This window comes from Mytilus californianus, unplaced genomic scaffold (assembly GCF_021869535.1).
Source record: "Mytilus californianus isolate M0D057914Y unplaced genomic scaffold, xbMytCali1.0.p SCAF_4, whole genome shotgun sequence".
In the NCBI taxonomy this organism is placed as follows: Eukaryota; Metazoa; Mollusca; class Bivalvia; order Mytilida; family Mytilidae; genus Mytilus; species Mytilus californianus.
In genome coordinates this window covers 31,441,277-31,513,365 of record NW_026262690.1, presented here as the reverse complement: position 1 = coordinate 31,513,365, position 72,089 = coordinate 31,441,277, and the positions used below count along the sequence as shown (strand labels likewise).

At 33.5% G+C, this 72,089-nt stretch overlaps 1 long non-coding RNA gene across 1 annotated transcript; it reads left to right on the top strand.

Moving 5' to 3' along the window:
* The first annotated feature begins 23,973 nt into the window (after window positions 1-23,973).
* On the top strand, window positions 23,974-38,808 carry LOC127737891 (uncharacterized). The gene is made up of 2 exons (XR_007999846.1): window positions 23,974-24,163; window positions 37,388-38,808. It is a non-coding gene; the product is annotated as an uncharacterized LOC127737891 (long non-coding RNA).
* Window positions 38,809-72,089: the final 33,281 nt, after the last annotated feature.

The window sequence follows — 72,089 nt, the reverse complement described above, 5'->3', positions numbered from 1 at the left end:
TGTTTACCTTTAGCCTTGACTATGAAGTCATTTTCTATTTTTATAGCCTTATGATGTAGTTGAATTATTTAATACTTTTATGATGTGTTTAAATGGGGTTTTATGGTTGCAAATTTATTGTTTTAGTTTAATAAACTCCATTTAAAATTTGGTAATAAAAAAAATTTTTGTTTATTTTTAGCTATGATTATGATGTCATTTTCTATTTTACTTTTATGGTTGCAAAGAAATTTTTATTTTTAGATATTACTGTTAAATGATGCTGATTAAGGTTTTTGCTATGTTTAGCCATGACTATGATGTCATTTTCTATTTTAATATCTGTCATGATGTATTTAAATGGGCTTTTATGGTAACAAAGGAATTTTATTTTTAGATATTACTGTAAAATGTTGCTGATTAAGGATTTTGTTTATTTTTAGCCATGACTATGATGTCATTTTCTATTTTAATACCTTTATTATGTAATTTCCATTTTTAGATATTACTGTTAAATGATGCTGATTGAGGGTTTGAATGCTGGGATTGATTTTGGGGGTAATTGCCTCCAAATTTTAGGAATTAGGGGGCAAAAAACAAGCATTTTTCTAGTTTCATGACAATAACTTGTGTGTAAGTGTATGGATATTTATGAAATTGTACTACAAGGTTCCATATCACAAAGGGAAAGCTGGAATTGAGTTTGGGGGTACTTGCCCAAAACGTTTAGGAATAAGGGGCCAAAAATAAGCATTTTTCTAGTTTCCAGACAATAACTTGTGTTCAAGTGTATGGATCTCTCTGAAATTGTACTGCAAGGTACCATACCACAAAGGGAAGGCTGGGATTGTTTTTGGGGGTAATTGTCTCATAATGTTAGGAATTAGGGGCCATAAAGGGGCAAAAAAACAAGCATTTTTCTAGTTTCATGACAATAACTTGTGTGTAAGTGTATGGATCTTTATGACATTGTACTGCAAGGTTCCATATCACAAAGGGAAAGCTGGGTTTGAGTTTGGGGGTAATTGCCCTAAACGTTTAGAAATTTGGGGCCAAAAAGGTGCAAAAAAACCAAGCATTTTTCTAGTTTCCAGACAATAATTTGTGTTCATGTGTATGGATCTCTCTGAAATTGTACTGCAAGGTACCATACCACAAAGGGAAGGCTGGGATTGATTTTGGGGGTGATGAATCATAAGGGGGTTTCAAAAAATTTGGGGGGGGGGGATTTTTTTTTCCTTTTTTTTCTTTAAAATTTTCCATTTTAAATTGGTTATTTCTGATTTATATATAAAAGCAAATAATAATGATATGGTTTGAATAGGTAAATTAAAAAATTTTAAGTTCTTAGACTACTTTCATTCTGTGTGAGAAACCTATGCTGTGTCAAATATTTAATTACAATCCAAATTCAGTGCTGTATCAAGCTTGAATGTTGTGTCCATACTTGCCCCAACTGTTCAGGGTTCGACCTCTGCGGTCGTATCAAGCTGCGCCCCAGCGGAGCATTTTATTTTATTCCCAAATGCTGTCTTTTATTTAAGTAGGGAAAAAAAACATAAAAAGATCACGACATGGCTGAAACATGGACTGCCAACCGGACCCAAAAATGAAATGCGACGACAACAGTTTACTGTTCTTTCAACATAGAAGCAGGATATATAATGAGAAGACTTTATTAGTCCCCTACCGACGAAGTCGAAGGGGACTTTAGGTTTGCACGCCGTCCGTCTGTCTGTCCATAGATATAATAGCCATAGATAAAGTACTCAGAATATGTCACACTGAGCCCCATGTAGTTTTCTTTGAAATATCAAAAGCACGGCACGGCGCGTAGTGGCCTGTGATGTAGATAATATTTGCCGACATCCTCCCAATAGACTAATTACTTATCATAATTATATTTAAATTATCGGGCACTCGTCTTATCAGCCGATAATTAATATGCGTTACCTGTCTCAAGTAAATATATGCCGTGAGGCGGAAGCAATAAAAAGCGTCTGGTTGTAAAAGTGGTTCGTATTGTAATTTATTTGGAGAAAAACGGTCAACAAATGAAAAGGTTATGCTGATGTTGAAATAATAAAATAGAGAAATCATGGAAAATGGACTTAACAGGTATGTATAATTAAATTGTCATAGCACTTGCATCGGTTGCACTCGGGAAATAAGACCTGCATGATTGAAAAGAGGAGACATATCGTTTACTGATGGTATACGTGGTTAAGAGGTCGAACCTGGTCGAATTTTTCTATGGCGAGTTCAAGAAATTTCTTTTTTATCGAGATTCAAAATAGTGTTATCATATTTTAGGCAAGAAAGTAGAAATTATTATATTTTAGAAAACAAAAAAAATTTTTTTTACAAGTGTTGAGACTTTCTGTCGTAATACGGTAAACAAAGTTTTTGAAAAAAAAGAGAAAAAAAAGGGATACATTATAAACTTATTAAACGCCGTTTGGTGAAGAAAACGTATGTGGTAGACATACTGAATACATTAAATAATTGGGAAATAGCACAATTATCATATCTCTGAACTTGTTTCTTTTATATTTATAATACCTTTCCGCTTACCATTTTTATACGACCGCAAAAAAATTTTGTGGTCGTATATTGGTATGACGTTGGCGTCGTCGTCGTCGTCGTCGTCGTCGTCGTCCGGCGTCGTCGTCGTCGTCGTCCGGCGTCGTCGTCCGAATACATATTGGTTTTCGCACTCTAACTTTAGTTTAAGTGAATGGATCTTTTTGAAATTTGACCATAAGGTTAAATACCACAAAAGGAAGGTTGGGATTGATTTTGGGGGTTATGGTACCAACAGTTAAGGAATTAGGGGCCAAAAAGGGGCCAAAAATGAGCATTTTCTAGTTTCCAGACAATAACTGTGGAACGGTGTATGGATCTCTCTGAAATTATACTACAAGTTTCCATACCACAAAGGGATGGTTAGGATTTGTTTTTGGGGGGTTATGGCTCAAACCGTTTAGGAATTAGGGGCAAAAAAGGGGGAAAAACAAGGTTGTCCTGGTTAATGGACAAATACTTTAGTACAAAACATAATTTAAAGCAGTGTAAGGGAGATAAATCAAATACATCATTGAAATTATCTCCCTTACACTGCTTTTAAATTATGTATAAAGTAATGGTTAATGAACAATAAAGATAATCTAAAACAGTGTAAGGGAGGTAATCCAAATACAACGTTTTGGTTACTTCCCTTACACTGCTTTTAAATTATGTTTAAAGAAATGCATATTTATAAAGGAAGACCAGTAAAAATATCTGCAAATGTTTTCATCTTTTTTTTTTTACAAAAAAATCCATATGAAAGATTTGACACTATATTTTTATTAATTCTATTATAAAATAGATTAAGTTAGCACTATGGTAAATTTAAATGGGTAATTATGGTTGCCAACTCCATTGGAAATTTGAATTGAGATTATGACCATATCTTGAGGGAATGAATTTTTTGGGAGAAAAAAAGGGAGGGGGGGATAAAAAAAAATTGTGGGAGGTCAATTTTTTCTCATTTCAGATTTCAGAAAGTAAAAAGAATTATTCTTCAAATATTATTTTTTTTTCAAATTTCAAATATTGAAAAATTTCAAGAAGTAATCTTTAATTGCACAGTATGGCGCATTAGATTTGTAAAATCTTTGATCACATTTATTTATTTGTTATGCCGAATCTAACAGTGTATTTAGATTTTTAATTTTGGGTCCAGTTTTCAAATTGGTCTACATTAATGTCCAAAGGGTCCAAAATTAAACTTTGTTTGATTTTAGCAAAAATTGAATATATGAGGTTCTTTGATATGCTGAATCTAAACATGTATTTAGATTTTTGATTTTTGGCCCAGTTTTCAAGTTGGTCCAAATTGGGGTCCAAAATTAAACTTTGTTTGATTTCAACAAAAATTGAATATATGGGGTTCTTTGATATGCTGAATCTAACCATGTATTTAGATTTTTTATTTGTGGACCCCGTTATCTAATTGGTTCATATTGAGGTCAAAAGGGTCCAAAATTAAACTTTGTTTGATTTCATCTAAAATTGAATTATTGGGGTTCTTTGATATTCCAAATCTAACCGTGTATTTAGGTTTTTAATTTTGGGTCCTGTTTTTTAAATTGGTCTACATTGAGGTCCAAAGGGTCCAAATTAAACTTAGTTTGATTTTAACAAAAATTGAATTCTTGGGGTTCTTTGATTTGCTGAATCTAAACATGTGTTTAGATTTTTGATTATGGGCCCAGTTTTCAAGTTGGTCCAAGTTGGGGTCCAAAATTAAACTTTGTTTGATTTCAACAAAAATTGAATATATAGGGTTCTTTGATATGCTGAATCTAACCATGAATTTAGAATTTTTTATTTGTGGGCCCCGCTATCAAATTGGTTCATATTGAGGTCAAAAGGGTCCAAAATTACTCTTTGTTTGATTTCATCAAAAATTGAAATATTGGGGTTCTTTGATATTCCAAATCTAACCGTGTATTTAGATTTTTAATTTTAAGTCCTGTTTTTTAAATTGGTCTACATTAAGGTCCAAAGGGTCCAAAATTAAACTTAGTTTGATTTTAGCAAAAATTGAATTCTTGGGGTTCTTTGATATGCTGAATCTAAACATGTGTTTAGATTTTTGATTATGGGCCCAGTTTTCAAGTTTGTCCAAGTTGGGGTCCAAAATTAAACTTTGTTTGATTTTAACAAAAATTGAATATATGGGGTTCTTTGATATGCTGAATCTTACCATGTATTTTGATTTTGGACATTGGACCATAATAGGTAAATTAAAAAAATTCAAGTTCTTAGACCACATTCTTTCTGTGTCAGAAACCTATGCTGTGTCAAATATTTAATAACAATCCAAATTCAGAGCTGTATCAAGCTTGAATGTTGTGTCCATACTTGCCCCAGCTGTTCAGGGTTCGACCTCTGCGGTCGTATCAAGCTGCGCCCCAGCGAAGCATTTTATTTTTGCTTGTTTTGTAATTAATAGCTGGTGGTATAATCTTATTGTCGATTTCATTTTGGAAGTAAACAATATATAGATTAAGCGTTATAATTGCTATGATAAAATGAAAATATAGGTCTTTTGATGTGTGTCATTCATGTTTTTTTCCCTCTTCCTTCTTACAATTGTGTTAGAGGCGTGATTCGTACTATAAATACAGCTATATATCCCTCCGTAAGTCTGCCCGTTTAGTTGTCAGGGTATACTTTTTTTGTGTACTTTATTTATATAATTTCTTTGTTTTTGGTATGAAACCAGTTGTGTGTATTTTCTATTAAAGTGATTGAATACATGATCGTTGATTTCACAACATTCAGTGGCAAATATTTGATGCATATTCGGGACTAATAAGAACAATGCAAACATCGATCACCTTGACTTGTATTTTAAGCACGCATATAAACATTCCAAACAAAATGCCAAGGAATAACACCTTGTATAATGAAAGTTATATAAAAATAAAACTATCAAAATTAATATCCTTTTTTTTTTAAAACAAAATAGTTTTACTCGCATATCGAGTAGTCTTGAATAAATACAAATAGATAATGTGTTAAGTGTCATTTGTACGTATATCTCTCATTCTTTTTTCTTTCTGACATTGCTTTATGAAAAATTTAAACTTTCAGGAACTACCATTCATGAGAGTCTTCTACGTTGTGTCTGTCGTTTATGTGGAGAAAATAAAGCTATTCCTCAAAAAGGAAAGCCAACCCCAAAAGAAAAATTTGAGAGAGACGTAAAAATATCGCTCAAAATTGACTTTGCAAATGATCAACAATTTTTGCATCCACCATTTATCTGTGCAGCATGTAGAATTAAATTATCCGAAGTGGAGGAAGAATTATAATGCCAGAAAGAATATAAATATTTCAATTACGGTCTTTGAATTTGAGAAACATGGCTTAAAATGTAAAACATGTGATCCTATTATTGGTAATACCCGCACCACTAGTTCCAATACTTCGTGTAATAGTACAGACATTTTAAAATCTGCTTTGGATTATGGTGTTTTCTTATTGTGACTCTCATCATGACTTCTTCGTGTATAAAGTGTCGCCCTCGACAGAAAAATTTAGCCACCGACTGTACATAAGTAAAAAAACTTTCAACTGGCAAATCTACATTAACGATATACATGTCACATATTTCGAAGCATTTAAAGACATTGACGAGACACTGAATAACGAGACAGCAGAAAAGGTATTTAATGCTTTATCCCACCTGAATATATGCAAAGGAAATACAGACTTAAGCGATCTGTGTAGAGCAAAGAGTAAAAAGAGCCAGCTATATTCCTATCCAGAGATGATTTTCAACCGTTCGTCATAGTAGATGTTCACTGTTGCTGTCTCATGGAGATACGTGTGATGTTTGTACATTATACAAACGAGAACTACAAGCAATGAACAAGAAACGCAAGCTTGAAAGTGACTCAGAAAAGTATCACCCAAGAACAAAAAATTCTTGTCTTACAACAGAACAAACAAGACACAAGTATACCACTATGTACCAGGAAAAATATAATTTAAAGAGAAAACTCGAAACACTTGAAAGTAGGGTGTATGGCAGACTCGAGGTAGAAGGTGAAGAAATGGCTATTATATCTATGGTCTGTCTGTCCATCCGTCAGTCAGGCAAATCAGTTTTCCCCACTTTTTTTCTTCGTGCTTGAAGATATTGATTTGATATTTGGTATATTGTTTTATCATGACAAGTTACAGATCAAGTTCGAATTTTGTTTCGGTCTGATAATTTTGTGCAGAGTTATGGTCCTTGGACTAAAAAAATTCACTCAAATATTCAGTTTTCCGCATTTTTTTTTCGTCATGCTTGAAGATATTAATTTAATAATTGGTACATTTTTTTATCATGACAAGTTACAAATCAAGTTCGAATTTTGTTCCAGTCTGATGATTTTGTGCAGAGTTATGGTCCTTGGACTTAGAAAATTCACTTAAATAATCAGTTTTCCACACTTTTTGTCATCATGCTTGAAGACATTGACATGATATTTGTTATATAGTTTACACCATGACAAGTTATAGATCAAGTTAGCATATTGTTCCAGTACAATTAACCGGTAGGGCACTATGTATTGCCATGCAATACTTTCAGAATGCTTGTTTATGTATACAATCACATAAACCAAACAATTTATTTTTATACGATATTGCTATCACGTCGTCGTCGTCGTCCGAAGACATTTGGTTTCCGGAACAATAACTTTAGTTTAAGTGTATGGATCTCTATGAAATCAAAAGGTTCACTACCACAAAAGGAAGGTTGGGATTGCTTTTGGGGGTGATTGTCCCAACCGTTTAGGAATTAGGGGCCAAAAAGGTGGCCCAAAACAAGCATTTTTCTAGTTTAAGGACAATAACTTGTGTATAAGTATTTTGATTGCTCTGAAATTGTACCACAAGGTTCAATACCACAAGTAGAAGGTTGGGATTCATTTTCGGGGGTAAAACCGTTCAGGAAAAAGGGGCCAAAAAGGGTCTTAACAAGCATTTTTCTAGTTTTCAGACAATAACTTGTGTTTAAGTGTATGGATGTCTCTTAAATTGTACCACATTTTTAAAAAAGAAATTTTCTTCAAATCTTATTTTTTTGGAGGGGGGAAGGGGTAAAAAAGTGTTTTTTTTTGGGGGGTGGTAATTTTTTCAAATATTATTTTTTTTGGAAAAGGGGGGAGGTTAAAACAATTTTATTGGGGTGGGGGGTGGGGTCAATTTTTTCCCCTCAAGATTTTAAAAATTGTCAATTTTCCCCTATTTTGCTTATTCTTTGTATATAGTTTGAAAACAGATTTACTGAGTAATGCGCAACAGCACAGTGTATTGCACAACAGCAAGAAATCTTCAATTGAATATAAATTCAAATCATATAACCAATTTCAATTTCTTTGACTACATTTATTCTGTGTCAGAAACCTTTAATGTGTCAAATATTTAATTACTGTAACAATCCAAATTCAGACCTGTATCAAGCTTGAATATCGTGTCCATTTTTGCCCCAACTGTTCAAGGTTGGACCTCTGCGCTCGTATCCAGCTGCGCTCGGCGAAGCAGTTTATTATACCTGTTATTTGTTCAATTATATTTGATTGATTGCCGGATTAAACATTTTATGTATGCTCTGTTTCTTTTTTTAGAATGCATATATATCATTTATATAATTACGTTTAACTCTTTTAAGATCGGTTATTAGCGTCTGAAATGAAATGTATCTTGGACGAAGATGATTCGCCATTTCTTAAGCTAAAGCGTTTTGTGTAATATCACCAAAAGCGTACACCAAGTCTATACAACGGAAATCAACCAGTGACATAACGTTATTTTCACAAGCACATTCCCATATATAGCCCTTTAAGATCTGAAATAGCACCGATAATAGCAAGATATTTACGAAGAAATTAATATTTCTTTTTGTTTGTTTGCTATAATTCTGTTAGTCTGGTAAAACCGACAATTTTAAACTAACTGTACAGTTGTTGATAATATGGATGGGTGGGTGGATGGCTGCTCAACGTCCAGTGGCAAATTAAATGCATATTCAGGAAGAGAACATGATAATGTGATATGATCAGAATTCAAACTCTGATTTGTACTAGACAAATATGCTGTGCCGGATATTTAACGTGCTAGTTCACAAAGTAACAGTCAATCTAGTCGGACAAAGTATTATGACTCTTAGCCGACCAGTCTTTTCACTTACTCCTAAATGCCGTGTGTTTAGGGGAGAAGCAGCAAACATCAGTTACCAGGTCTTTGGGTTGATCCAACCGGGGATCGAACCCACGAACTACCGCACCGAAGAGAGCACGCTATCATAGATGCGGTAGTTGTTAAACGGAGGATTATACCAAGGGACAATACAAACTCAGTGTCGTAGAAGTGGCAAATGGAAAACAAATAGTCTACAAAACATAGGACAATCATAGAAATAGGCAAAATTTTCCTGTTTGAATGGTTTTACACTAGTCATTTTTGGGGCCCTTTATAGCTTGCTGTTTGGTGTGAGCCAAGGCGCCATGTTGAAGGCCGTACATTGACCTATAATGGTTTACTTTTACAAATTGTGACTTGGATGGAGAGTTGTCTCATTGGCACTCATACCACATCTTATTATATCTATAAAAGATTACATTTATGTTTCATTACCTTAACATACATTTAAGGTCAAGTTATAGTAAATTGGCCATGTCACAGATGTTGGTAAAATTTTGTAAGAACTCTGGCTCGCTGAGTTATAACTTAAATTCGAAAAGTAATGCATTTATCTCTTTTATCATCTGAAATATAAAATCGGCGAAAACCCTTCTTAAATTTGTCTTAAAATCATCAAATCTCTAATTTCTAATACATAGACTTTTCTTGAAGTAGAGGCGTGGCCATTTTCATAAAAAAGTCACTGAATTATAAGTTGATAAATAAACATAACGATGTAGAAGGACGATTAGTTGATAAATAAACATAACGATGTAGAAGGACGATTAGTTGATAAATAAAAATAACGATGTAGAAGGACGATTAGTTGATAAATAAACATAACGATGTAGAAGAACGATTAGTTCTACTTGTTCTACTTAACGTAGAAATTGATGAAAGCGTTTTACACTAATGTGTATATATGCATGCACCTAATTGTAAAACTAATAGAAACATATTTTTCAAAAAGATAAATAATATATTAAAAGAACAAGGAATCGCAGTGTGGGAACGGAACTATTCGGTTTTTTTCGAGCCTGCGACTTTTGTCGCAGAAAGCTCGACATAGGGTAGTGATCCGGCGGCGGCGGCGGCGGCGGCGGCGTTAACTAACTTCTTAAAAGCTTAATATTTCAGAAAGTAGAAGACCTGGATGCTCCATACTTTGTATATAGATGCCATATGATATGAAGTTTCCGTCTGTCATATGTCCATTGTCCTTGACCTCATTTTCATGGTTAAGTGACTACTTGAGAAAAAGGTTAAGATTTTTTGTAATGTTTATTTCTCTCTTATTATGAGTGATAGGATAACTATATTTGGTATGTGCGTACCTTGAAAGGTCATCATGCCTGTCAGATAGTTTTCACTTGACCTCGACCTCATTTCATGGATCAGTGAACAAGATTAAGTTTTCGTGGTCAAGCCCATATCTCAGATACTATAAGCAAGGTTTGGTCTCTTTCTTTTATACTATAAGCAGGTGTACATGTATTTGTGGCTTGGTTTATCTGACCTTGACCTCATTTTCTTGAATCATAAATGTTAATGTGATATATATATATATATATACTTGTAGTAAACTTTATATGTTGGACTATCAACATAAAATCAATGGTCAGTATAGTAGGCGAGACATTTCAGCGTGTGCACTCTTGTTTAAATTTTTGGTCATTTGGGAGACTGTCAAGCGGGGCTCCGACATTTGAAAAAATAACAAGTTGCTAGACGGAAAGTTTGATGAACTCAATTGTTACTATATAACGTTTCTGCTTCAAAATTTGGTAACGAAAACATTCTATATGTATATATGAACCAATCAAATAATAAAAACGATATATGCATCCAAACGTTTTCCTTAGAATGGTAGAGCTCCGAGTAAATCGATCAAAACTGTCACACAACAGCGATAAAAAATGTCAAAAGCATTGAAAAACCAATCGTTGCTACCAGAATTTTCACGTGTACCTTTTCTGATATGTAGTCTTACCTGTCTGAAAGTTTAAAAGCCATTGTCTCAGTAGAAATCCAAAAATATTCATTATCTCAATCTCTTATATTTTAAATGACTGTACAATCGCTTGCGAGTTTACTGTACAATCATTTGGGCCTTTCCTGTGCTAACTTCAAAAGTTTGGTTCACAAAAATTGAAAGAATGTAGAAATTATCTTAGTTTGATTTGTTTGATTCGTAATCCAATTATTAAAAATATTCTAAATAAAAACTGGCTTATCACTGATATTTTCAATTGCAGGTCAAATTAATGACACAAATGTAATTAAAACTATTTTCGTGATATAGCTCTTAGTTTAAACATATTGTATTTGAAAGACACGAAACACAACATGGTTGCAGTTATTCGCAAAGAGATTCGAAAACAATATTGTTCTTATATAAATCCGTCTCCCTGTCAACAGAAAAAAGGAAATGACTGCTATTCAAATTGTTAAAAATAGTCATCAGGATATGTGTTTCAAGGCTGTTCCTATCAAATCCGAGATAAAGAGGAAGTTATTATTGGCCAAAAAGTGATTTGATATTTAGTGGAACAGAAGAGTTTCTAGTGTTTACGTTTTCGGGCATGTGAATAATTATGACACGCAAGTAGGAAATGCTTACTGCTATCTATTCTGCCACATTCATGAACATATTTTACTTTCCATGAGATTTCTATCATATAAATGTTCATTAAAACTTCTGCAATCCAATGCAAAATATGTCTGTCATGAGTTCTGTTTTTTTCCTTATATATGTTTTAAAAAATATGATTTAATTAATAACAGTAATTTGGTCTTGTTATCAAATTTTGATTTAAACCTCAATTACACATTCGAAAGTGTTACTGATGCTTGAATGTTTTAATTTAATAGATGTAGTCTGCATTAACGGACCCAGAGTTTGGGGGTGGGGGAGGGGGCTGGTGTTCCGGAGGTTGAAACCCCACTTTTCCCGATTTTTTTTAATCATGTGAACGTTTCATGGTGTTTCGGGGGTTGAAACCCCTTTTTAAAATGGCTGGATCCGCGCCTGGTCTGACATCGTCCGTGATAGTATTCCACGATGAACTGCTTTTTTATAGATTGTTCTTGTGTTGTGCTGATACACCACTGTCCCAGTTAGGGCGGGGGGGGGGGGGAGTGGTTGAGCGCACACAAGCATGTGTAACCCCGCCACATTCTTTGTGTGCCTGTTCCAAGTCAGGAGCCTGTAGTTCAGTGGTTGTCGTTGGTTCATGTCTGCCATATTTGTTTTTCGAAAATTCTTTAGTTATTAACTAGGCCGTTAGTTTTCTCAATTTAATTGTTTCATATTTTATATGCTGGGGCCTTTTATAGACGACTATATATAATATACGGTATGGATTTTTCTCATTGTTGAATGACGTACGGTTGCCTATAATTGCTTACATCCACTTCATTTGAACTTTGGTGGATAGTTGTCTCATTGGTAATCATACCACATCTCCTCATTTTTATATTGAAGATAGAAATGAGCTTTGATAAAATGTTGTTCTTATTAATAAACTGTGTTTCGTTCGTTCGTCGGATGTTATAGTTATGAATATTGAAAAGTTCCTGGAGGGTGATACCGCTTAAGTGTCCAAGAGTTTTGTTATGAAAAATTTCGTGAAACTTGAGGAGTTTGTGTTTTCTCTGTCTTTCAGATAACAACTCACACCCCGATCCTTGGTACAATTTATGTTTATGGAAGTTTTGTACCACTAGTAGCTATGCTTGTAATAAACAGATATATCATGTTTGTTGACATATACGTATCTTTTCTTGGTTCCGTGAATAGCTGTCATCATTCCACATTGTATGCCTGTATCAAGTTAGAATATCCCGGTCATCTGATGAAACAGTCTTTGTTGTATTGTTTATATGCGTATATATTATTCTTTTAAACTGTTAGTAAATGATAAATTAAGTAAACTACAATATTCTTACCCTTCCGGAGCACGTATTAACCTTTTCGGTTATTTGTTTTGTAAGAGCATTAGTTTCCTTATTAGTGATATCTTTACATTTGTATTGTCCTTTTATTTTGTCCTTTATACTTATTGTTCGAATTTTGATTTTGTCTCTGATATAAACACTCTAAGCGTGCCTTAAAAGATCTTAAAAAGGTGCCCTTGACAGAATCTAAATCGGCAAAATGACTGAATTTATTGTTCATTTTTATTTCAAATACCATAGATGAATATAATAGGGCAGACAAGGAACAATTAAACAATGAAATGCATATGCAATGTATTTTATGAAGTTGGCCAAGCAATTGTACAGGAAAGGCCCAAATGATTGTACAGTAAACTCGCAAACGAATGTACAGTCAATAAAAATATCCGACATTGAGATAATGAATATAATTGGATTTCTACTGGGACAATGGCTTTTAAACTTTCAGACAGGTAAGACTATATATCAGAAAAGGTACACGTGAAAATTCTGGTATCAACGATTGGTTTTTTGACATTTTTTATCGCTGTTGTGTGACAGTTTTGATCGATTTACTCGGAGCTCCACCATTCCAAGGAAAACGTTTTTATTATTTGATTGGTTCATATTTACATATAGAAAGTTTTCGTTACCAAATCTTGAAGCAGAAACGTTATATAGTAACAATTGAGTTCATCAAACTTTCTGTCTAGCAACTTGTTATTTTGTCGAATGTCGGAGCCCCGCTTGACAGTCTCCCGAATGACCAAACAATTAAAAAAAAACGTACAGTTCCGTTCCCACACTGTGTAGTAGAATGTTGCCAAATTAAACCTGCAATTATGATTCTACTGATCATCAACGTGTTTTTATGAAATTTAGAACTGGTGCATCAGAAAAGGGAAGGGGTACTGGAAAATAAATAATTTTATATTAAAAGATAATGATTACGTACAATTAGTTAATACAGAAATAGATACTGCTTTATGAGTAATCGTGATATAAAAAACCTTGGTTTAGCATGGGATATATTTAAAATAAAGGTAAGGGAGGCAACTATTGTAAAACCAAAGCCTGGCAAAATTCACGAACTCTTGAAAAAAATTTAGAAATAAAATTGAAAATTAGAGATGAGCAAGAACCTGAGAATAACATTTTAGATAAGAATATTGAAGAACTTGAAAATGATATTACCAAAAGTTTACGAACAAAAGGCCAAACGGGCTCAAATTAGATCACGAGAAAAATGGGTTGAATTTGGGCAACAAAAAAATAACTCTTGTACTTTTTAGGTTGAGAAAAATAGAGACAAGTAAAAAATCAATCAATAAATTAAAAGGGGAAAATGATGCGATTATAACAGATTATGTTCTTTATAAGATGAAACTTAACAAATCTCCTGGATTAGACTGGTTAACAGGCTAATTTCATAGAAAATTTGGGATAAATTAAAGTACATAGTACATGTAGTAAACATTCTCTTCAATCTGTCGATACCTGTATCTTGGCATTGCACAAGGTCATGTTTTTCTCTGACTGTTTATGACATCTTTACAATAAATTCATTGGATGTTGGATGTGTAATGATTGATATTTTAGTCTTAGGTGCATGATTTTTTTTATTAGTTGCTATTGGCTTTGAACTAGCTGTCAGTAACTGCGAGTACTCTCAGATCTGTATTAAGTGTCTTTTTGTTGTGGGAATGTATAATTACCCGTCCACGTCCACTCTGTGTTTTTGTTAGATGTATTTCTATTTGTATCAGCCTTTTTCAACTGATTTTTATAGTTTGTTCTTATGTTGTACTGTTACACCACTGTCCCAGGTTAGGGGAGGGTTGCAGGGGCGGATCCAGGATTTTGGAAAAGGGGGGGGGGGGGGGGGGCGTAGTATGTAAAATTCGCCGAGCGGATCGATCTTTTTTGGACTACAAAACATAAAATAAGTGTAAAATGCACATTTTTAGTGGCGGTTCCTAACGTGGGGTATGTATATTTTATAGTTAAAGTGTAAGCTTGGGTTGGACATTTTTGATGCCGCATTCTCCCCATTAGTTGTCTATTATAAAATGATTGAATGGATCTAAAGCTATGTACTAATATATTTGATGTGGGATTTGTCAGTAAAAAATGGACCTGGACAATTCTCGTTTGTTGTATGGTTAGTTAGCATAACCTCACAGATTACTTGTTGTAAACATGATATACGGCTATTCAATGAAGTTTATAATACGACCGACACGAACAAAGACAAACAAGCAATTTTCATCCAAATGTTTGGTTGAAATGTTTCACTCAACAAGGGAAGTGAGGGGTTCCAATTCAACCAACGGCTACGAATGAGTCTGAAAATCAAATGACAACGAAGTTGTGAATGACGGTCGACAAATGGAGACATAAAGGCCACACCCAGCAGGCAGGTTGCAGTTGGGCCTTGAAAAAAGTATTCAGTATATCAGTTCGGCGAAACAGACATTCCGGTCAGATATGGGATTAACATGCAAACCCCCCCCTCAAAAAAAAAAATACGCCCGTTTTTTATTCACCATGTTCATTTAATGCTGAATAATTCTGTTGGGTTTTTTTTTCTTATAGCAAAAAAGGGGACACGATAATTGTTTTCATTACAGATACGGCCAGAATTTTTGTTTAAGGCAAAAATCAGGGTCAGAATTTTTTCTCTAAAATATCTCAGACTGCCCTATCAAATCAAATGGTCCGTACCTTAGACTTTAAATATATCTAGATCTTACTGACTGAGGATCATTATTCAGCAATGTTATTAATTGGCTGGGGCGTGTGGGGTTAAACATATTTTCGTAGGTAAATAATATTGCCGTGGAACTTTTTTTTTCATGAGAGTGTAATAGAGTATTACTTTTTGTTGAGTGGAAATATGAAATAGAAGTCAATACGTTCTTGATCAATCCTTTGTCTCTTTGAAGGCGTCATGCTTGTCATCCTCCGCCTAAGCAATGTGTTACTGTAATTTGAATTTCAAAATGACTGAGTGACGTTTCAAACGTACTGATCAACTTCACCGTAGCGAAACACATGACTGACATAATCAATAATATATAACAGTAAACACGAGCGAAAAATAGTAAAGAATTGTCGCATAAAAATTAAATACACGACCGGGAAATGGCAAAGTTCACGAAGTCTAGTCTGATTCATCATTTTACAAAAAAAAAAAAAAAGTTCAAGCAAACTTCGCCCTCTACGCCCCCCTCTGGATCCGCCACTGGGTTGGCGCCTTCAAACGAATTTAACCCCGCCACATTCTGTATGTGCCTGTTTTACATTTGTCATTTTGGGGCCTTTTAAAACTGACTACGCGGTATGGGCTTTGCTCATTGTTGAAGGCCGTACGGTGACCTATAGTTGTTAATTTCTGTGTCATTTGGTCTCTTGTGGAGAGTTGTCTGATTGGCAATCCGGCATACCACATCTTCTTATTTTTATAATTAATATTGGATAAAAAGATCACACACTTACATATTCACAACATACAAGTGTATTAACACTTTTATTTAAAAAGGGTGATCCCTTGTCACTAAATAATTATCGCCCTATTTCTCTTTTGAATATTGACATGAAACTTCTTTCGTACGCTCTAGCACAACGATTGAAAAAAGATCCTACCAAAGCTTATTAAAGAAGATCAGACTGGATATGTAAAGAATAGATTTATTAGTTTTATTCTAAGACAGATACAAGATATTATTGATTTTACTGATTTATACAAAATTGAAGGGATATAGTCTTTGTTGGTTTTTCTAAAGGGTTCGATTCTTTAGAATGGAATTTTATGTTTTCAGTTTTAAAACATTTTGGATTTAATGATTCTTTTATAAGATGGGTTAAAACTTTTTATAGCGATATTCAGACATGTGTTATAATGAACAATGGTTGGATATCTAATGTCTTTAAAACACCAGGGGTACACGCCAAGGATGTTCTTTATCGGCTTTACTATTTGTTTTATCGGTTGAAACCATGGCGTCACGATTAAGAAGCAATATCGATTTTAAAGGTATCCATGTTTAAGCTTTCTAAAAAGCTGTGGACTGCTTCGCTCTATCCTTCTTTAAGGTAATATGTGTGCATGTGGTTGTTGATTTAGTATTGGAAATGTGGTATTTTTAGATATTGATTGGTATAAAATGGATGTCTTAGACTTGGAATATCATATTGTTCACTTTACTTGTTGAAAATTAAACATTTACAAATAGACACGACTCTGGAGGTGTGCCTCTCTGGAGGTGTGCCTAGATTGGCAGAAGTTACAAAATACAGATAATGCATTTTTGTAAACATTGTATAGGAACATTGTTTAGCAAAACAAATCGTGCATATTGCAGATTAACAAAGTAAATAAACACGTATTAATAATAGATATTTCAATATGGCATTTCAGTGTGTAATATATGCATAATAAAACGAGCATGAATTAATGACAGATGATCGGAACTGAAATACACATAGTTAATTTACCGGTATTTGATGTCTTATCCTGAGACGAGAAAAGTCTGTAATTCTTTATCTCATTTAAGCCAGTAGCTGTTGCTGTATCTCAGCCGCATCATAAAACAACCAATCAGAATCTATATGTGATAAGCAATTATTTCAAGATGGCGTGTATATCGACTGAAACTAATAGCTCTGCACCGTGATGCGAAGCAAAAATCAAACTGGATGGTAAAAATCGTAGTATAAAAATTTCGGAACTAGCAGACGATACTACTTTATTTCATTGTTCCAATTACGACGTTCAATTAGCCATGAATGAAATTGAAATCTTTGGTTCTTTTTTATGATTGAAATTAAACAGAAATAAGACGGAGGGGTTATGGGTAGGAAAGCTAAAATCGTGTAAAAACAAAATTGAGGGAATCAACTAGAGCGATGGACCAGTTAAAACTCTTGGTATATATTTTGGGCACTGTAGAAAGGAATGTGAAAAACTAAATTGGGAAAATATTGAAAAGATGAATAAATTATATTGTTCTTGGCAGAAAAGAAATCTTACTATTTTGGGGAAAAAATTTGATAATTAAAACATAAATTTTACCTATTTACACATTTATAGAAACTAGATATAAGAAGATGTGGTATGAGTGCCAATGAGACAACTCTCCATCCAAGTCAAAATTTATAAAAGTAAACCATTATAGGTCACAGTACGGTCTTCAACACGGAGCCTTGGCTCACACCGAACAGTAAGCTATAAAGGGCCCCAAAAATTACAAAGTGTAAAACCATTCAAACGGGAAAACCAACGGTCTAATCTATATAAAAAAACGAGAAACGAGAAAAACTTATGAACCACATCAACAAACGACAACTATTGAACATCAGATTCCTGACTTAGGACAGGTGCAAACAAATGCAGCGGATTTAAACGTTTTAATGGTAACAAACCTTCACCCTTTTTCTGAAACAATAGTGTAACATTACAACATAGAAAGACACACTATAAAATATCAACTGAAATAGCTTAACTCAATCAAAGGACATATTAACACCAGTGAACAAACACTGAACAAAATAAATTTGACCTATGATACAATGTAAATACAAAATAAATAAACTAAGGGAAGAATAATAAAAGTAACATGTTATATCGGTATGAAATGTTAAACAATTTAAGAAAAACAATATGCTCGAACAAAAATATCAGCCATTTGCAATAACTTTAAACACAGGTTAATGAAAATAATTTAGTTGTTAGGTATACGTGTACAGTTCCAATAGAGAAAGGAAATATTTTTACAAAATAAATAATTTTGATGTTCATGGTACGAAGTGAACATTTATAGTAATACCAAACACTTATCAAAGCTGGTATATAGACCAGATATAACCCTGAATAACATTCAATAACAAAAAAGCATTACAATTAGTATCAACAGGTCAAATAAACAAGAAAGTACGATAGGTGAGTACTCGCAGTTACTGACAGCTAGTTAAAGCCAAAACAGTTAATAATAAAAAATCATGCATCAGAGACTAAAATCAACTAAAACACATCCCAGGGATTTAGTATTTTAACGTCATGGACAGTCAAAGAAGACATGACTAGTGCAATGCCAAAAATAAATGTATCGACAGACAGTAGGACAGTTAGGAGTTTAACCTCTTTATAGATCAAAATGAACGTGGGTGTGTCTTTATACATCCCGTTTGAAAAGAATACAAATTTAGTTATGTTTTAATTTGCTGATGACAAAATCGATATAAGTGCCAATGTAAACTATATTCAAAGATCTAATTACAACATTGGTAAGATAACCTTTACTAATAAGTTTGTTTAAAGGTTCGATGAGTTTACACGGATCACATAGTGATTTCCGCGCTTTAAGTACAATACTACCGTAAAATTTAGGATGTGAAATACCGTTTTTAATCAGTTTTCTACAGGTACAGCCAAATTTACTAATCAAATCTTTGTATCTATGAAAGAACTTAGCAAAAGTTTTACGTAATTTATGGTAACGAAATCCCTGACTTGATAATTTACAAGTGATGCATTGATTCATTCGTTAAAATCTATGACATCACTACACACACGGGCATAACGAACGAGTTGGGATATATAAACACCGTATGATGGAGCCAAAGGAACATCGCCGTCTAAAAAAGGAAAATTAACAATAGGGAATGAAAAATCGTCTCTTTTGTTGTAAATTTTCGTATGGAGTTTTCCTTTATAGATTGAAATGTCCAAATCCAGAAAAGGACAACTACTGCTGTTTATGTTAGATTTGGTTAAAGTAAGTTGCTTGTATAGTTTCTGAGAAATATTTGAAAGAAATAGAAAAAAGTTGTTTTAAATTCGTTTGGGATAATTATCCAGATAAAGTTAAAAGAAATTCGATCATTGGTCCATATGAATAGGGGAATTAGATATGATAGATGCAAGAAGTTATTTAATTGCTTTAAAAGCTTTGTGGGCTAAAAGACTAGTAAGTGATTGTGAAGGAGTTTGGAAAATTATACCTCAGTACTATTTCTATAATTTTGGGTCATACTGGCTAGTGTTTCAAACAAACAGTGGGTATAATCCAGAAGAATGCCTTCAAAGAATCCAAGATTTTTATAAAACTATCCTTAAATGTTGGAAATCAACTGGTAGGGTCTAACGAAAAAGCCTGAAACATTTACAGATATAAGAAAACAAAAATTATGGAACAATAAATTTATTAAATTTGAAAACAAAGCTATAGTTTTAAAAAATTGGATTAAAAGCGATCTTATTTATGTTAATGATATCATAGATGAAAAAGGCTGCACATTTCACAAGATGTCATTTTAAATGAACTAAAAAATAAATCACACTGGATAGCTGAGTTTAATTTGATAAAAAATCAATACCAAAAGACTGGGCAGCCATCTTAAAGTCGGAAAATTCTATAAAAAGTACCGTTGATACAAAAAGAAACCAATTTTTATGGAAAGATTTACCTTTAAAATTAGAATCACTATCAAACAAACTTTTATATAATTCTGTGATGAATAATAAAAAAAAAAATAACCAGCTATTGGACCAAAAAAGAAAATGGATGCGTATACTTAATATAAATGATGTGTTATATCAAAACAAGTTATATGAATTTTTATTCAAATATTTTAAAGAAAATAAACTTAAAACTTTTATATGGAAATTATTACAACATATTCTACCTACAAAGAAACTTTTATTCAGGTGGAACTTTAGTACACAAGAAGAAGATTACAATCACTTCTTTATACTGTGTCCGTATTTAGAACATTTTTGGAACAAAATGAAGTTTTAAAGAGGAGTAAAATAACTTTTAAGATAAAATTAAAACATCTAGTATTTGGATATAAAATTTCTGACGAAGAATTGTTAGTTTTTCAATTTACAAAGCGTATTACATATCTGATCAAAAGAAAAAAATGTCAATGTTTCATTAATGAATTTAATAGAAGAGTAATGCCTAGTTCACACGTACATTTAATTCGAATTGAATTCGAATTGAATGCGAATCGAATTCGCTAATCGCGTTCACACACTCTTCCTTTTTAATTCGAATTGATTCGAAGTGGCTAATTCGCATTAACCAAATCGCATTAGAAATCCGTTTTTGTTGATACGAATTAAAAGTTAACGTCGTTCGGACAGTAAAGCAAATTTGACGCGTATTACAATTCGAATTAGAATTAACGTTTGGACGTAAAACGATTCGAATGCGAAATAAACTAATTCGAATCAGTTAATGCGAATCGAATTCGAATTACGTGTGAACGCAGCATAAGTGTGACAATTCAAAATAATATTTTAGTAACAATTAGAAAACATTTGAACAATCATTATGAGTAATGTTATTGAATATATACATGTAATTGATGTTATATGAATTTTACAACTAATTACTGCCATGAGTAATTAGTGGGATGTAACAGGGAACATCAGGAGGAGCTTGGACTCTCGAATGATATTGTAAAAAGCCAGTAATTGAAATAGATATTTAATTATGTTGTTAAAAAAAACCTAAAAAAAACCTATATGTTGTTGATACATAAATTTCCGTTTTAATTATGTAAAATAATGAAAGGGTAACCGACTTCGTTTTTACGGTATACATCATTCATAGTGGTGTTCTATGTGAAAAAATACCTCAAAACGTCGAAAAAATTGTAACGTCATCGCGTTGCAGGTGTTATATAGCCATTCTCCCCCCCCACCCCCCCCCCTTTTGCAAGGGGAAAACTGGCATGATCTTATTTTTTCCCCGGTGAAATTTTTGATCATTGCAATTCTTTGCCCGCGGAAAGTTGACAAAACGTATACATATAGCCACTTTTCCCCCATGCCTATATTTCCAATATGGATTATATATATACATCAAAATTGCAGTCATTTATTGCATATATTTTCCAAATTTCTTAAGAAATAATTGATCTCTGGAATGCTAAAATAATCTGTTTTTCGGCTTGGGTTGAATAGAAGAAATGTTAGGTACAAATTATGTTCGTTTGACGACACGCATGTCACTTAAAAAGTCTGGGGTCGGGGAGTGGGACAAGGGCCTAGATTTTGTTACAGGGGTGCCATTTGCATTCGAAAAATATTCCCATTCATATATTGACTCTATCCAAATATCCGACCTATTCGCGTTAAGATTACATACCAAACACTATTAAGTATGGACTTACAAAAAAAGTCAAGCTCTTCGGACGGAAACGTTTATCCGTTTATAGGGAGTTTTTTCGTTTATAAATGGCCCGAGGTAATACCAAATATATACAAACCTGTCAAAACAATTGATTCAGATCGCTGGAACGTTATAAATGAAAGGGATAGCACAAGATTTGAAAAGTATCATAGAATTATTCGTCATTGCTTCCGTTATAATATGTTACATCGAAATCACATTACTTATTGGTAATTTTGTGAATACCATTTATGGATGCGGAGCTTGAATGCAGACAGAACTATTCCAGCAAATACTGAGATTATTTTATCATTCAAAGATTAAAAAAACCGATGTTACTACAAGGGAAAAAAAATAGCTTCTCGTGCTACTAGGGAGATCGATCCAGTCCCCCCCCCCCCCCACCGGAAAAATTGGCATAGGGGAAACATAGTTATAGGACACAGCCCATAAAACGTTAATTTTTGATGTTGTTCACTACCAACAAGGTAACAGATTGATAATTAGACAAAAAACAAAGTCGGTGACCATATCTTTCGCCATTCAAACTCATAAGTCGAAAATAAACTAACAACACCGTGGCTAAAAAAAAAGGCAAACAAACAACAGTACACAAAACATAGAAACCTAAAGACTGAGCAACACAAACCCCACCAAAAACTAGGGGCGATCTCAGTAATTTACATGTGATACCCGTCGTGTTGATCATGTTAGTCCAAACCGGTGATAAGTCTAATTCGGTAGGGCACATTCGGTAAAAAAGGGGGCGGGATTGTAGTTACGACAATTGAACATATCCGTTGTCATCTGTGAAACAGATATTCCATAACGATCAACCAACTCGTGATGGCGTCCATAAAATTTACGAAGGGGTGATTTCAACTTCACCACTTGGAACTCTTGGTTTAACATCTTCTTTGTGAGCAGCAAGTTCTACTCAAGGAAATCATGATAGGAAATACAAGCCCTGGAATATCATATCAACTGGGAGATATATATTCCGTATGCAGGCGCTGCTGGAATGTTGCTACATAGAAATGGAAAGTTCACAATTGGAAAGCTGAAATTATCTCTTTTGTCGTAAAGTTTTGTTTTCTCTTAACCGACCCTAATTGTCATTTTCTAGATGTTAGTCAAGATATGATGTTAGTCAAGATATGAGGCAGACTTAATTGTATATGATGTATCCTTTATCACAAGTTCGATGAGATAGATGCGTTTAACAAAGTCACCAAATTTTGAATTATTTAGTGAGGAGCATCATCTTTATAGCGGAAAAAGAAGTAAAAAGCTTTAGTTGCTAATTTCTTTTCTTTCTTCCTAAGAAGTTCCTGTATGAAGTCAGCCTCATATGAATAAAGAAACAAATCGTCAAGAAGAGGAGCACAGTTGGTTCCCATGGGAATGCCGATTGTTTGTTGAAAAACACGTCCTTCAAACGTAACAAATATGTTGTCAATCAAGAAATCAAGCATCTTGATAATGTCAGTTTCAGAGAATTTTTCGTTTGAATCAGAGTGATTGTTTACAAAGTACGATTTATCCCTCCCTAAGACAAGATACTTGTATCTACGTTGGCCATTCTTATGAAACAAAGCAGGACCAACTCTTTCAGTTTGTCTTTTAGTTTGGAATTGGGAATACTTGTGTAAAGTGTAGAAAAGTCAGATGTTTTAATACTATTGTAAGATAAAAGAGTTTTATATTGTATGCACGCTAAAAGGTCTTTGAAATTTTTTACTATACACATTTAATTCACACCACCTCTATAATAGGTAGTTTCACAATAACTTTGAAGCCCGGCTTTGATTGCTGATGAAATTGATGTTAATGATTTAGAAAGAAAGAGGTTTCGTGGAGCACTTGGAAGACGAGAACTTAGTAAAGCGTCCGTAAAAAGATCAAAGGAAGCCAGTAGCTTCTTGTCTTTTGATCAGTAATTCTCTGTCAAAAGTCATGATAGGAAACTGGGAGTCATTTTAATCCATATGCTACAAATTTTTCATGTATTAATGAATGTTCTATCTTTTTATCAACCATTAAATGCTTATCTGAAATACACAGCATGTAGCCTGTTCATAATAATATGGTATAATTTCGCGTCATTTGTCAATGACAGTGACGTCATGACAATTCACAACAAATCATTACTGTACACATGATTCAGTATGGAGAGCGATAATTTAGTCGAATCTTCACAAAAAATAGTGTCGACTCTTATGGACAGAAAATTAACACAATTAGAGGAAAAAGCAGCTGCTTTAGAAAAAGATTTTGAAAGCATATTGAAGAGAACTGGTGAGATTGAGCTGTGGGCGAAGCAATATGAAATAAAGGTAAGCACACATATTTTCTTTTGTCTTATGCAACAATTAAATTGCAATACGATATTTTCGTCGTCCGTGAGAAAGAGGATGAATTCGATAAGTATTTGTTTCACACTATTTTGATTGTATTCAGATTTAAAGGTTGGATGGCAAGGGTTTTTAAAAGTTCGTTTTTAAGGTTCGTAACACTATAACCTTTCGCGATTTTCGACCCTATCCTGATAAGTTATTCAATTAAACCTCATAGACTTGCCTCTGTTAAAAAAATGTTAAATAACCCTTACTTAGAGACAAATGTTGCTTTTATTTTCATCCTAAAATCACTTTAAATGGGCATTTCCTTTCAGCAAAATGCAGATCCTCCGCTAAAACCCGATTCTAAAGTTTCATAATATTGAAAGAATTGCAAATTTGCATCATGTAAGCAATACTCATTTTCAGAAAAACCCCACCAATAGAGCTATCCTCCCATAGCATTGATTTTTCTTTAAAGTATTATGATTTTTCTAATATAAATCCTCTGCTGTAGGAATGAAAATAAAAAAGGTTAAGTAGGGCTGCACAGCATTCAACCAAAACATATATACAGGTTAATGTATAGTAAAAACTAATTTCATGAATTCAGGTTGAAAGATATATATAATATATACTGTAGTCACAAGTGTGAATGTTTTGATCACAAAAAGTCCTGATCTAATCACGATTAGTTCAGCAACGAGGAAAAATTGCGAAAAGTCCGTCCCCATTCCGCACCATGGTCACAGGAATAAGAAATTTAATCAATATTATACATCACAATGATAACAGGAATTACCAAAGCTACGACACAGTAGACCACAATCAAAACATCATTTACTTTAGGTTTTATTCTAATATGACGTTCTTCTTTCGCTTTGGAAACAAAGCCATGCTCTAGACTATTTTCATATTACCGACTTTTGACTCCGGATTACTAGTATATAATTTGTCGACTGGTTACCTTGGACATCATGGTACCAAGTCAGGTAAGAGCAAGCTAAAGAAGTAAAACCAAGCTTTCAATCGGTACAATTTTGGGGGAAAATTACCTGGTTAATATTTTTTTTTCACTACAAAATCATCGGAAAAAAGTAAACTTTCCCCTCAAATTACACCGATTACATGTTTGATTTTACTTATTTTGGCTGCTCTTACTTGACCGAGTACCATGATGTCCAAGGTAACCAGTCGACAAATTATATAATCCGGAGTCAAAAGTCGGTAATATGAAAATAGTTTATTACAATAAAATATGGGCTGCACGTGATTGAAATTGCAACGTCAATTGTATTTTGAACAACGCCGGAATTGGAAATGGATCTTTTTGTTGGTGTTGCTCGCTTGGAAATTAACTAAAATCATTCTAAAAGTAAGTTTACATATACATGCATATGTTAATTTTTTTTTAAGTGGAACTGTTTATTTTCTATAACGTTTTTGGTTCATCAAATCAAAATGTCTGCCTTTCGAACGTGTATTATAGGTCCGCTTCGAAGTACAAAAGTTATAATTTTTCCTATCAGAATCGAAATAATTCTATCTCGGTAACGCTCGGTATAAAGATATTGACAAATATAATGCCTACCCATGTTAAAATGAGCATAAAGTATGGCATGAAAGAATTATTTCTTAAACAAGTTTACTCCTTTCTTGCATATTTAGACCGTAACTTGAACAATAAAACAAAAGATGTCATATAGTTTGGAAAGCAAGAACAAAATATGCTCGCTACTACATGAAGAGCTTAGGTAGCCATAAATATTGATATAGTACTGCTAATTGAAAAAGAGAAATAACGTACCTAACATGTACGATGAAGCCGCATATAATTTAATTGGCATCGTTAGTATTTCAATTTGAGAGAAGCCAATTAGTATTGAAAATCGTCGGTTCATTGGAAGACAGAATCATTTAAATTAGATTACTAAGTATATATTGTCAAGAACTGTATGTAAATACTGATAGCTAGACAAATGTTTTAATGGTTTAGACCATCCCATGCGATGTTGAACTACATACCATGCATCTCTCTGAAATCATGTTAACCTCGCTCGACATCACGCTCTGTTTATAAAAGCTTATATTATTAATCGAATATTTTTAAGGATTTGTGATTCGTTAAAATTTGATCACTTGTACATTAGTATTTCCACGCCAATACTGTTGTATTCAGCTTTTCGTAGGTAAAAAAAACCAGCATATTGCACAGGGCATACATCATGTTACTAAAATACATTCTAGAAATCCATAATTTTACATTGTTCATGCAATAGTTGTTGATTAATAATATAATAATTGTAGCCTTTGGTTGGTCAATACGATGTTATATCGACCTAGAGAAGCATATCGACCTCGGACTTCGTCCTTAGTCCATATGCTTCTCTTATGTCGATATTATCAGATTATTACATGGCATTTTTCAAATCGGATGTATTATCAGCCCAAGAGTCGAAGGCTCGAGGACTGATAATACATCCGATATAAAAATGACATGTTATGATCATGTAATCATATGCTTGAACAATGGAGAAAAATAACAGTTTGATATATTGATCCTTTTAAGTGGTTCTCAAGTAGAAGTTCAAAAAGTTAAAAGCGGTCGACGGACGCCAAATTTAATACATCCGATATGAAATCATTCTACCATATGCATCAACAGAGGAGAAAAACAACAGTATAATATATTTTTATATTGACGATAAAAAAAAATCAACAAAACATAATGAACACTGTTTGGAAAAGTCAACATTGATGGTGGATATTGCAGAAGAAATACAGACAAGAACTATTCTTAAAACTTTGAAAAATGCATTTATTGTATCATTTGTTTTGCATCTTACCAAATATATTTTCCTGTTTCCTTATATTTGTTTTGTACCCTACTTTGTTATGCTTTTCACTGAAAACGTACCATTGAGGTGTATTTTCCGGAATTTGCCGAGTGACGTCGAAATGCCATGCGATAACATTACGGAAAGGCATGCGATAAAAACCGGAAGCAGTTGATAAATTTTCATATCAGCCCGCTAAGCACCATTTTGGAAAATACGGTGTGTGACATTGAAAAAGCCATATCATATACACTTTATTATATACATATACCTCACGTAGATGATTTTTTTTATGTGACATGACGTCATACAGATAAGGAGGTTTGAAATGACGTCATACAGATTATAGGTTTGACATGAAGTTATACAGATTAGGGATTTGATAAAGCCTTTGCAACAGTGACGTCATACAGATAAAAGGTGTGATAAAGCCTTTGCAACCGTGCTGATATCGATATCATCACGGGTGGCTGATACAGCACGCTTGTCAATGATTGTATTACACATACACTATTTATCTGTATTTACCACTAAGTATATAATAAATGCTATTATCATACTGTAAAAATTATAAGTTATTTACTCTAAGTATATGATAAAACCTAGTATCGACGTCATACAAAGGCTATAATTATATAATATCGGTGGTATGATAAAGATTTTCTTAGATGAACAAATCTTCATGTCTCCCCTAGGCATGATAAAAAAATGTATATTGCTTCAAACATTAGTGAACCGTCCTTTACTGTGTTTATACGATTTTGGAATATGAATAACGTTTCCCTGGAGCCCGTATAACACGAAATAGAAAATATTGTTTCTTTCTCGGAAATTTGGTTGTCTTTAAAATTGATGATACCAATAATTTCAGGTATGTTAGCACCAACAAAGAACTTCTGTGAACGGTAGGATTATTTCAGGTTTGACGTAGAACGTATGTGAAAACCAATATTGACAAATTTAAAACATAAATACATATATACATGAATACACTTAGTTAATGTGGGGGACAAAAGTACACCTGTAGTTGGTGCGAATTTAATTCAGTGCAGCCTGATTTTCGTTTCTTTTTTTGCATATCAAATATTTATACTTTGATTTCCTTTTTTATGACTGAAATTAATTTATGCTTGACATTTATATCTTGTGCTACCAACTATAATTTGAAGTAGTGTTTACCACGTATTTAGTGCTGCTACTGTAGGTATTATTTCATTTGCCATGTCTTTTCATCGTGTGCTTATTGTATAATCAGTCTGATAGATTTTTTATGTAGCCCATATAGTCCAGTCATTCTATGGTTATACCTCAAACTAATTGCAACAGAAATGTTTTTTGCGGAATTCGTGAGAGATATAACGTATAAGAAACATATTAAAAATCGAGAAAAATCGAAATAGGGGAAAGTCGTCAATTTTGGCGAAAAAAAAATCAAGATTTTACTTCAAATATTATGGAAAGATATGGCGCCCGTAGATTGAGAATGACGATATGGGAGACAACTCGTAATGGTCAACTGCAGACGACGCATCTAGTGTCCATCCTTTTCATTCTGGTAAGTAAATATAAGACTTATATATAAAAGTTTTATATGTATTTAGCACTCTTAAGAGTAAAAGCTGTCATGCAAGGTATTTTTGGTGTTTTTGAAAGGCGTAAATACACGGGAGACGGCAAAAAGTAGTACAGGGCAGAAATGAGTTCATTTCGGTTTGCCGAGGTCTCTAAACCACAAATCACGTGTAAAACAGCTCAGCTTTTTATATTTGGACTAAATTATATACATTTCATATATAAATCGCCCCGTAAAAAACAAATTATAGTCTACTGCAAATCACGTGTAAAACAGCTCAGCTTTTTATATTTGGACTAAATTATATACATTTCATATATAAATCGCCCCGTAAAAAACAAATTATAGTCTACTGCCAGGAGTTGCTGACGAAAAAAAAAAGTATGGAACGCCGTTAGTGCCAAAAAGGTTACATTCCAACAAAATTGAATTCATGGAAAAAGGAAGTTGTACTGATAATAAAATTTAAAAATCGATACAGACAAATTGTTTTACCAAAATAAGATGAATATTTATTAATCAAATGATAGAGGGACATTAGAATTGTCCAGTTTTACAAAGCTACCATTATACAATTTAACTGAGCTACCATGCACCAAGCAGGGGAAAGGCACTCTATCAAACTTCATATTACATTTTGGGGCAATTTTTATTACTGTTGTTTTTCTGTGCATACATCAAGCAGGTATTTTACCCGAAAAGGAGGAGGGGCGCCACTTAATACTTGTATTAATGTCATATGTTTCTGTATAAGCGTTAACATGATAAAGTAATAAAAACACAATGAACTACGGCGGAAAGTACAAATAGAACCAGAATATCGACAAATAGAAACTATTAACAAACTGAAAAAAATAACTGTTGTAATCCTGAATCAAAATGAGTACAGACACTACATATGAATTATTTTATAGTATAAAAAAAGTCAACATAGATCTTTTTTAATATTGTATCCAAAACAAATCTTTTGATAAAATAATATGAAAGCAAAACCAAATTAATTGAATCTCGTCTTAACAGTTTTATCATTTTTTTAGGTAATGATGGATGCTTGTGTTTTCTGTCGGGTGTCTCTAAACAATGGTGAAGAAATAACACAACTAAGAGAAAAAGGATGTAACACAGTTAATAGGACCAGCCAAACCAGAAATGATACGATCGACACAACTCCAGGACAAAAAGTTCATCAGAAATGTCGACGTGATTACATAAACGCTAATTCAATCAAGAAGGACTTGCGAGACAAGAATTTATCGACAACCGAGCTAAGTCGTGACTTACGCTCTTCCACTCCTGTTTCCGAGTTCCAGAAGAACTGTTTATTTTGTGGAAATTATGCAAAATTTTCGGAGAGCAAAAGGGGAATCGACGTGTTTCCTGTCAGGACAACAGATTTTTCTAAGACCCTTAGAAACATCTGCAAAGAAAGAAATGATGAATGGTCCGAAAACGTTTTGAGGAGGCTAAACATTGCGCCATCCGATTTGCACGCTGCAGATGCAATATACCACCAAACATGTAGTGTTAATTTTAGAACTGGTAAGCAAATCCCCGTTTCGAAGCAAGCAAACAAAGAGGTCAAACGAACGACACCAGGACGACCAAAAGAAGATTTACCAGAGAAAGCTTTCCTGCAAATAGTTAGACAATTAGAAGAAACACAAGACGAACCTGCAACCGTAAGCGATCTTGTTCAGGCTATGGAAGAAATTTGCGGAGAGAAGGCGTATAGTGTGGTGCACATGAAAAAGAGACTGCAAACTCATTTTGGATCCGATATCATCATCACGGAAGTAAACGGAAAGTCGAATATAGTCACATTTAGGAGAACAGCATCATCTATACTGAACGAATTTTACAGAAGACCATCATCTAAAAGTCCAGAAGATGAAAAGCTGTCGATGATAGAAACAGCAGCTAAGCTAATAAAAGCAGATATTATGAGCCTTAAAGATTCAAAATCTATATATCCGTCTTCTGTTGATATAAACTCACAGCAAAACACTGCCTTTGTCCCAGATTCGTTACGAACATTTCTAAGTGCATTATTTAGTCAAAACGACTCTACTGTTAAAGTTGCATCTGTTGGTCAAGCTATAATTCAGGCAACCCGACCAAGAACACTTATTGCACCGCTACAAATTGCCCTCAGTGTACAAATGCATCATCACTTTGGATCAAGGTTTTTGTTGGACACTTTGAACACTCTTGGTTTTGCTTCTTCTTACACAGAGGTTCAAAGGTTTGAACTTAATGCTGCTGCTGCTTCTCATGACAGAACCGACACACAGTTTGGGAATGACACTTTCGTTCAGTATATAGCTGATAACGTAGACCATAACCTGCGCACTTTAGATGGTCATGGAACATTTCATGGTATGGGCATGATTGCAGCTGTAACTCCAGGATTTAGACTTGACAAAGCTGTCCCTAGGCTGTCTCCCACACTAAAGGAAGTCTCTGACTTAGCGAAGATTAACATAGATTATTATAAGATGCAATCTAAACAATCGTTACAGGCAGAGTTCGCAACCATGAATTATGAGCCAAATATGGTCGATACAACGTGGAAGTTAGACCTTCTGTCAAAAGTATGCTGGCCTTTGACATGCAACCAACCTAGTTGGTCAGCCATTATGCACAAAGTGATGGACGGTGATTATCCAGGAAAATCATCTGTTGTTTTTTTGCCAATGATAGACATGAATCCTAGTGATCTCACATGTATAAATTCAACACTTAACTTCATAAGCAAGCAAGCAAAGGCTCAACATTGTTCACCTATTTTGACATTTGATCAACCCCTCTATTGGAAGGCAATGAACATAATTAAAGATGAACCATTGGATAGTCCTTTAAAGTCAGTTATCTTGAGACTTGGAGGCTTTCATTTAGAAATGAGTTTTGTAGGCGGCATTGGTCACTTGATGGAAGGATCTGGAATTACTGAGCTACTTGAAACAGTGTATGCACCAAATGCAGTAACTCATATGACTAGTGGAAAGGCTATTGCACGAGCAGTAAGGGCACATTTCCTGATAGATACAGCTCTCACGTCAATAATCTTGTCACACATATACGGCATACCACTTCCAGATCAAATCGAAAATGAGAGTGGAACCAATGATAATAATCCGGCAAATTACATAAATACCGACATTACTGATATGAACGCTGAGGACCTTTCGGATGAGTTGCATGAAGCAGATTCGATGTTGGATGAACTACTGAAAGGGGACATATCCGTCGAAAAAGCTTGCGAAAATGTTTTATTAGATCAAATAAAATCTAGGATAGATAACTTTCGGGTGTCACACAAAAGTTTTCGTACTTCACAACTATGGTTCCAGTATATGGATATGATAGATATACTCCGTAGATTCATCAAAGCTGAAAGGACTGGTAACTGGGGTCTACATTTACAAACAGTCAAAGACATGCTTCCGTATCTTGCAGCTTCGGGACACAATCTGTATGTCAAATCATCACGAGTATACTTACAACAAATGCAGAACTTGAAAACAACACATCCTGACGTATTAGCTTTTCTACAATCAGGTTATCATGTTATAAGAAGGAGTGATAAATTCTGGGCAGGTCTTTCTTCTGATTTGGTCATAGAACAGGTTTTAATGAGAAGCTTAAAGACGACAGGCGGTATGACTCGGGGCAGAGGTATGTCAGAGGGTCAGCGAGCCCAATGGATTTTATCTATGCCAGACTGCGCGGAAATGAACAATGCTTTGCAAGAGTTTACTGGAGTCAATTATGGAACAAGTGACCAACATAAAGAAGGTGGGGATTCAAGGAGATCGAGAGACTGTCAAGATTTGAAAACATTTTTATCGTTTCTTATCAGCAGAAATCCTTTTGTAGAGGAACCCAGTTTGCGAAATATAGAAACAGGGGTCTCGGCGGACAAATTTGTCAATGTTGATAATTCGAAGGAATTAGGGATTAAAATTCTAAAGTCCATGGACGGACAGAAAATTGATGAATTTTCATTTAAAAGGAAAGAACAGGCCATTATCTTAAGTGCAAAATCGGCTATCAAAGTTGATGATGATGTCATTACTGTTGATTCACAGCTTCTCTTTCAGCGCTTTCTTGCTGCATCAAATGGCATATATGAAGATCAGTATGAAATATTCACCTATGAACTATGTAGTCATCCCAGTTCAATGTTTGATCCAAATGGGCTCATGCGAACAGCACAAAAGTCTAGTCTTGCAGATGCTATTTGGGGAAAGGGCGATTGTTGCGCATTTGAAATGAACGAAAACGACAAAACTCAGTATATTATTGATGGCGGCTCTCTTCTCCATCGTATACACTGGCAAAGCGGACTTTCTTTCGGTGAAATTTGCCAGAGGTACGTTGACAGCGTAGAACGGAAATACAGTAGTGCTATAGTTGTATTTGATGGATATGCCTCGGGTCCAGATACTAAAGATGCCACTCACCAGCGACGCACCAAAGGAATCATAGGCACAAAAGTTTCATTCACGGATAGAACTCCTTTCAAATCTAAAAAAGAAATATTTCTAGCAAACATCGAAAACAAGCAAAACTTCATTAATCTCTTGAGTGCAAAGATGGTAGAAAAGGGAATTGAAACTAAACACTCAGATGCCGATGCTGATGTATTGATAGCCCTTACTGCAATCGAGTCATCGAAAACAAAACCAACTGTTTTGCTAGGAGAGGACACTGATCTTCTGGTACTCCTTCTTTATCATGCGGACGTTACATCAAATTCGCTGATATTCAAATCTGGCAATGTGTCAAAACTCAACACAAATATTAAAATATGGGATATTTTGAAGACCAAATCGCTTCTTGGTGAGGAGCTATGTACACTGTTACCTTTAATTCATGCTATCAGTGGTTGTGACACAACTTCAAGAATGTTCGGTGTCAGTAAAGCAGCGACCTTAAAGAAATTCGGAGAACAAGACTTTGTAAAGGCTCAGGCACAGTTATTATGCAATGCAAACACAAAGGATGATGTAATTTCTGCTGGTGAAAACATTATTTCCTCTCTATATAATGGTGCTCCGTATGAAGGACTGAACGTTCTTCGCTACAGAAAGTTTGCTGCAAGAGTATTGACAAACAAAACGTGCGTTCAAATTCATACTTTGCCGCCAACATCAAATGCGGCTTCATTTCATAGCCAGAGGGCTTATCTTCAAATGAAAATGTGGATGGACAAGGACAATTTAAATCCATGTGAATGGGGTTGGAAAGTCGCTAATGGAAACCTTGTTCCAGTTAAGTGTACGATGGACGCAGCTCCCTCTAAATTACTCAACATTATTCGATGCAATTGTAAGACAAACTGTGACACTAAAAGATGTACTTGTAGAAAAAACGGACTTGAATGTTCAGTAGCATGTGGCGAATGTAAAGGAACTGGTTGTACAAATTCGAACAAAACAGTTGACATGGACGATTAAGTGACAATTAACTTCAAAAGATCTATGTAGAATACACAAAAAAACGTAATTAGCATAGTTAAGGGGTTTGGGTAAAAACTACTACATGTTTTTGTTATCCTATAACGTAATTATTTTGGTTTCAAGAAAAAGTATCATACCGGTCAATCGGTTTTTATTGTTGTTATAAGATCTATTGACTTGACGAATTTATCATTATTTGATCTCCCTCAATATTTAACATATACAAAGTAAATTTGAAGACTCATAATCTTATTTGAATTTGGTTTTTTTAAGAAAACATAAATTCCCAGTTTTTATCGATTTTTTGCTAAAAATCCAACATTTTCACCCAAAATTTTCAACTTCCTGTACTTTGAAGTTCATCATATTTTCAAAAATTCATTGTTGTAATAAGATCTATTGACTTGATTAAAAATTATGTACGTTGCTATTTTAGTTTTTTAATAACGGCAAATTTCCAGTTTTCAGCGATTTTTCAACAAAATCCAAGGTTTTCACCCAAAATTAACAATTTCCCTTCATCCAAACTTTCTCGATTTTTCATATGTTCAACAGTAACCCAAAATCAGCTAGGAAAACTAGAAGAACATTCTGTTGCAATTAGTTTGAGGTTTGGTCATATTTTGGCTAGAATGACTGGACTAATATGCTTTTTTTGTAATGTGTTTTGGTTAAGAGTACCTACACAAATCATTCCAACAAATTAACACTTAGCTGACATTTACTTTATACCGTGCTATTTGAAAAAAAAAAAATAATAAAAATATATTAGCTTATTTTCAAGCAACAGGAAGTGACATATTTTGTAAAGATTATACAGGGACAAAGCATTATTATGCGAATAAAAAGATCTAAATTAGAAGAACAGAATTTCGATAAAATATAATAAGACAGCTACAACAAAATGCTTCTGGAAAATAAAAATATAAAATTATACCTCACGTAGATGTTTTTTTATGTGACATGACGTCATACAGGTAAGGAGGTTTGAAATGACGTCATACAGATTATAGGTTTGACATGACGTCATACAGATTAGGGATTTGATAAAGCCTTTGCATAATGTATAATATATCTTTTGTATAATTATACTTGTTTTCTTGTCATTATAAGAAATAGAAAAAATACTTTACATTCCTTTATAAAATTAGATTTTGAGTTATCTCCCCTTATAAGGCCCAGTTTAAACGTGTTTGTGAAAAATAATCTCAGTTTGTAAAACAATTTGTAACGATGAGATGAAATCAGATAAATTTCCTCATTTGAATGAAAAGACTTACCAATAAATGGCTATTCTGACTAAAACTTTGCTTATTTCAATGAAAATGTAAGTCGATTGTTTTATGTTATTGTACAGTCAAAGATGACGGAAGGCTCCAATAAGTACTTACTTAACTCCTATCATCAGGTATTTTAAAGAAGATTTCAAAGATTCTGTGTACAGTCGACCTATTCATGAATTCAATGTGTAGCTTGATAATAATGTTACCAAATCATTGTTCTTGCCAATGCTTATTAACAGCAACATATGAACGTGGTTCTTGTCTGTAACAATCTAAACATTATTGTTCTTACCATCACTTAGTAACAATCACATACGGACGTGGTTCTTGTCTGTAACAATCTAAACATTATTGTTCTTACCATCACTTAGTAACAATCACATACGGACGTGGTTCTTGTCTGTAACAATCTAAACATTATTGTTCTTACCATCACTTAGTAACAATCACACACGGACGTGATTCTTAGCTGTTAAAACTTATAAACATTGTTGTTCTAACCATCACTTAGTGACAATCACATACGGACGTGGTTCTTGGCTGTTACAATTTGAACATTACTGATCTCACCACCATTTAGTAACAATCACATACGGACGTGGTTCTTGGCTGTAACAATCTAAACATTATTGTTCTTATCATCACATAGTATTAATCACATATGGACCTTGTTCTTGACTGTAACAATCTAAACATTATTGTTTTTACCATCACTTAGTAACAATCACATACGGACGTGGTTCTTGTCTGTAACAATCTAAACACTATTGTTTTTACCATCGCTTAGTAACAATCACATACGGACGTGATTTTTGGCTGTAACAATCTAAACATTATTGTTCTTACCATCACTTAGTAACAATCACATACGGACGTGGTTCTTGGCTGTAACAATCTAAACATTATTGTTCTTACCATCACTTAGTAACAATCACATACAGACGTGATTCTTTGGCTGTAATAATCTAAACATCATTGTTCTTACCATCACGTAGTAACAATCACATACGGACGTGGTTCTTGGATGTTACCATCTAATTTAAACATTATTGTTCCCAACCATCGCTTAGCTACAATCACATACGGACGTGGTTCTTGGCTGTTACAATCTAAACATTATTGTTCTGACCATCACTTAGTAACAATCACATACGGACGTGGTTCTTTGGCTTTTACAATCTAAACACTATTGTTCTAACTATCACTTAGTTACAATCACATACGGACGTGGTTCTTAGTTGTAACAATCTAAACATTATTGTTCTTACCATCACTTAGTTACAATCACATACGGACGTGGTTCTTGCCATGGCTGTTACAATCTTGATACTATTGTTCTAACCATCACTTAGTAACAATCACATACGGACGTGGTTCTTGGTTGTAACAATCTAAACATTATTGTTCTTACCATCACTTAGTAACAATCACATACGGACGTGGTTCTTGTCTGTAACAATCTAAACACTATTGTTCTTACCATCGCTTAGTAACAATCACATACGGACGTGGTTTTTGGCTGTAACAATCTAAACATTATTGTTCTTACCATCACTTAGTAACAATCACATACGGACGTGGTTCTTGGCTGTAACAATCTAAACATTATTGTTCTTACCATCACTTAGTAACAATCACATACGGATGTGGTTCTTGGCTGTTACAATCTAAACATTATTGTTCTTACCATCACTTTGTAACAATCACATACAGACGTGATTCTTTGGCTGTAATAATCTAAACATCATTGTTCTTACCATCACGTAGTAACAATCACATACGGACGTGGTTCTTTGGTTGTAACAATTCAAACATTATTGTTCTTACCATCACTTAGTATCAATCACATACGGACGTCGTTCTTGGCTGTAACAATCTTAACATTATTGTTCTTACCACCACTTAGTAACAATCACATACGGACGTGTTTCTTGTTTAATAAAGTGAATAACAATAAGTAAAAGCGCCTTGTCCAGAGACTTATTGATCGCATCCAACCAGTGTATTTCGATGTTCCCCTGTCCAACATGGTGACGAAATATACAGTTCTTAAATCTATTTTTCAGGTTAAAGAAGAAAAAAGACTGATTGGTCTGTTGCATACTATGGTAAGACCAGGCGACAGACGTGCAACAAGTCTAATGAATCATGTATCGGTCTTTTTTGACGAGATTTTAACGAGACTAGAAAACAACGGAGTTCGATATAATAACATAAAATTCCTGTATAGAGACTTAAAAAAATCAGAAGTAAGTGCAGCATTGGACACAGTTCTAATTGACATGAATTTTACATCAGACGAAGTAAAAGATGTAAGACTTATTATCGAACTTGTACATTCAAGGGTGAGACGAAAAACGAAATTAATGGGAGCATACGAACTACAGTGTGTAGAGAACGACGCATCTTTTATACAACAGGAAATCAAAGTGTTCTTGCAAGTTAGAGACGAAATAGACGAACCGATGAGAAAGGTACTGAAAAAAATAGTAGCCTCGTGTTATGCTGAAAGCCAAGAGGCCAAAGGGGACCAAAACAACAATACTTAATCATAAGATAGTTCGCGATGTTGAAATGATATTTGAAAATGTTATATATATATATATTTATGTATATCTAAATTTAGTTTTATATTCCAAAACATGTGTCCAAATGAAAGTTTAATTATGTATTGGTACCTAAGTGAGGGTCTGTTGGGGTTGGATATGCTATTCCATCTTACTATCTCATAATGTACAATGTTGTTACCCTACAAAAATACAACAACTGCTAAAATAAATGGAATGCTTCTCAAATGTTTTAAACATTTTTAATGTATTTAAAACTTCTAGCGTACATTCAGATTTAATTATACCAATTTCAGCATTGACGAAGATTGCGCCACTCTAGCAGTCTTTCAGCTTCTCCCTACAAATAATTTCATATAATTTATCAACACGACCTAAGCTACTTTATTTTTTTTATCTAATGGAATAAGTACTGCCAATAATTTTCCGGAAATTTTCGGATGTGTTCCAATGTGGTTTAAAATTAGCCTTATCAAAAAACAAGAATAAAAACACCTCAAAAGTTATTAAACTTTAGCATCTGTACTTATTCATGCACATAGACACAACTATTGATACAAATCTATATTCTTATATATAAAACTTAAGAAAATGCATATTAAATTCATTCTGAAAACACAGCATTTCATATGACAGGGGAAAATAGGAAAAGGGAACGTTACGTATTATAAAAAGGCTTGTAAAAGTTGATTTGTTTATTCCATCAAACTTTTACATATCAAAACTTCTTAAGTATTGATTGTTTCACTATTTTATGTGAAAATTTACTATTGTTGATATATATAAGAAATGTAATATACTTTGACAGACGGTAAGATTGAAAAAAATGTTACATACATTTAAAAATTCTCCAATTCACTAAATTTATATGCTCACATGATATTAAAGTTTGACGTCAAATAAAAGCTGATGCATCACTCTTTCATCTGATACCATTTTTTTATGATATCTTCATTCGGGAATTTATTATAAGGGATCCCGTGTTTGAAAATCAAAAAGAAAAAAATCGAAAGTCACACTTTAACGTGATTTTACAAAAAACTGCACCGTGGGAAAACTCTACGACAGGGCTAAAATGAAAGTATAATGTTTACTCTATCTTCATGTGGATTTTCAGCCATGAGGTATTTCGGTCCATTAAACTCTTTAAATAAGATACTTTTCCCGATTTGTCACTCCCCTATAATCCATATATCAAATATTGTTGACCAATCACACATCATCCTAAAAAAACAAACCTGGCCACTGAAGCCAGTGAAGGACAGACAATTAGTGTAAAAGTCAAGCGAAATTGTCTAGTTGAAATTTATGTTTCACGGTAAATAAAATGTTTACATACATTCTTTAGTAATTCAAGGTAAAAGTGACAATAAAATTGTGGTTTTATGCAAATTATGAAAGCCTTCGACGACGTCGCTTGAAGTGTAAAGCTTTTGGAAAAAAATATTAGAGAATATCTTTTCTATGGGTGGGATGGGGTGTGTACCTCCATGGAAGAAGATGAATTTTATTTAGACAAATCCTGGGGTTTGGAAATAATGACTGGTAAAAATGTCTATTCTGGAGACAAAAGTCATACAACAAGCTTAGCAATTAAGGTATGTCGAGTCATTTGAGCGTTCTGATATTGTTTTTATCAAGCAGTCCATCCAGTGGTGAGTTTACTCTTCATAAATAACTTCAATGACAAGCCGCTTCAACATTCAGCATGCATTGTTAACTACTTGATGAAATCAAAAATAATTTGCTTCTGATGCTTCAAAATTAGCCTTGAGGTATTTCGGTCCATTAATTTTTCAAATTTACCTTATTTGTCACTGTATTAGTTGTGAAGAGTTCGTGTCCGCTTTACATTATATCATTTTGCTTGACCGTAACAGCAACAACATAAGAAAAACTGTAGAGATCAGTTGGAAACTAAGGTTTCAACTTCCTCTGGCAAAGTTGATCTTAGATTGATTTGGCTATTATTTTTAGGGTCCTTTTTGGTAAAATTGCTTTTCAACTGTTTTGGTTCTTACACATTCCTCGCTTTCAAATATTAGGCTTTGAACGTTCCCGATAAAGGTTAATCCTGAAAAGCGCTTCGGATGCATAAAATTTATAAAGTGTTGTTTTCATTTTTTGGAAAAGTCTTCACTCATCAGATTGCATGAAGAACAAAAAAATCAACTTACATAAAGACACGAAGTGCCAATCTAAAGAGATTAATAATCAGTGCAGTCTTTCAGTGAATATTATTTTGACTACAAATTTTCTATTTTATTTTCAAACTGAACCGATCCAGTATTAAATAGCTATTCAAATACAGATATGATAAATAATATTGCTTTTATGAAGAAAAAAAATGTGCTTGAATATTTACTGTCGATTTCAGGTAAAATTATCATGATTTTGACTTTCAGGAACTATGTGAAAAAGAACGTTTTTATGTCATGATTTTTTTCAGAGTTTAGAAATTATTAATACTAAGTTACTTTTTAAAAAGTGACAAATACAATTGATGCTTTTTGCCTGGTAAATATTACGAAAATACCTATATGGAATGATTTCCATGCAGGAAATCCTTGTTTTTGGAATACTCTCCACCAGGTACGGTCTAAAACAAAAGTTGGAAAACAAAAAGTAGAAAGTTTGAGAGAAATTACAATGCCAACACATGTATTTATGAACTGGAAATACACGTACACAATAAATCTAAGAAAGACAATATACATTTTACAGAATCAAAATAAAAAGAAGTCTTATTTTTCCTAAAACTAATGCTTCAAAAGAATAAAATGATATGAAAGAATACACCATCTTTAGAATTTAATATATACATCATCCTAAAAAAACAAACCTGGCCACTGAAGCCAGTGAAGGACAGACAATTAGTGTAAAAGTCAAGCGAAATTGTCTAGTTGACACTTAGGTTTCACGGTAAATAAAATGTTTACATACATTCTTTTGTAATTCAAGGTAAACGTGACAATAATATTGTGGTTTTATGCAAATTATGAAAGCCTTCGACGACGTCGCTTGAAGTGTAAAGCTTTTGGAAAAAAATATTAGAGAATATCTTTTCTATGGGTGGGATGAGGTGTGTACCGCCATGGAAGAAGATGAATTCTATTTAGTCAAAACCTGGGGTTTGGAAATAATGACTGGTAAAAATGTCAATTCTGGAGACAAAAGTCATACAACAAGTTTAGCAATTAAGGTATGTCGAGTCATTTGAGCGTTCTGATATTGTTTTTAATGACGCAAATTATCAGGCAGTCCATCCAGTGGTGAGTTCACTCTTCATAAATAACTTCAATGACAAACCGCTTCAACATTCAGCATGCATTGTTAACTACTTGATGAAATCAAAAATAATTTGCTTCTGATGCTTCAAAATTAGCCTTGAGGTATTTCGGTCCATTAATTTTTCAAATTTACCTTATTTGTCACTGTATTAGTTGTGAAGACTTCATGTCCGTTTTACATTATATCATTTTGCTTGACCGTAACAGCAACAACATAAGAAAAACTGCAGAGATCAGTTGGAAACTAAGGTTTCAACTCCCTCTGGCAAAGTTGATCTTAGATTGATTTGGCTATTATTTTTAATGTCCTTTTTGGTAAAATTGCTTTTCAACTGTTTTGGTTCTTACACAGCCCTCGCTTTCAAATATTAGGCTTTGAACGTTCCCGATAAAGGTTAATCCTGAAAAGCGCTTCGGATGCATAAAATTTATAAAGTGTTGTTTTTATTTTTTGGAAAAGTTTTCACTCATCAGATTGTATGAAGAACAAAAAAATCAACTTACATAAAGACACGAAGTGCCAATCTAAAGAGATTAATAATCAGTGCAGTCTTTCAGTGAATATTATTTTGACTACAAATTTTCTATTTTATTTTCAAACTGAACCGATCCAGTATTAAATAGCTATTCAAATACAGATATGATAAATAATATTGCTTTTATGAAGAAAAAAAATGTGCTTGAATATTTACTGTCGATTTCAGGTAAAATTATCATGATTTTGACTTTCAGGAACTATGTGAAAAAGAACGTTTTTATGTCATGATTTTTTTTAGAGTTTAGAAATTATTAATCGTAAGTTACTTTTTAAAAAGTGACAAATACAATTGATGCTTTTTGCCTGGTAAATATTACGAAAATACCTATATGGAATGATTTCCATGCAGGAAATCCTTGTTTTTGGAATACTCTCCACCAGGTACGGTCTAGTACAAAAGTTGGAAAACAAAAAGTAGAAAGTTTGAGAGAGATTACAATGCCAACACATGTATTTATGAACTGGAAATACACGCACACAATAAATCTAAGAAAGACAATATGCATTTTACAGAATCAAAATAAAAAGAAGTCTTATTTTTCCTAAAACTAATGCTTCAAAAGAATAAAATGATATGAAAGAATACACCATCTTTAGAATTTAATATATAATACAATTGTGAAATAAGCCAATGCTATAATTATATGTTTTGTTAAGCTCTCACAAAAGGATATATTTATTTTGACATTATCTGCAACGACAAGAGGAAGAAAGTTTAAACAAATATATTATTCAATGTATTGTTTGTTCTGCAACCCAAATCTTACTTAAACTATCCAAGTGATGTCTTGTGATGTCTCCTTCAACCTCTGAAAAAAAAGATTTAGAATTAATCAATCCAGAATTGGACTGGTTATCATAAAGAATTTTTTTTTTGTCACACAAATTCGTGTCAAAAAGTTACATTAACACTTTTGAGCACACATTAGCTATATTAAAGGCCTACGAAAAGTAAATGGATGTTGGCACAGATTTTTAATAGATTCTGCCTATAAATTTGACATGTTAGATTCTAACTGAGGACTGCTAATTACCCGACTTTTAAATCGGACTAAGAAATTTTATTAATTTTGAATTTCGGAGTGATAATGAAAATTTAATAAAAGAATGCTTAACGATGTTCTTGGGTAATTGAACATTGAAATATCCACCTGTTACCGTAAATCGGTAGAATAAGTCATCGTCCTAATTATTGTCATTGTAATGAGAACATTTGCCAAGGTTTTGCAGATTATTTTAAAGACACCAAAGATCTGCATGGTCTAAAATCGGTCAAAAGGAAAATGATCTAAACTCAGATAAAGATTGCAGGCTTTTTAAAGGCAGATTTTGTTTTAATTCCCTATTTATTTTTTTATAATTATTTTGTGGTAATATCGTAAGTTCAAATTTGATCTGTATTTAATCAGTCTTGCGCTAATTCCAAAATGTTTAAGTCAATTAGATTACCGAAACTTGAGAATGTGTATGGAAACTTAAAGTTTATTTACACTTCCCGCTCGCTTGTTTCTCTTAAACCAACACAACCTATTAACCCAGTTAAAACACCGCAAACAGTGTCGGAAGAAATGACGTCCTTAATTAAATATTTTACCGAGAATCTAAGTAATATATATCAAAGTACTGAAGTACTGAACATCGGATGACCGCAAGTTCTTGTGGCTGATCAAAAGCACTTGTCACAGAAAAAACTCATATCTCTATACCTGAAACTGAGGTGAATGTACAGAGATATATTCTTTTCTGAGACAAGTTCGTGCGTGGATGATGAATAAATGACAGGAAATTCAACCTCACCATAATAACTATTATATTGTAGTGATACAAATCAGTATACACTGGTTTGTTGTTATATATTATATTAATATAACAGTTACATGTATATATAATTTTCATCCATTTGTATATCATTCTATTCTACTATTCTAATAATAGTGCAGTGCAAGTGCATGGTGGACACTCTTCTGTAAAAATTCGGATTTTTCTAAAAGATTGGATATGAGTAGGAGTTCATATTTTCCCGCAAAAACAATTACAGAGTTACCGGTCCTTGCCGGGATTGTCACAAAACGTTCTTGAGATATTCTTCCGCATGCTTTAACACAATTTTCGGTACGTGTGCATAGATATTATCAATGATTTTTGACATATATATATATATATATATATATATATATACAAGTCTAAATTGAAAACAACGTTCAAACCTATGATTGCGTTGGATAAAAACCGCAATTTTTATACGTGTGCATGCAAAACAAATTTCTTGTAAGAGGGGTCTAATTACAGCACAAACAACATTTTCCAAAAGACCAAAAAAGTGAAAAATTATATTATATATATATATATATATATTAAAAATTAAATACACAAAAAGAGTTTTAAAAGCAGCATTGTCCAGCGCTTTCATCCATCTTGGGACTTTTCAAGACTATGAACGTCGTTATGAACGTCGTTATGGGGAACACATTAGTATTATGACGTAACGTCATTGTTCGTAACATATAAGTAGTTTGACGCAACGTTATTGTTCATTTAACTACTAAGCATTAAGCATGGCGTCAAACACTTTTATGAATTTTCATTCTAGTTCTTTACGGTATTCTTCTGTTGGTTCCGTACATTTGAAGAACGGGAAAAAATTGAATTTTCCTCCCGCACAAATGTCTAAATAACATGTGTCAACTGTAAAGAAAACTACATAGGTCAAACAGGAAATAGTGTGTGTGAACGGGTCAGGATCCATAAACAGCAAATACGGCAACCCGAGTACAGACAAATTCCGTTGAGCGAACATTTAGACATTTGTGCGTCGCGTCATACTACTTATATGTTACGAACAATGACGTTACGTCATAATACTAATGTGTTCCCCATAACGACGTTCATAACGACGTTCATAGTCTTGAAAAGTCCCAAGATGGATGAAAGCGCTAGACAATGCTGCTTTTAAAACTCTTTTTGTGTATTTAATTTTTAATATATAATTCTGTACACCGCTTGAAAAGAAACTTTTTTTTGTATATATATATATATATATATATATATATATATAATTAACGACAAAACATTTTCATATTATTCATTTATGTTCTAAACAAAAATATTTTTATCAGTATTCATTGAGGAGATGTATTTATAACAAACGATAAGGAATGTTAGTTTGCACTAGTTTAATATCCGCGTATTTATCATGTTTATAGATCGGTTACAATCCCAAAACGAAAGTTACGTGTGCAAAATTTAGGCGATAGCAATACATCGGAATGACCTCACGGTCATCTCGATGTGAAAATCTGGAAACAATCAAATTTGCATTATTTTAAATTGATTTGATGGGCATAATCATTTTGCTATCTTGAATTAACTAAAGGTTTTTAAAAACCATTTTCATTGTCAGTAGGATATGCTACAGTAGTTTGATTTTTTTTATTCTTAAATCAAAACCCAAGTTGTTATTTAGAAATCCTTAAATGAGAAATGTTGACATCTTTCAAGGGCAATAAACTTGACCCAAATATTATGAGGAGTAATTGTGATGTAACAGTTTAAAATTGTCGTTCAAAGAAAACTATCAAATTTGCAATTTCCAAGGGCCATAATTCTAGACAATTACTTGAAAATCATACACGACTATATGTTATGGTAATTACTTTGGGGGCCTCGGTTGATCAAAGTTGTCCCCTACTTTGACCTGAAGATCAATCTTCTGATATCTCTCCGGTTTTTCTGTTTCCGCCGAGTGGCCCGATGGTTCTCTCCGAGTACTTCGGCTTCCTCTACCATAATAACAGACTTCCCGGTGTCCTAGCACTCCCTTTGTGTTGGGGTGGGGATTGTCCTTGTAAAAATTGTCGTAAATTATACGTTACTGACACATCTCCATTAATCCCGACAGGGAGTGTACATGGATTCCACTGTACCCTCGCAGCTCTCGAGGGGTTCTTCGGATAACGAAGGAATTTACCAGTACATACATACATACATACTGTAGATGTCATAGTGTTGGAATACTTTTAAAAAGGTCGTATTTCAAACAAATCTAAACTTACCAATATAAACTATCAAATCTACAGCCCTTTGACATCTTCTATACGTTTTAAACTTGAAATTCAAGCATTACAATTGAACATGGCCTTATTGGATTGTAATTAAGTGACAAGATTACAATAATAGAGATTTCCCCCTCCGAATAGCTAGATATCTAGGTATCCGACAGAGCGACAAACTGATGGATGGACAAACAAAGTGGTTAGTGTATGTATGCTCCATGAGAAAACTGTTTGGAGAATAAAACTATCTTTATACTTTGATTGATTGATTGATAACAATGTTCACCTTGTTCCAGAAATTATATGACTGAACTTTATTCTCCAGAATGCTGACCGACTTTTTCAAAAACATTAACCTGCAAAGTTATGTTCCTTTATAAAACTGTAAATGAAAAACAAATTTTCACTCGGAAGTAAAACATTAATAGCGACCTTATTCTACCTACACGCTTACTTATTAGGCCAAACTGTATGCAAGCTAACATGATCCGATATGTTGTAGTACCAAGGATATTCACTTTGTTGAAGACTTTAATCTTATTCAGTGAATCATACACAGTACGTCATGGTTACCTAATTTGGCCATGAGGCTAAATTACTCGAGTCCAATTTGTATGAAAGCTTAGCCTTTGGTGTTCCTAAAATTAACAGGTCCTGGAATATGAACTTTGATGTAAAGTTTAACCTAGGTCAGAGAAACATGAAAGGTAGGTCATGGTGTTATTCTCTAAATTGATTTCCTTTTCTATGAGAATTTAATTTTAAATACGGCATGTTGATTTGAATCTCACAGCTTAATTTTATACTGTGGTCTCGACTGGATATGTCATCTAATGTCATCGACTTCTGTTAAGTTTTAAAATTTTGGACATAGCTCTTACGTCGTTAAATATTTCTACAAAGTATTATTAATATCGAAATTATTAAAAAAAAAGTGGGAAATGTGACAGCTGTTTCTACACACAACATGGACAAGTAAGACTCTAACAAAAAAATGGAGAACAAAACATTCATTGAGTGTTTTTCTTTTAATTTAAATGGATAAAAATTAAATGAAATTTCCTATCAAATGTGTTTATTTGTAGAAAATGTAATTAACATTTCTTTGATAACATGTTGTTGCCAGATATTTATGGTATTGTCAGTAGAATTCATTTGGAATAATGAAAAAATCACAAGTCTTTTACTTTGTTTTGTGTGTATTCATCATTCCTAGTAGAGTAATCGATGAAAAAAGCCAAACAAAACACATTGAAAAATGTTATTGTTGCACAAGGCTGTCGATACTTGGCACTGCAAAACAGTAATTGAATAACAATAGAATATAATAGGAACCTTTTTCAATATGACAAATATGTAGTTGTCCCCGCAGATAAAGCCCCAAAGAACATCGTTTTTGTGTGTAAATATCATTACATAATCTGCTTGATAAATGAATTAGGTATTGACAATTCATTTAGAAACCCAACATATACCCTAACGACACTTACCAAAGAGGAAATCCTGGATAATCATAGGTCTGTTCTTTGTTCCTTTGGAATTTCAACCAAAGATGAAGAACTGAATCTTCAATCACTGTATTGGATACCTAAACTACATAAGTGTCCTTACAAACAACGGTATATTGCTGGGTCTTCCAAGTAATCCACGAAACCTCTTTCTAAATTAATAACATCTATTTTATCAGCAATCAAAGCCGGGCTCCAAAGTTATTGTGAAACTGCCTATTCCAGAGCTGGCGTGGATCAGATGTGGATACTAAAAAATTCCAAAGATCTTTTAGAGTACATACAATCTAAGACTCTCTCATCTTGCAATAGTATTAAAACATTTGACTCTTCTACACTTTACACAAGTATCCCCCATTCCAAACTAAAAGACAAATTGAAAGAGTTGGTATTACTTTGTTTCATTAAAAAGAATGGCGAACGTAGATACAAGTATCTTGTCTTGGGAAGGGATAAATCCTACTTTGTAAAGAATCACTCTGATTCAAACAAAAAATTCTCTGAAACTGACATTATCAAGATGCTTGATTTCTTGATTGACAACATATTTGTTACGTTTGGAGGACGTGTTTTTCAACAGACTGTCGGAATTCCAATGGGAACCAATTGTGCCCCTCTTCTTGCCGACTTGTTTCTTTATCATTATGAGGCTGACTTCTTACAGGAACTTCCTAAGAAGAAAGATAAGAAGTTCGCATTATGCTTTTAACTTCACTTACCGCTATAAAGATGATGCTCTCTCACTAAATAATACAAAATTTGGTGACTATGTTGAACGAATCTATCCCATCGAACTAGAGAAAAAGGATACTACAGATACAGTTAAGTCTGCCTCATATCTTGACTTACATCTAGAAATTGACAATAAGGGTCGGTTGAAAACAAAACTTTACGACAATAGAGATGATTTCAGCTTCCCAATTGTGAATTTTCCATTTCTATGTAGCAACATTCCAGCAGCGCCTGCATACGGATTATATATCTCCCAATTGATACGATATTCCGGGCTTGTATTTCCTATCATGATTTCCTTAATAGAGGATTGCAGCTCACAAAGAAGCTATTAAACCAAGAGTTCCAAATGGTGAAGTTGAATTCATCCCTTCGTAAATTTTACGGACGCCATCACGAGTTGGTTGACCGTTATGGAATAACCGTTTCACAGATGATATCGGATATGTTCCTTATGTCGTAACTACAATACCCTTCCCTTTTCACGAATGTGACCTACCGAATTAGACCATATACCGAATTTGTAATAACATAAGCAACACGACGGATGCCACATGTGGAGCAGGATCTGCTTACCCTTCCGGAGCACCTGAGATCACCCCCAGTTTTTGGTGGGGTTCGTGTTGCTTAGTCTGTAGTTTTCTTTGTTGTGGCATCTGTACTATTATTTGTCTGTTTGTCTTTTTATTTTTGGCCATGGCGTTGTCAGTTTGTTTTCGATCTATGAGTTTGACTGTCCCTCTGGTATCTTTCGTCCCTCTTTTTCAACTATTCTTATAAAATTCATTCAAAACTATTTCAGAAATTGAAATAAGAAATTTGAAATTATTTTCTCGATTTCACCTAAAGTTTAACATGATGAATTATTGTGCAAATTTGATGTTAACATGTGGAGTCACATCCATTTACTTTGACACTACCATGACACGACAAGCTTAAAGATACAGTCACTTGTTATTGAAGCCCAACATCTCCAGACTAGACAGTTCTTGATAATAATAAGTCTTGTAGGTAATGACAAATTGACAGGTCCTGTCATGACCAATCAACAATTATAATGCGTGTCCATAATAATTGTTGGCATTGACAGTTTTTGTACTTCTTCTTCCGTTAATACCCATATATCAGAACCTCATATTATTCTCATAATAATAATAACAAGAAATAGTAAAGTGCAATACCACACGACAGAGCCGATGGCAGGTTTAATTACCATTTATTAATATATTACATATACAGAATCCTAAACATCTTTATAATGTCCTCATATAAATATGTAAATAGTTCAATGAACACAAACACTTATGTAAAGGGAACAAATCTCTTAATGCATGATACAAAAATCTGAAATAACGAGTATTAAAAAATTAACGTGACCGATCGAGTAGACCCTGTCGTGCCGAATGATTTAACCGCCAAATCACATAAAACACATAACCTAAAAACGCCACCTATAGGCAGACAATTCAGAAGAAAATAATTTCATTCTAATTCTTAAAATCAACCGATTGAGATTATATTTCTTCTTCCGTTAATACCCATATATCAGAACCTCATATTATTCTCATAATAATAATAACAAGAAATAGTAAAGTGCAATACCACACGACAGAGCCGATGGCCGAAACACAAAGAACGGGAAAATTTTGAAGAAAGTTCTATATCATGCAATAAAAGAATTTAAAATTAAAGCAATAAATCTATAACCCTAAATTTTTGGACACTTTAAGCAAATCATCTAAGGAATCCTTAACATAACCATCTTTGGCCGTTTCGGAACGCCATCTACCGTGTCTCTTAAAAAGGCGGTCTGGTAAACCTAAATTAGCACAAACACTAGCACCTCCAGACCTCAAACTGTGCAAGCCATATTGCTTAATGTTATGAACAAAAGGCTTGAACGCTTCAATAAAGAGCTCACGCATCCTCGAATACGATAATGGTGTATTCTCTTTACGCAAAACATAGACATCTTTACATCGGGTCAAATTTCGAAAAATAAACTCATCAGAATCGCAAGAAATATCAGCCCACTGCAAATATAATTCCATGTTTTTTACTGGACACTTATTTGAATGTGTACGGGCAATTAATACTGAATTGCCATCTCTATATACATCTGTTTTACTATGTTGAATGAGAATTGACATATAACACTCTAAAATAACTATATCACTTCTTCGAATATTAAGCAACTCAGAAACTCTTAAAAAACCAGCAAATGCAGTGAAACACGCACAAATTATACGTTGATTATACAAATTACCAAAAGAAAACATGGCATCATACATTTTTTGCAGCAATTCTACCGAAATAGGTTCCTTTTTATTCGTAGGAGTAGCCAAGCTACGTTTCGCACCTTCTAAAACATTAATTACTAAAGACGAATCTGTCGGTGAACATGATGATCCAATAAGAGAATGTAACCACTTTAAAGAGTAAAACGCCTGAACAACTGGACTAACAGTATTGCTCGACTGTGTCAGAGAAGCTAAATATATAGCAACGTGAAAGGCTTTAGCTGGTAAAATGTCACCGTTTTCAATTCCGTTCAATGTAGCCCATTTTTTCCATCGTAAAAAACTGTGATAATATCCTTTTGTTGTTGAAACTGCTCGAGATTCCGAAAGTAATTCTGGAAGTAAATTCACTTTACTAACTAATGAGACAGGTAGATTCGGCAATTCTCCAGCAAATGCCTGCAAAAATATATTTGTAATTGAAAGGAAACATTGATAATGAAAATTATTTAAAATTATAACAATCAGCTAAATACTACGAATCTAATTGTCACTGTAATATTCGCCACTGTCAACACAAAATCACAATACAATATACTCCTTGTAAAACTAACATTCTATATGAAGAGATCAAGAGAGATCTATAATACATGCTCACATCAAAATGATCTAACTGGATGAAAAATCCATCCTTAATGCTAACATGCGAAAAGTTAAATCAACATTGCCAAATATGGCCGTTTTACTCTTACCAGCTATATAAGCATTTTTGTAAGTAGGAAGATCTATAAAATTTGTCACCTCAGAAATGAAACCATCACCAAAAGGACAAAGTATTGGCCAATAACTGGCAGAGGGCCAGTAAGGTAAAATTAAAGTACCAACAGCTTTACACTGCCGCATATACATTAATACGCGTGGAATCAAAGAAACGGGTGGAACGAACAACCCGTTGATTCCTCGCCAGTCAACCGTGAAAGCATCAACACCTGACGAATTCACATTCCAAAATCTGGAATAAAAAACATTCAATTTAAAATTGTCGTCAGAGGCAAACCAATCAACCTCATGAGGTCCCCAAAGGGTTTCAATTATCTGAAATACAAATTCAGAAATTGCCCAATCATCTGAATCAATAATCCTACTAAGATAATCTGCTCTCTCATTCTCAGTACGTGGGATCCAAACCATATCTATATTAACATTGTGTTTAATACATGTGCTAAAAATGTCTAAAGCTAACTTTTGTAGTACTGATTTAGTGCTCCCTTTAGTAACAATACTAACAACATTTTGGTTGTCAGTAAACCATTTTACATTCTTGCCACTTAAAAAGTTTATCAGCGACAAAAATACATTTTTCACAGCAGTTAACTCCTTCCATGTGGAACTAGTGGAAACTTCAGATTCTAACCACGTACCATGAGCAATATTATATGGGTTTTCCACAATATAGCCACCGTAACCCGTATTGCTTGCATCACTATATACAATAGTCTGCCAAGACACATCAGTCTTAAAGGGTTTAACATTGGCTTCATGTAAATTAAACCTCCAAAAATTAATTTGATGAATACTGTCTACAGATAAATGTATATAACTGTTCCATGAATGAACACTATTAATGTCAATAGACAAATGTTTTGTCATTAAATATACTATATTGCCTATAACGGGAGATGTAGATATAATCTGTCCTACCAAGGAAGATACCTTCCTTACAAATACTTTACCATTTTTGGTTAAACACAAATCAATGTCTGATATGGTACTCATAATCTTATCAATACGATTGTCAGGAATAGTAAACACTCCTTTATCTGTATCAATGTTAGTACCTAAAAAAGTGAGACTTTTAGTAGGTATCCACATAGACTTTTCAGCCTTAGGTACAAAACCGCTACTTATTATGTCTTTTTTAACCTGTATAGCCATTTGAGTACACAATTCCTCATCATCATGTACACCAAGTCCATCATCTAAGTACATAATAACCTGCTTGCCTTCTCCTCTCCACTTTTTAATAAGTGGTCTAGTTAGTTTGGTAAATATGTTACAAGCAGTACTGAGACCAAACGGTAATACTAGAAATTTAAAATATTTTTTAACACCGTTGAACTCCCATGCAAATCCTAGATATTTAGTGTGAGGCGGGAAAATATCGACATGGTGATATGCAGAATGTACGTCATACTTAAACATATATGAATTGGCATTTATATAATGTTTTGCAATACGCATATCTTCAAATTTTACACTCTGCTTCCATAAATGTCTGTTTATTTCTCTCAAATCTAATATTAACCGTTTTTTCTTGTTTGACTGAACAGAAACAGTTAAAGGATTCACAACAAATGGAATATCTAACGTCTCCACAATTAAACCTCTAGCTAATAAATCAGTAATAGCCGATCTTACAAAATCTGCATTATTCAAAGCTGATAAATTATTAGACAAACAAATCGATATTGGATTTGAATAAAAAGGTAAAACATAACCATCTCTAATAGTATCTATAATAAATTAAGGCGCACCAATATCTATCCAAAATTGAATGTTTCTGCTAAGTCTACCCTTAACAATAATATCAGATTGACCTAGTTCATATTCAAAATAATTATTGGTCAAATTGCAATCAATATGATTATCTACTAAAATGTCTTGTGAAAGTTCAAGATAATTAAAATACTCATCTTTCAAAAATTCACTGCGGCCTGGTTTGGGTGGCTGGTTTATTACTGTTGACATACGGACAGCTGGACCTGTAGTGTGTGTATGACCCACAAGAGTAGCATTGTCCCCTCTGCATCTTTCCAGCGTTGAAACCTTGCTGAAGGGGAATTCCATTGAACCAAGGTTGCTGAGGCCCACGAAAGGGCTGCGGAACGAAGTTTGGAACCTGTCCTAATAGAGACTGATTGTTATCCTTAGTTTTGGAACCATTTCCTCTAACCTGCTTAGCCTTCCCTTTCTTCTTGCGGACAGCTCTATTGTCAGCTCGGATAATTTTTGCTTCATCCTCAGAATCACTTGCAATAGGATTAGCGTCGTATTGCCTAGCGGTATCCCAACCTCCCTCGGAAGTGTCAGCTATTTTGATGAGTTTGTTACGATGCTTAATTTTATCTACGGTAGATGATAACAAATCTCGTGCGTAATCTACCTTCCCATTGTCTATAGCCCACAAAGTCTGAACAAGATCCTCGAGATTTTCAGTATTAAAGTCAAATTGGATCTTATTACCTTCGTATTTCCATTTATAGGAAGCGTCTGTTTTAAGTTTCTTAACCTGGGATTTCATCAACTGGTTGGCACCCTGTAACTCTTCTCTTAATCCACCAATTTTCTCCGTCACTTTAGCATCAATAATTGCCTCGATATCTTTACTCTGTTGATTTACAGCAGTTAAAACAGTTCTCAGCGAAATATCTGGTTCACCTTCATTATCCATGACTAAATTCGAATGTACTTAAATCGATAAACACAACTAGAACAATTAACGTGACCGATCGAGTAGACCCTGTCGTGCCGAATGATTTAACCGCCAAATCACATAAAACACATAACCTAAAAACGCCACCTATGGGCAGACAATTTAGAAGAAAATAATTTCATTCTAATTCTTAAAATCAACCGATTGAAATTATATGAATTCACATTAGGCATTGCACAAAACCTCGAGTAATCAAAAACCGGTTATGACGTTTAAATTAAGGAAACCATTGTCAGAGTAAAGGACAGCATGACTCATAAAGCGGATTAAATACAACTAAATATCGAACTACAAGGTAAAGTTCAAAAATCGGAAAGTCTATAAAACCTAACTAAACCAAACACTTGACGAAATCAACCAACTTGAAAGACTAGATAAAAAAAAAGATGGGATGAACCTGGTTTCATAGCAAGCTAAACCTCCCACTTGCATGACAGCTATTTATAGTTCCACTATACTGAAAAGAAACACTGTCACTGTATGATACAGTATTATTAGTGGCTGCGTTAATGATACCTGTCATTTCTGTTAATGTGGATTCATTATTATTCGTTGGATACCAATTTTCGTGGATTTCGTTGGGGAAGTTGAACTACGAATTTAGATGTTCGACGTACAGATTTCTGTAGGCTTGTACTTTTACAAAACTGTAAATGAAAAACAAATTTTCATTCGAAAGTAAAAAATTAATAGCGACCTTATTTTACCTACACGCTTACTTATTAGGCCAAACTGTATGCAAGCTAACATGATCCGATATGTTGTAGTACCAATGCTATTCACTTTGTTGTAGACTTTAATCTTATTCAGTGAATCATACACAGTACATCATGGTTACCTAATTTGGCCATGAGGCTAAATTACTCGAGTCCAATTTGTATGAAAGCTTAGCCTTTGGTGCTCCTGAAATTAACAGGTCCTGGAATATGAACTTTGATGTAAAGTTTAACCTAGGTCAGAGAAACATGAAAGGTAGGTCATGGTGTTATTCTCTAAAATGATTTCCTTTTCAATGAGAATTTAATTTTAAATACGGCATGTTGATTTGTATCTAACAGTTTAATTTTATACTGTGGTCTCGACTGGATAGGTCATCTAATGTCATCGACTTCTGTTAAGTTTAAAAATTTTGGACATAGCTCTTACGTCGTTAAATATTTCTACAAAGTATTATTAATATCGAAATTATCAAAAAAAAAGTGGGGAATGTGACAGCTGTTTCTACATACAACATGGACAAGTAAGACTCTAACAAAAAAATGGAAAACAAAACATTAATTGAGTCACTTACTTTGTTTTGTGTGTATTCATCATTCCTAGTAGAGTAATCGATAAAAAAAGCCAAACAAAACACATTGAAAAATGTTATTGTTGCACAAGGATGTCGATACTTGGCACTGCAAAACAGTAATTGAATAACAATAGAATATAATAGGAACCTTTTTCAACTATTCTTATAAAATTCATTCTAAACTATTTCAGAAATTGAAATAAGAAATTTGAAATTATTTCTCGATTTCACCTTAAGTTTAACAAGATGAATTATTGTGCAAATTTGATGTTAACATGTGGCGTCACATCCATTTACTTTAACACTACCATGACACGACAAGCTTAAAAATACAGTCACTTGTTATTGAAGCCCAACATCTCCAGACCAGACAGTTCTTGATAACAATAAATCTTGTAGGTAATGACAAATTGACAGGTCCTGTCATGGCTAATCAACAGTTACAATGCGTGTGCATAATAATTGTTGTCATTGACAGTTTTTGTACGAATTTAAATCAGGCATTGCACAACACCTCGAGTAATCCAGAACCGGTTATGACGTTTAAATTAATGAAACCACTGTCAGAGTAAAGGATAGCATGACTCATAAAGCGGATTAAATACAATGAGTTTGCTCTAAAGGTAAAATGTCTTAACTAAATATCGAACTACAAGGTAAAGTTCAAAAATCGGAGGGGAATCGGTGGCCGAGTGGTCTAAGTAATTAGTACTGTAATCACTAGCAAGTCAACACTGAGGTTGTGAGTTCGAACCCCGCTCGTGCGGATGCACTCGACTCCAATCTTAATTGACTAGGATCGTCAGTTTTCCTATCGAAGGTCGGTGGTTTTCTCCGGGCACTCCGGATTCCTCCACCAATAAAAACTGGCCGCCACGAAATAGCCCAAAAGCGGTGCGCAAAAGTGGCGTTTAAACACAAAAAATCAAAATCAAATAAAAAATCAGAAAGTCTATAAAACCTAACTAAACCAAACACTTGACGAAAGCAACCAACTGGAAAGACTAAATAAAAAATAAAAAAGATGGAATGAACCTGGTTTCATAGCTAGCTAAACCTTCCACTTTCATGACAGCTATTTATAGTTCCACTATATTGAAAAGAAACACTGTCACTGTATGATACAGTATTATTAGTGGCTGCGTTAATGATACCTGTCATTTCTGTTAATGTGGATTCATTATTATCCGTTGGATTCCAATTTTCGTGGATTTTGTTGGGGAAGTTGAACTACGAATTTAGATGTTTGACGGAGTACAGATTTCTATAGGCTTGTACTTTGGCAAAACCATGAAATCCAATATCAACGAAAATACAATTTTTCCTCAAACCTCGAAAATTGGTACCAGCGAAAATAAATGGATCCATGTAGTATTTTGTGTTTATTACACTGGTATAACATATTTGTGTTATTCTGAATGGTTTCTAATGCACGTTCTTCAAATTACCTTTTGATATTCCAATGATTGAGATTTAAAGCTGTTTGACCCGATGGTATTAATATGAGCAAGTCCCAAGTCAGGAACCTCTTTCATAGATTGTATTTAGTGATATCATAATTCTGTTGTTCATTGGGAGGTTTTATATGGTCAGTTCACAGCTTTTCTATATCCAGGAAAATTGTTTTACATAGTGTATAGACATTTGTCTGGTGATGAAGACACTATCTTACCAAAAAGGTATTTGGTCCTTTTGTGACCACAGTTCCACCTGTCCAATGCCGGTTTATCCCTGCATACGCTTTCATTCATCTTTAAAATTATTTGATTTTTGGGATAAGAAACACCAATTTAAAAGACGATCTCATTAAAAAAAAAGTCAAAAGTTGCCGATAAAACTTGAATATAGACCGGTTAACACAATATACACTGACACAACAGCAGGTGACAACAACTCCTTTGAGCTAAGGCATAACATGGTTACCTCACTCGACAATTGTATCACAAGATAACATTTTGGTTGGCGCCGCAGATACATCTATACTGTATATATTCCGATATACACAGTCTCTCAAAATTCTATGAGTTTTGTTTGTTTTGACATTGTTCAAGTTTACTTTGTGTTCTGAAATCTAAAACAATATAAGATCGATTTTTTTTAATCTCAGAAAAAATCAGATATCGTCAATGTTATTATCTTTGTTATGATTTAAATTTGGCTCGATTACTATAATTATTTTCATCTGATGGTTGTAACCTGTTATCTGTTTCTTGCATGAAGATATATTTCGTATCACACTACGGAGTGTCATAAGAAAAAGTAATACGAATACTGTGTTAACTTGATTGGCTTATCCAGCATCATGAGATATGATGTAGTACTTTGTTGTTGACTTTAACCTTATTCAGTGGATCATATAAAAAAAAAACGTGCATACAAGACTTAGTTTAGTATATATGCGTGCATTAATTGGTTCAATAATTTCGATAACATTAAAATTTCAAAAAACTCGTTTCATATGACTTAAATTCAAATAGTAATAATAAACTCGCCATATGCTCGTTTATTATCATATTGAAATTAAACAACTCGTTAAGAAAAATATAAATATACTGTACACATAAAACAATTTAGAAGAAAGAATGGGGGTAACTGAGCTCGTTATCAATCAATATACAAAAAGAGTTATTATTCCAGTAACTGCCCTCCTAATAAAATCTTTTATATTTGAATAAATCGGAACAGCTTCTAAGTATGTCATATTTTAATGAAAGTATCAATGCTCATATACATGAAAATGCCGTTATTGACATTTGCTTATTTTGTTTTGATATATCAACTGAACATTGACCCAAACAACCTTGCGGGGGAAAACAAGACATAATAACTGCTAATCACAAGTATTTATGGCTGCGAACATTGTCATTTACCAGGGAGGTCTATTACCGTGTCAATTCTGATATCACACTCTTTTGTCGCTTTGTAAACAAAGCCATGTTCTAATTCCAATAAAACATTGGGGTGTTCGTTAGTGATGTTTCATTTAAATTGCAACGTCATTTGTATTTTGAACGATGCATGAGATCCAAAATTTCATTTCTGTAGGTGTTGCTCGCTATGGCAGTTGTTAACCATTCGTTTGATGTGTTTGAGCTTTTGATTTTGCCATTTGTACAAAAGTTCTGATTTGCCTGGCCTGTTAGAATAGAAATAATTCTTTTCGTGTCACCATCTTTGCTGACTTTAAAATGGATAGGCATTACATTTATCTACATCAGGATTCTACTTTGTCAAATTTAACATCCCAAGTTTTTTAAACATGAAAATGGACGCACTGTCAATTTAACTCCTTAAAACTGATAAATCTATTCTCATGATATTGTTACGATCATTACATGACAGTTGTATTTTTGAAAGAAAATTGGTTGTCAGAGGGAATTTTAAAAACTTAGATATTTCATGGAAGGGCAAACTGGAATTTTTCAGAGATTTTTGGGTGATGCGAGTCTTGACAAAACCAACTCTTCCTTTTATTCTAAAGTGTACTATTATCTTGACTATCTTTAGATCCTGTTGGCCTTCATCTTATTGTGTAGTTTCTGTTACGAACTATACAGTCGTAATAATACCAGTTTCGGTAGAATTGGCGTGAGCGGCCTCTTGAATACAAATTTCTTTTTTTATTGCTTTATATAAACTTAAAATACCCTGATCATTATAACTGTGGTCTCGAGTAATGTTTTGTTTGAAAAAAACATGGCATTTTACTGAGGATTGCTGATATCAATAGGCGTCCGTACCATTCCTTCAAGTTCATGTCTCTTACTTTCTATTGTGTCACTGGACGATTTCGGTATCTTAGTTCCGGGCTTAGGTGCAGACAAGTTTAGCAAGTCTTGCAGTTACGCGTTTACAAAAAAAGTAAAATTAACAAAAATACCGAACTACTAGGAGAATTCTAAACGGAAAGTTCCTAAGCAAATGGCAAAATCAAAAGCTCAAACACATCAAACGAATGGATAACAACTGTCATATTCCTGGCTTGGTACAGGCATTTTCTTATTAGAAAATGGTGGATTAAATCTGGTGTTATAGCTAGCTAATCATCTCACTTGTATGACAGTCGCATACAATTCCATTATTTTGACAACTATATGTGAAGAACAAAACAAACAGACATAATCAAATGATAATAGGTAAAAATGTCAAAAATAGGGGTACAGCAGTCAACATTGTGTTATAATCTTAATCACTATAAAACCAAACAAATATGTCAACAAAGAAAAACAAAAAGACATATAGAAATAGCACATAAGAAAAAACGAATGAACTTTTTTAGAAAAAGCACGAGACGTTCTTTGACATACCATCAACTTTCTGCTCAGACACTGGTGTAGTTTTTCAAAGTGTGAGTAGCAGCTGCAATCTCTTGAATACTGAATGAGTTGGGAAATGTATATCCCATATGCAGGTGAAGTTTATATATTGCTAATAAGGTTTGGGGAGATTGATAATTTCAAAATTAATATCGTCTTATTTGTCATACATTCTGGTACTGAGATGACCGCTTATGTCAAATTCGAGGTATAAGTCTAAAAATAAGACAGAGGAAGCCGTGTCTGTTGTTTCTTTAATTTCTAGTTCTGGAGGATGTATCAATGGAACCCAATCAGAAAAGTTTGGATTGTTAATGAAAAGAACATCATCAATATATCTCAAAGAAAATTAAATGATCTGGATTCTTTGATCGTCTTGTTTTTGACAAGTGTCTGAAGGAACTCCGATTCATATGAAAATAAGAATAGGTTGGCAAGGAGAGGCGCACAGTTCGTTCCCATAGGAATGCCGACAATTTGTTGAAAACGTCTTCCTCCAAATTCAACAAATATATTGTCAATAAGAAACTCCAGCATACTGATCACTTGTTCCTCAGTGAAGCATGTTTTATTCTTTTGTTCACTATTAACAAAATATGCCGTATGGTATCCCAAAGTAATAAATTTATAGCGTGTGCTACTATTTTTATTTTGAAAATCATTGTGGATTATTTCTTTTAGACGATTTTTCACGTTGGCCAAATCTTTATCTGGCTAGTTTATCCGTAAGGCTGTGATTTCAAATAATTATTTTTGTACGTTACTCAATTGAAACGGTATAATTTGTCATTCAAATTCAATATTTTTTATTTGAGTGGTATATTTTTTCATTTAAATGCAATATTTTTTCATTTAAATGCAATATTTTTTATTCAAATGGTATAATTTGTCATTCAAATGCAATATTTTTTATTCAATTGGTATAGTAGTTTTTTATTTATATGCAATAATTGCATTATGGGAAATTCTTTGACGTCATAAGGTCAAATTTGCAACAACGTTTGTGATTGGTCGGTAATTGTTTGGATTTTTCCTCTTTCTTTCTAAACATGAGTGACCAAGAATTAAAAAACGCGTAAGAATATCGCCCCTCTAACTAAATCTGGTGTTCGTGCGAGTTCTGCACTGGCTGTTAAAATCTTCTGGTCCTAACTATTATTTCTATTGCAAAATTTCGATGGTCAAAACGTTCTGACCACAACTTTTCAAAAACTTTCATTATTCATGGATCTTTATGCAAGTATAACGTTTGTTTATAATAGATTAGACACCGTTGGTTTTCCCGTTTGAATGGTTTTACACTAGTCATTTTTTTTGGGCCCTTTATATCTTGTTGTTCTGTGTGAGCAAAGACTACGTGTTGAAAATCGTACTTTGACCTATTTAATGGTTTACATTTACAAATTATGACTTGGATGGAGATTTGTCTCATTGGCACTCATACCACATCTTCTTATATCTGTATACAACGTAAACCAGACGTTTCTTAGATTGTTTTCTTTTTTTAATAAATCCTTTGCCGCGCGTTGTGTACTGATTGATACTTCAGTCTGGGAGAACAAGATTTATTTCAGTACTAGTTGTAATTAGCTTTGAGCAAACTTCCAGTAATTGCAAATACTCTTATTTCGGTGCTTTGTGTCTATTGTCTTAATGTTAGTTTTTTTTGTGTGTCTCGTACCGATCTTTTGGGTTTATCTAATTGCAACTGATAAGTGCAGGTTGTTCTTTTATTGGACTGTTACACCACTGTCCAAGCTTCGGGATGGGTTGAGTGCTCACAAACATGTTGTTGTACTGTTACAATACTGTCCCAGGTTAGGGGGAGGATTGGGATCCCGCTAACATGTTTAACCCCGCCAGATTCTGTATGTATGTGCTTGTCCCAAGTCAGGAGCCTGTAATTCAGTGGTTGCCGTTTGTTGCTGTGTTATACATATTTGTGTTTCGTTCATTTTATTGTACATTAATTCGGCCGTTAGTTTTCTCGTTTGAATTGTTTTACATTTGTGATTTCGGGGCCTTTTATAGCTGACTATGCAGTGTAGGCTTTGCTTATTGTCAAAGGCTGTACGGTGACTTATAGCTGTTGATTTTTGTGTAATTTGGAGAGTTGTCTCATTTGCAATCATACCACATCTTCGTTTTTATATTAACCCTGTCATCTTCTTTATTTGCCTGTCCCAGGTCAGGAGCCTGTAGTTTAGTGGTTGTCGTTGGTTCATGTCTCGACTCATATTTGATATTTTGTAAATTGTTTTGTTATGTATAATTTGGCCGTTAGTTTTTCGTTTGAATTGTACACACTTTTAATGTCGGGCCTTTTATAATTGCTTACATCCACTTCATATTTGAAATCCGGTGGATAGTTACCTTATTAGCAATCATATCCCATCTCTTCGTTTTTATATTATATACATGACTTCTAAACTCGTGTTTTCCTGAACAAGCATAAAAGGAAAACCATTTGATATTTATTTATTTGTTGGGGTGGGGGACAGAAGGATTTAATATATGAATATGGTTGCCTGGTAAAAGAGCTGAAAATAGGCATGATTAGCGACAGATTAAAATGAATAATGATGCCCTCTCTTCCCTTCCCCATCCTTCATCTATAAATTAAACTGACCACCACGGAATAGCCCAATAGTGTTGAAAGTAGTGTTAAACACCAATCAATCAAAATCCCTTCCCTAGAACATCAAATAATCGTCCCTTAACTGTTATTGTTCGTGTAGTTCTTATATTTATCCAGCTTATCGTCCTATAGGGATATCCTACTAAGGCTGGCATACCATAAAAACGTTTATAACACAGCTCACATTCTAATATATAAGCATTCATAAATTTATTACTAGAATTTAAGTCTTGTACTTAAATTCAGTTATCACGGTGCGCTGTACCCTATATGTTTTGTTTGGTTATTAGTGAGTTTACGTATACATTTATACCATAATCTCATTGGTGGTTACTGAACCTTTAAATCTGACGTAACGAGCCCTTTTCAATTTGGATCCAAGGAGGAAGGCAGGAGATAATTGAACTCCAATATAAAACCAAAAACCCGCCATCCCTCCCAGTAAATTGACTATTTTGTAAATATAAACAAGTGTGGACACAGATTTGTGTTATTTGATCGCCAATTTTTGTAATGACTTGTGCAGGGGTTAATTATGCAGAATGTCCGTATGTGTACATGACATTCAAATTAAACGTTTTGTAGTATTTGGTTTGCAGATGTGGACACTGTTTTACATCGAAATAGAAACAGATACTTGGAGAAGTTAAAAATACAATAACAATGAACGACATCTCTCAGAAGGTTCAGTAAACATATTTGTTACAGATCTTGAACATGCAATTCTTGTAAATATATTTAGAATTGGAAACTGCTTTGGTTTATGTTATCTTTTCAGGTGATGCATGAGTTGACATTTCTGGAAGCCTACGTGTATTTTGCGAAATGGGCAGATAAAGAATTCCGCTTGATGTAAAAAGAACTGTCGTCAAAGAATGACTTACAAATGTACTCGGATTGCATAATTCGCTGCATCAAAAAAACATTTCGTTTTATAAATAGTATCATTCACTACAGGTGAACAATGTAAGGGTTTTGATCCCTCACCTGTGTTCCCACGGTGATCCAAATTGTTCTAATCTTATATTCAGTTACCACAATCTGTGGTAGTCATTTATATATATATTTGATAGTACGGTTGCCATAATCAGCGATATGCCGGTAACCTCATATTTTCAGATATACAAGTGACAGTTAAATTGCCAGCGATCTGCGGCACATACATACATTCATATTGAGATTACTTATATACAATATGTATAAATTTAAATAATATTAAAGGCTGTGGCCAAATACTGCCAATTTGTTGTTGGGTTTTAACAAGCATCTGGGATAACGTCATTTAGACTAAACGACGCCATGTTTGTTATGTGCCTCTGCCGTCTAAACAACCTATCAAAAAAGAAGAGGTGGAAGAGAGCCAGAACATCTTTCCAATGCAAATCAAAGTACTGAAGTACTGAACATCGGATGACTGCAAGTTCTTGTGGATGGTCAAAAGCACTTGTCACAGAAAAAGATCACATCTCTATACCTGAAACTGAGGTAAATGTACAGAGATATATTTTTTTCTTATACAAGTTCGTGCGTGGATGATGAATAACTGACATGAAATTCAACCGCACAGTAATAACTATTATATTGTGGTGATACAAACCAGTATACACTGGTTTGTTGTTATATATTATATTAATATAACAGTTAAAATTGAGAATGGAAATAGGGAATGTGTCAAAGAGACAACAACCCGACCATAGAGCAGACAACAGCCGAAGGCCACCAATGGGTCTTCAATGCAGCGAGAAACTCCCGCACCCGGAGGCGTCCTTCAGCTGGCCCCTAAACAAATATGTATACTAGTTCAGTGATAATGGACGTCATACTAAACTCCAAATTATACACAAGAAACTAAAATTAAAAATGATACAAGACTAACAAAGTCCAGAGGCTCCTGACTTGGGACAGGCGCAAAAATGCGGCGAGGTTAAACATGTTTTTTGAGATCTCAACCCTCCCCCTATACCTCTAGCCAATGTAGAAAAAACAAACGTACAACAGTACGCACAGTAAAACTCAGTTTAAGAGAAGTCCGAGTCTGATGTCAGAATAGGAAACAAAAGAAAATAAACAAAATGACAATAATACATAAATAACAACAGACTACTAGCAGTTACTGACATGCCAGCTCCAGACCTCAATTAAACTGATTGAAAGATTATGTCTTCATCATATGAATATCAGGCACAATCCCTCCTGTTAGGGGTTTAGTATTATACCGTCATAAAATATATGAGAAGAACATAACCCGTGTCATGCCAACAACTGGTTTTAGAATAAATATGTTTAGTTCCGATGCAAAGACCCTATAAGTGAATCAATATTAAAGCCAAAATATGCAATTTTTAATGACCTGACAACAGTATCGTAACTATATCCCTTCTTAATAAGTCTGTTTAAAGGTTTTGTTAGCTTTTGAGGTGAATACTGACATTTTTGTGCTTTGTAAAGAATATTACCATAAAAGATTGGATGTGAAATACCCGAACGTATAAGATGTCTGCATGTTGAGTTATATTTACGAATGATGTCCTTATACCGATGAAGAAATTTAGTAAATGTTTTGACTAGTTTATGATATCGAAAACCCTGGTGTAATAATTTTTCAGTAATATATAAATTTCTCTCGCTAAAATCTAATACGTTGTTACATACACGAGTGAATCGTACGAGTTGAGATATATAAACACCATAAGATGGTGACAAGGGAACATCACCATCTAAAATAGGATAATTAACGATAGGAAATGAAAAATCATCTCTTTTATCATAAATTTTTGTATTAAGCTTCCCGTTAATGATATAGATATCAAGATCGAGGAAAGGACAGTGGTCATTGTTAGTATTAGCTTTATTTAAAGTAAGTTCAACAGGATAAATTTCTTTAGTATACATACTGAAGTTGTCATTATTGAGAGCCAATATATCATCCAAATATCTAAAAGTATTGTTAAATATTTGTATCAGATGTTGTTTCGATGGGTCTTTGCTGATTTTAGTCATAAATTGTAACTCATAACAATACATGTATATATAATTTTCATCCATTTGTATATCATTCTATTCAACTATTCTAATAATAAGGGGACGAAGTCCCCTATTACAGTAGAAAAATCAATAAAAAAAAAAAAAAAAAAAAAAAAATCGGGAAAAATTTCCCGAAATTTTCATTGTACTAATGAACTTGCGCAGAAATCTACTTCCTTCTTCCGGTCTCGTGTGTCATGAGACTTTGAGTGAAATATATATTTATCAGTCCAGTCAAATATAGGAAGGAACACAATAACAATTTCATTTCTAATTATTCTTTGATATGAAAAAACGTTACCTGATGATAGCGTTTCTTTGTTTACATCGAATATGACGTCATAAGTAAAATAACGTCACAACTAAAATCCCTAACAACAGAACCAAAATCGGAAACGTTACGGTATTTCCGTTTCTTTTTTAACAGATTTTGAAGATAAAATATGTTTGAATTAAAAAAAATAATTCTTCGTTCCCTTTCACAGGTAACGCCTGCCTCATATTAAGGGGACGAAGTCCCCTATAACAGAAGAAAAATCAATAAAAAAAAAAAAAAAAAAAAAAAAAAAATTCGGGAAAATTTCCCGAACTTTTCATTGTACTAATGAACTCAAAATCGTTAACTCTTTTTTTAACCAAAATCGGAAACGTTACGGTATTTCCGTTTCTTTTTTAACATATGTTTGAATATTAAAAAAAATAATTCATACAGACTTCGTCCCCTTTCACAGGTAATGCCTGCCTCATAATATGAGGCAGGCATTACCTGTTAAAAGGGGACGAAGTCTATATAAATTATTTTTTTTTAATTCAAACATATTTTAAGTTCTAAATCTGTTAAAAAGGAAACGGAAATACCGTAACGTTTCCGATTTTGGTTCTGTTGTTAGGGATTTTAGTTGTGACGTTATTTTAGTTATGACGTCATATTCAATGTAAACAAAGAAACGCTATCGTCAGGTAACGTTTTTTCATATCAAAGAATAATTAGAAATGAAATTGTTATTGTGTTCCTTCCTATATTTTACTGGGCTGATAAATATATGTTTCACTCAAAGTCTCATGACAAACGAGACCGGAAGAAGGAAGTAGATTTCTGCGCAAATGCGGGAATTAAAAAAAGTCTGAAAAAAAAAAAGTTAACGATTTTGAGTTCATTAGTACAATGAAAATTTCGGGAAATTTTCCCGGATTTTTTTATTTTTTTTTTTATTGATTTTTCTACTGTAATAGGGGACTTCGTCCCCATAATATGAGGCAGGCATTACCTGTGAAAGGGGACGAAGTCTATATAAATTATTTTTTTTAATTCAAACATATTTTAAGTTCTAAATCTGTTAAAAAAGAAACGGAAATACCTTAACGTTTCCAATTTTGGTTCTGTTGTTAGGGATTTTAGTTGTGACGTTATTTTAGTTATGACGTCATATTCAATGTAAACAAAGAAACGCTATCATCAGGTAACGTTTTTTCATATCAAAGAATAATTAGAAATGAAATTGTTATTGTGTTCCTTCCTATATTTTACTGGACTGATAAATATATATTTCACTCAAAGTCTCATGATAAACGAGACCGGAAGAAGGAAGTAGATTTCTGCGCAAATGCGGGAATTGAAAAAAGTTACAAAAAAAAAAGTTAACGATTTTGAGTTCATTAGTACAATGAAAATTTCGGGAAATTTTCCCGATTTTTTTTTTTTTTTTTTTTTTATTGATTTTTCTACTGTTATAGGGGACTTCGTCCCCTTATTAGTGCAGTGCAAGTGTATGGTGGACACTCTTCTGTAAAAAGTCGATTTTTCTAAAAGATAGGATATGAGTAGGCATTCATATTTTCCCGTAAAAACAAGTACAGAGTTACCGGTCCTTGCCGGGATTGTCGCAAACACGTTCTTGAGATATTCTTCCGCATGCTATAACACAATTTTTAGGTACGTGTGCATAGATATTATTAATGATTTTTTACTTATATATAATATATATATATATATATATATATATATATATATATATATCTAACGACAAAACATTTTCATATTATTAATTTATGTTCTAAACGAAAATATTTTTATCAGTATTCATTGAAGAGATATATTTATAACAAACGATAAGGAATGTTAGTTTGCACTAGTTAATTTCCGCGTATTTATCATGTTTATAGATCGGTTACAAACCCAAAACGAAAGTTATGTGTGCAAATCTAGGCGATAGCAATACATCGGAATACCCTCACGGTCATCTCGATGTAAAAAACAGAAATGGACTTCTTCTGGCTCACTACCGAAGAACAAACAAACGCGCCCTATTAATATGTTTTAAAAACGCCTTGCCCTTACCCTTTTTTCCAAAAAAATGGCATTGTTAAATATATATACATATATATAATCATCATTAAAATGCTACTGTATTTTTATAAGACCTACTTTATTACATGATCTGGGACTAATGACATCTATCTATAAGTCCAAGCATACAGTAAATTATTATAATATGAATATGTTTCTTGTTTTAATAACCGCATATGATGCTATGCATGAGTCACCATTTATCAGGACAGGAATTGGGTTTACATAGAGAGAATAATGTGCAAAAAATAGATAAGGGGCGGGACCAAACCTATAGATAACATAATAAAAAAAATGATGAAATATAAAGAATACGTTGATTGTTTTTTGGTTACCTTATGTTCAGTGGCAAATAATTCACGCATGTTTAAGACAAATATAATAGAGATCAAAGGATAAAGAAAAGAGTGAAATGGTAAAAACTAAAAGATATACAATTATAGAAACGATCTTTGATCTGAACCCCCCCCCCCCCCCCCCCTCCCCTCACACACACACCATAACCATTACTGCCAATACTCGCATATATACATCTCTATACAAATATCTAAATCTGAACCACCCCCCCCCCCCGCCCAAACCCCCTAGACACAGAGGTTCTGGATCCGCTCCTGTTAAATGTATCTTATTATATACATTTTGTACGGGTCTAGATAATAGCTAAACGTACAATTCTATAATTTGTTGGATACAAAATTACAAATCATTAGAGATTTGTATCTAATTATATTATATACTGTGTCACAAAATAAACTTGTATATCCCCCCCTTTCCCAATGCAGCATTGAAAAGTAAATCATTTAAAAGTCCTGAAGAAAAAATATATTTTGAAATATGCCCCGCATACTTATTTATGCAAAGACATATAGTAATTATTGAACTACTGTGGGGCTTGAAAAAAAATCTGTTTAAGGGATTCGGAGATTGGAACAGTAAAAAATGCTCAGCAACGAATCCTAAATGTAAAATGATTTGCGGCATATGACATGAGAGCACATATTATAGATAGTCCAAAATATGAAGTTCACGCCTTATACAGTGTACGTCCTATGTCATAGGACTATTGTTGTAACATGGGTTAGTTACTGGTTCCTATTTATCCCGAATTGTCTTTATTAAAGAATTAGTTCCGGAGTATCACAGCTCATGTCTCTTCTTGTGAGTCTTTGGCTCTGCTGTCGTAATTAGGTGATTTTTTTTTCTACAAGTAGCAGAAAAGAGGGGCTTAGTCCAAATAATTATAACGTCCTGGAAGGCTTTTATTCTTTTTTATGTTTGCCTTCCTGCAACGTCTCTGAGGATCATGAACTGGGGGATAGCTATGTATTTTTTTTTTACTTCAATGTGTAGACTGTATGGGAGTTTCTTCAGAAAGGGTTTTCATTGGATGCATTTTTGCCATGCACGCAGGCATCTGTTTCTATCCATGAACAGGTTGTGTGTCAAATTAATTATTATTACTTGTCAAATTAATTATTGTTACTTGTCACTCGCATTTTTTGCTCGACCTGACCATTATTGGCATTAACAGCACGAACGCCAAATATTAGTTAGAGGGGCGATATTGCGACGCGTTTTTTCAATTCTTGTTCACTCATGTTTAGAAAGAAAGGGGAGAAATCCAAACAATTACCGACCAATCACAAACGTTGTTGCAAATTTGACCTTGTGACGTCAAAAAATTACCTATAATGCAAATATTGCATATAAATAAAAAAATCTACTATACCAATTGAATAAAAAATATTGCATTTAAATGAAAAAATATACCATTCAAATAAAAGATATTGAATTTGAATGACAAATTATACCATTTGAATAAAAAATATTGCATTTAAATGAAAAAATATACCATTCAAATAAAAAAATATTGCATTTAAATGAAAAAATATACCATTCAAATAAAAGATATTGCATTTGAATGACAAATTATACCATTTGGATAAAAAATATTGCATTTAAATGAAAAAATATACCATTCAAATAAAAAAATATTGCATTTAAATAAAGAAAGATACCAATTAAATTAAAAAAATGCATATAAATGAAAAATATCAAATTTTTGCAACCAATACCATGCCATACTCTGATCAAGGTTATTCTGGTTTTTAATGCAGGGATGTCACACACTCAGCTAATTTAAAAGGTATACATTTCCGTACAGTATCACAAGAGAATGCATTGTTATCATAATCTATATGAAACTAATTGTCATCTACAAAAATATTTATTAGAGGTTTAGGAATAAATTGTAAAGCTGTAGGAATGCAGCTTGTCCTTGAAGTAATCTATGGAGAGTTAACGTACAACTGGATAGTCAGACTGGTAATTTGCGTCATTTAAAACATTATCGGCACGCTAAAATAACTCGACATGCCTTAATTGCTTATTTCGTTGAATGACTTTTGTCTGCGTTGACCATTCCAAGGGCCAAGGGAGCTCCCATTTGATTTTTAGGGGGGGGGTTTGGGGGGGGGGGGGGGGTGTTTAATGGTGAAATAGTGAAAACATTATTTGATGAATATCATGAAAAGACTGGTAAAAATTGATTTGTATGTTCTATAAAACTTTGATATATTAAAACGTCTTATTGATTGATTGTTCCACTATTTTTTGTCCAAATCAACTGCAGGTAATGTATGTACAAGCAGAACCAAATACAATGAAAGTCCCAACTATGTATTGGCTTCCGAAGCTACACAAAACACCTTACAAATATAGATTTATTTCGTCTTCAAGCCATTGTTCCACTACTTAATTGTCTATTCTTCTTACCAGTACACTTGGTACAATCAAAAACCTGATAATAAATTGTTCAAGATAACTAGATAACATTTTTGTTCGCTTTGGAGATTCTGTATATCGTCAGGTTATCGGAATTCCAATGGGGACTAACTGTGCACCACTTATTGCGGACCTTTTTTTGTATTGCTATGAGTTACAATTTATGACAAAAATCAGCAAAGACCCATCGAAACAACATCTGATACACAAATTTAATAATACTTTTAGATATTTGGATGATATTTTGGCTCTCAATAATGACGACTTCAGTATGTATACTAAAGAAATTTATCCTGTTGAACTTACTTTAAATAAAGCTAATACTAACAATGACCACTGCCCTTTCCTCGATCTTGATATCTATATCATTAATGGAAAGCTTAATACTAAAAGAGATGATAAAAGAGATGATTTTTCATTTCCTATCGTTAATTATCCATTTTTAGATGGTGACGTTCCCTTGTCACCATCTTACGGTGTTTATATATCTCAACTTGTACGATTCGCTCGTGTATGTAACAATGTTTTAGATTTTAACGAGAGAAATTTTTGTATTACTGAAAAATTATTACACCAGGGTTTTCGATATCACAAACTAGTCAAAACATTTACTAAATTTTATCATCGGTATAAGGACATCATTCGTAAATATAGCTCAACATGCAGACTTCTTATACGTTCAGGTATTTCACATTCAATTTTTTATGGAAATATTCTTTATAAAGCACAAAAATGTCAGTATTCACCTCTGAAGCTAACAAAACCTTTAAATAGACTTATTAAGAAGGGATATAGTTACGATACTGTTGTCAGGTCATTAAAGATTGCATATTTTGGCGTTAATATTGATTCACTTATAGGGTCTTTGCATCGGCACTAAACACATTTATTTAAAAATAAGTTGTTGGCATGACACGGGTTATGTTCTTCTCATATATGTTATGATGGTATGATACTAAACCCCTAACGGGAAGGATTGTGCCTGATATTCATATGATGAAGACATAATCTTTCAATCAGTTTAATTGAAGTCTGGAGCTGGCATGTCAGTTAACTGCTAGTAGTCTGTTGTTATTTATGTATTATTGTCATTTTGTTTATTTTCTTTGGTTACATCTTCTGACATCAGACTCGGACTTCTCTCGAACTGAATTTTAATGTGCGTATTGTTATGCGTTTACTTTTCTACATTGGCTAGAGGTATAGGGGGAGGGTTGAGATCTCATAAACATGTTTAGCCCCGCCGCATTTTTGCGCCTGTCCCAAGTCAGGAGCCTCTAGCCTTTGTTAGTCTTGTATTATTTTTAATTTTAGTTTCTTGTGTACAATTTGGAGTTTAGTATGGCGTTCATTATCACTGAACTAGTATATATATTTGTTTAGGGGCCAGCTGAAGGACGCCTCCGGGTGCGGGAATTTCTCGCTGCATTGAAGACCTGTTGGTGACCTTCTGCTGTTGTCTGTTCTATGGTCGGGTTGTTGTCTCTTTGACACATTCCCCATTTCCATTCTCAATTTTAAGAAATTTAATATACTTTGACACACGGTTAGATGAATAAAAATGTCACATGCAATTGAATTTCTTTGAATTCATTCCATATGTATTTTGATATTAAATGAAAGCTGATACATTGCTTTTATTATTATTTTTTAGCAAATATTTGCTGATATCTTCATACAGGAACTAATATTATCAGCGTTCCGTGTTTGATAATAGTTATTTCCCTTAGACTGCTGTATTGTTAGCAGTCATGAATAAAAAAAAAAAAATATTTGGAACTATTATTGCAGTTTAAATCTATCATGTTTATAGAAACATTAACCAAACTGTCTAAATATAATTGAAGGTTTTCAGGCTAACAAGAAGGTTTAATATATAACTGGCACTAGTCAAAATTAAAAATGAACAGGGTTCATAAAAAATTGTCAATTTCCTCATGGAATGTAC